Consider the following 72089-nt stretch of genomic DNA (forward strand, 5'->3'; position numbering starts at 1 on the left):
CGCAAGCAATACTTCCTATCTATACAACTCGCAAGCAATACTTCCTAACTAAACTACTTGTTAGCTTTTGCTTAGTTTACAGCTTGTCCAATAATTTATGCTTTTGGGACAACTTTCACACTCCTAAAGAATTTAAATAAGCTAGTATCTTCCCCACTTAAAGTGCCTAACAATATATTATATGTTGATATAATCGTAATTATCGCTTCTTCTTTCTCTTCCTCTTTTGGTTATTGGTCATTTGATATTTAACTATCAAGTATTTTTTTTCTAACTAATTTTTCAATTTTTATTTAGTTTTATCAAAGTTTTAGTTAACAAAATCTTCATATAATAAGCATTTACCTTATCCAAAATGATTAATATCGAAAGGGAGACAAATTAAAAGAAAAAAAAGGTAGATTGATGAAAAAAATTATGCAAGGTGCCACAAAATAATACCTATTCTTATACTAGTATGTGAAAAATATAGGCATATATTTTAGTATTTAATTCAATTATTCATGCAAATTAAAACTTAGTGTCTCTTTCCATAAAAGTATATAGGTACATAATGATGCATTTAGATCCATGTAAATCTCTTATTCTTATTATAAAGATGAAAATGTCAGAAGGTGGATTACCAATACTCTTCTGAAATGATAAACTTTAAAAGACCATTAAAGTGTCATGAAGGCAAAATCATAAACTAATACAATTAAAAAAAAACACTCATAAATTATATAGTTTTGGACATACAATTCAAAAAAAGCAACAATTATCTTTTCAAAATAATTATTATATTTGTTTAATTTTTCTATCAATTATATATATATATATATATATATATATATATATATATATATATATATATAATATTTGTTTCATCTTTTCAAAACAAGGAAAATCAGAAAAAAATATATAACCTAATTAAAAATAAAAATTATTCTGAATGCTTTTAGATAAAACTACGTAGTTTCATAAAAATAGTTATAATTTAAACAAACGTAAATTAATTTCTATATTTTTATTTTAAAAAAAACTATAATCAAATTATGAAATCACCTTTTTAGTCTATTACATATTAATCTTTTAATAATTTTAATACAACTCATTAACTATCAACCAAAATATACTCAAAAATAATAAACTAATTATATTGAATCATTATTATTTATTGGAAATTACACTTGTACAATAGGAACACACCATATACCTAAAACAATAAATCATAAGTGTTTATGTCCATATACACATCTTCTATATCTAGATATATATGAAAAAACCGTTGTAAATCCTTAACTAGTTATTGTGAGACAAGAGAAGTCCTTCATTTTTTCATATTGTATTTGTCCTTGTAGACTTGACGGTGATGTGAAACTTAGAAGGTCAATATGATCTTGATAAGAAAAAGGGTGTTTGGAAACTCAAAAATCCTTTGAAGAACTCACAAAGCTTGTAGAAACATGTGCTCATGGTGAGTAAAATTTGCAACTCAAAAACTTATGTAGAAACAAGAACAAGTAATAAAAGAAAATAGAAAATGGATTGAAAAAAGAGATGTAATATTGAACATGCTACCTTCAAGAGTAATCCTCAAAGGATAAGTAACATGAGAATTAATCACTTGAAAAAGCTTTATAAAATAAAATCCAAAGTAAGAGAAAACCCCTCTCAAGACTCTAACAGAGATGTATCACAAAATGATATATTCTTCAAGAGTGATTTACAAGAGAGATATATGCTTCTTTATATAGAAAAGGCCATGACCTAGAAGAAGAAATGACACCCAACACATAAAAAATAAGAAAACCTAAATATGGAATGATATGTGGGCCATTGTTTGATTTGCAAGTTCTTTATTAACACCTATGTTGTAACAAGATCCACTTGCTTCACTAATGGTCTAAGTCACATAGATTACGATATTAGATGATGAGAAGTTACAAGGAAAGTTTTTATACATTTTGACATGTGTAGATGTGGACTTAAGTTGTAATGAACTTATCGTGATCTACTATTTTTATGTTTGCTTATAAATCTAAGTACTAGTATGGATAAGATGTTAGTCTCTAGTGAGACATATATGATACGAGTCTCGCGGAAGGTGTTAATTGATAGTTCGTTCGTTAAATATATTTGATGTATATACTCATGTGTGATTTATATAGTTGTTTTATATTGAATTTTGAATGAAATTTTAAGACAAAGTATTCTTTGGAACACAACTACTATTGGCTAAAGAATTTAATTAAAGAAGGGTGTGGTCAAACAATCACAAGTTTCCTCACTAAAAGAGGTGTTATGTATTACAACATATGCATGAGGTTCACTATTCTAGATAGCTAAAGAACATAAAAGCGTTCTACCAATGAGCTAGGTTTTGTACACTTAAGATTTTAAATCTATACAAAAATAATAAGTTTGTCTCTTTATTGTTGTTGTAAATGCTCTTCTTCAAAGACATCTTTTAGAGATTAATAAAAGATATGGTGTAAATACTTAATTGTTATCAGACAAAAAGATGTCATTTGTTCTTCATGTTGTGTTTGTCCTTGACTTTGGTGATGTGAAACTTAGAAGGTTGATAGGATTTGATAATAAAAAAAAAGGTGTATGGAAACTCAAAACCCCTCGGAAGAACTCAAAATCTTGCAAAAACATGCGTTCATGATGAGTGAAATTTGCAACACATAAAAACCCATGTAGAAGCAAGAACAGGTAACAAAAGAAAATAGAAAATGGATTGAGAAAAGAGATGGATTTAACATGTGACCTTCGAGAATAATCCTAAAGGATAATTGTTTTCATTAAATCATCGTATGACTCATTTAATTGTTTTCATTAAATCTCTAAGTAATGCCTTAATGAAACTCATTCAACTACTTATTGTAACTTATACTATTTAAATGATTTAGAGGATGAAAAATTATGCCTGATTTCAGCAAAGTGTTTCATTGCAAATTGCGGCGCATAATATTAAAGGATATGTAATGTTGATATGTCATTTTTCTATGAAACGTATCAAGAATAATATGCATGATTTCATTATTCTAAAATCTTTTGATATAACTACTTGACTAGGGAGCAATTCTTCTCATAGATAAGTCCTTTGGTAGTTCTAGAATGTTGGTTAGATTAAGGTGAATATTGATGGTATAACTTGTTGATGTCCTAGTCTCATGACTTTTGTGGGTGTGGAAATCTATGTGCTGAAATTATGAGACCAATTCTTTCTATTAAGCATTCTTAAGAGACTAACTTTAAACATATTTGGTTGGAAAGCGATTCTATACTATTATGTAGTTTTTCTTATTCTCAAATTGTTCCTTGATTTCTTAGAGAGATATGAAAAAAAAAATTTCTTAGAGATATGTACAAGAATGGACTTTAAGTGCTATCATATTCTAAAGGTGGGAAATCATTGCGTGGATAATTTATTTTTTTTTAGAACTAGAAAATAAAATTCATTATAAATGATATGATATTATATCATCTGGATTGCTCTTGATCTTTTTCATAATTGGTATATACTTCCTATGTTTATTGTTTAACTTCTTTGGAAAGAAGTTTGTTATGTATCTTTTGTGCATGAGTTTGGTTTGGTTGCCATCTTTTTTGTTATTATTTTTTTAATAATATTTATTATCTAATGTCAAATGATTGATGTGTTTTGTAATGTCAGTCTAACTAAGGTGTCATAGTATATAGTAATATCTTACATGACTTTAACAAAAAAGAAAGTTAAATTTAACTCAACTAATATTATGTTTAACACTTAGTTAACTCCTAATTAATCATTGCACATGCATTATTCCTTGAAATTAGAGAGAAACATGGTAATTTCTAAAATTAAGAGAGAAACTCCTTATTGCCTTCGAAGAAGGATGTGTAACACATGTAAAGAATAAAAGTCATATGAAATAATTAAAATCATCACTTATGAAAATGGCTACTAACTCATTTAACTAATTTTCTAACTTGTATGAACTATCCAATATGTCTCTTGACAACTTATTATTATCTTTTACATATTATATATATATATATATATATATATATATATATATATATATATATTCGTGTTTATATTATCTAAACGTATAGTATGTCCAAAATAATGTATGTTGGAAATAGAAAAAAAAAAACATATAAGATAAAGAATGTTTAGAAAATAGGATTGAAATGCGGAAAGTGGCATCCAAGACCAAAAACCAAACACACAATTGTGTTGTGTTTGAGGGTTACATGGAAAAGCTGGAGAGAATGAAAGCACGTGCAAAAGAATTGGGTGGTGAAGAAAAATAATGAGTCACCCTATTCTTTAATATTTTGGTTTTGCCTTTCCCACATCAACAAACAGACAAAGGAAAAACTTCTGCCAATTAGGAATATCATCACAATATCTTTCTCATTTTTCTTTACTCAACATTTCCATTTTTTCTTGCATGCAAAGTCAGGTTTCGTGTGGATCATTCTCCTATATTCTAGTCCCGTGTCGTCATTTATAGTATATTAAAATGTCATATCGTTTTTTTTTTTTTTGTTTCACATACCAAATATTTGGTTTGACTTTTAAATTTTAATGCCATATTAAATCCCTTTTAAAATTTCATTCAACTATAATCCAATACTAACTCAACATCCTGTGTTTACATGTGAAAAAATCATCCTGTGTTGTATTTATAATGGCTAAACGGATTGGTATAAAGAATTTATATCTAGTCTCCATCATATATGAAAACTCATCGACCAAGCGAGAGATACCGTACCTAAGTAAAATTAATCTTTTAGCTAGAATTAGAAAAAAACTTATGTTCAACAAAATAAAAAGGATAGATCTAGGAATTTAATTCAACCTAAGTGTCATTATTATACCCCAAAAACACTAGGAAGAGAAACTTTGCACACCCTATTATTTTTAGGATATATATCTTTGTCGTCATATGGAGGTGATTTCTTGAATTTCAATGTAAGTTGGCCCGATGAGTTATGCTTTATGGGCAATTGCTTCTTGGACCTCCATATTTTTCGTAGGAAATATCTACAAATTTTGTTGTGAAAAAGAAATTTGCAAGAAATTACTACCAAATTTTTTGCAAAATATTTTGTATAAAACATTTTTTGCAACAAATTTTGTAGGAAATACTTGCAAATTTTATAATTTTTTAGGAAATAATTACCCACGAAGGAATTACATGCCAATTAAAATTCTTAGAAAAAATGACAGAAAAAGTCTTTTCTTGTAAATTTTTTTAATAAATTTGCAAGAAAAATCCCATGTAAATGGGAATTTCTAGTAATGTTATGAGAATGGGTCAAAAAATAATTACACGAATTAAATAAAATGGTTTCAAGAACAATGTTGTTGAATATCGGTCATGGCAGCACCATGGTTAAAACTGGTAGCAGTTTCTCGGCGAGCTGCCATAACAAGGTAGATGCGAATCGTATTTTTTGTGGCGGCCGCTTTGGGCATGGCAAGTGGCGGTGGCAGAGCGATCGGGCAAAAAAACTGGACGAAAAAAAAGAGCCAACATCTTGAATAGAAGAGAAGAAACAGGAGCAACGACGATGTGTGTGGGTGAGAGGAAGAAGATGACGTTCAAAAACCTAATTGCATCTTTTGATTCATCTAAAAATTGGGCCTAGCCCACTAAACCTTTATTTTCCCAACGTGCAAGATCTATCCTCGTCTTATTTTACTCTTTTACCCTATTTTCAGCCACCTAACCTAACATGCAAAAACTCATCCCTTTTTATTTTACTCTTTTACCCTAATTTCAGCCACCATTTTTATTCTTTAAAAATTGGGTCTGGCCCACTAAACATATATTTAATCTAACATACTTGCAAAACTTCCTTCATTCTTTTTTATTTTATTCAGCACCAACAACAATTATTATTCTTTTAATTTTGTAACCAAAAGCTTCTAAAGCTTCCCGCCCACACAACTTCTTTCCCAGCCTAATTGTCCTTACCAGCCACTACAGCCGCTGCTAACTGTCGTTGACCGCCACCATCACCGGCCACCACCAAGTATGTTTTTTTTCAATTTTTTTTATTTATTTTTTCTCTTTGTCACTTTAATTATTTTGTAAAAAAAAAATACTTATTTTCCAGCAACAATAATGGCCAATGATAAGGATCCTTCAAGAACATGTCATAGGAGTGACACAAGTTGGAAACATTGTCATCTGATGGATGAATCAAATTTAAATACAACTATTTGCAATTATAGTGGGAAAGTTATGAAAGGAGGAGTTACTAGAGCAAAAGAACATCTCATGATAATGAAGAACAATGTTGTTGCTTGCACCAAGACTCCGAAAAATGTGAAAGAAGAGCTTAGGAAATTATAAAAAGAAAAAATATACAGCTCCTTCGTTGATCATGGATATACTACAACCAATGATAACCATGAGAGTGAAGATGAGCTTGAAATTTCCACGGCTAGTAATGATGAAGGTGTGACGATAAAAAATTTCTATTTATTTAATTATTATTATTATTATTTCCTATAATATACTTATAAAATTTAAAGGCAAAATTATATGATGATATCTAGTTATACTTAAAATATTCACATACACACATACACACACACAGACATATATATATATATATATATATATATATACATATTTACAATACTGTATGTATCTTATATCTACACTGTGTAGTACATCTTATATTTCCTACACTAGAAGAGGAAGGAATGTTATTTATTTACAGTTTTCCCCTCATATAGGTGGAAGGAAAAGGTTATGGATAGGGTTCACTTGGACTGTTGGGGACAAATAAAAGGTAACTCCAATTTGTCATTTGATGACAATCGGTGCATTTGGAGCAGAGAGAAAAGTGATGGTAGAGTTTCCCGTTCCCTGAAATGTTACAGAATTATTCACTGCATTGGTTTGTCATGTATTCCCCGGAAAAACAGCCACAATGTCGACGAAGAAAGGATCAGGCATGTTGGGGGCAACCATCTATGATAAGGTTATAAAATTTTTGTGTTTCACACACAATCATAAAATAGGGAAGTGAGACAAATATCACACAAAAAAAATACAGCATATCATAATAAGATAAAATGAAATGAAAATTCTCTCAAATCCATAAAACTGGATTTTATTATACTTTATAAAGATATTGATTAATTTTGTAGTAGCTAGTCATGATAAATGAGCTCATGGCCAACTAAGTAATTCAAGAACATTTCATCTTGAGTAATACTAACTTGTTTAAATCCTCAAGGTCATACCTCCAACTACAATAATCAAATCTTTATTTATCATAAATTTTATTTCAATATTAAACCATATAATTATATAAATAAATATATAGGATAAATAAATAATTAAAATAAATAAAAAGGATCAGTACGTAACTAGAGATAAATATAAATAAATAAATGAGAGTAAATATAAATTGAATAAATAGGACCAGTGCACAACCGGAGATGAATATAAATATATAAATGAGAACGAGAACTAAATATAAATTAGAATGAAGTTAAGGATACCTCGCTTAAATGTAAATATAAAAATAGTTATGAGGAGATAAGAAAAAAAAAATAAAAGTCAAAAGATAGAATATTAAATGTCTCCTCCCCTTACCTCAAAGATTGAAAAAGATAAATGCACGTTTCTCCTTTTTATACACTCGCACTGTTAGCACTCTCTTTTTTTGAACGCCTTCGTTGTTTTTATCATTCACTTCTCTGTATTGCTTCCTTTCACTCTCAGTGTCTTTTTTTTTCTTTTAGCTTTGAATCTTTGCTATTTATAGACATCTAAATATATACCTACAATATAGATATACTTTTACATTCACTTTCTTTTAGATTTTGTTCAGATTTGGTTTATCTCCATTTATCCAAAGCTCTAAGCATTTAATATTCTGACGTTATGTACTTAAGTTTTATCCAACAATATTCAATATGGTTTGCCAAACAAAAATGCTATCATTATATTCCCTGCATCATGTATCAAAAGAAATAAAACTCACATATATATATATATATATATATATATATATATATATATATATATATATATATATATATATATATATATAAAACGATGCATATTGACTCCTTTAATATATATATATATATATATATATATAAATTTTCTTTATTATTATTTTTTTATAAAAATTATCTTAATTTCTTTTTCCTTTATATTTTTATCATTTTATTTAAATGTTTATTATCATCATTATAGTAGTACTTATTAATTATTATATATATATATATATATATATATATATATATATATATATATATATATTTTATGGCTGTCATTATTTCTAATAAAATAAACATTTATAAATAATGTGATATTAATAAATTGTGTATTATTGCATTATAAAATTTATGCATGTTACAATTCTTCCCTTCTTACAAAAATTTCGTCCTCGAAATTTTGCTTTTATTTACTAAAACAAATGAGGATAAATTCCTCTTATTTTTTTTTTCCAATTCCTATGTGGTATCTCCAGTAGTTTCATTCCAAACAACTTTTACTAAAGGAATTTGTTTGCTTCTTAGTTCCTTGACCTTGTTGTCCAAAATCTGTATAGACATTGCGTCAAATGTAAGGTTATTCTTTAATTGTACTGTATCAAGGCTTATCACATGAGACAGATCAGAAATATATTTTCTTAATTGAGATACATGAAAGACATTATGAAGGTTGAAAAGGAACGGGGGTAAACAAATTTGATAAGCAACAAGACCTATTTTTTTAAGAATTTGGTAAGGACCAATGAACCGGGGAGTGAGTTTCTTTGATTTCATCACTCTACCAATTCCAGTGGTTGGTGTTACTTTCAAGAATACATGATCACCTTTTAGAAATTCAAGAGGTCGTCTTTTCTTGTCAACATAACTTTTCTGTCTACTTTGAGTTGCTCTCAATTTGTCCCTGATCATTTTGATTGTCTCTGTTGTCTGTTGAATCATGTCAGGACCTAATACTAAATTTTCACCAGTCTCAAACCAACACAAAGGTGTTCTACATTTTCTCCCATATAATGCCTCATAGGGTGTCGTACCTATGCTAGAATGAAAACTATTATTATAGGTGAACTCAATCAAAGGCAGGCATCGATCCCAACTACCAAAATCTTCTAATACACAAGCTTTTAGTAAATCTTCCAAAGATTTGATTATTTTTTCTGATTGTCCATCAGTTTGGGGATGATATGTTGAGCTAAGATGGAGTTTAGTCCTCAAGGCCTGATGTAAGCTTCCTCAAAACTTAGAAGTAAATCTAGGATCCCTATCAGACACAATACTTGTTGGAACTCCATGCAACCTCACAATTTCTCTTATGTACAATTCAGTCAATTTCTCCAATGAATACCTGATGTTAATGGGTAAGAAGTGAGCATAATTTGTTAATCTATCCACGATAACCCATATGGAATCAATTTTTGAATGGTTTGTGGCAAGCCAACTACAAAATCCATTGCTATACTATCCCATTTCCATTCAGGTATATCTAAGGATTGTAGCATTCATGTTGGTTTTTGGTGTTCTATTTTTGTTTTTTGACAAACTAAAAATTTTGCTATATATTGTGCCACTTCCCTTCTCATTTTGGGCTGCCAATAATTTTTTTTGAGATCTTGATACATTTTTGTGGTGCTCAGATGCATGCTTAATTTGCTTTTATGTGCTTCCTCTATAATCATTTTCTTAATTTCTTCATTGTTGGGTACACACATCCTATCCTTAAATTTCAAAGTTCTTGTCCTATCTATGCCAAAATTTTCTCCATCTTTTTGTCCTATCAATTTCTTTTTCTTTTGAATGAACTCATCACTTTCATGTGCCTCATGAATTTGTTTTTGTAAATTGTTAATGATCCGAATGGAGTTTAATTGCATTTTATCATGACTTAGGGTGACCGACAAATTCATGTCTCTAAATTTTTCTAACAAATTCATCTCATGAATCATTAGTGAGGAGATATGTAAAGATTTTCTGCTTAAAGCATCTGCCACTACATTTGCCTTACCTGGATGGTACTGTAATTCAAAATCATAATCTTTCAGAAATTCCATCCATCTCCTTTGTCTCATATTTAATTCCTTTTGATCAAACAAGTATTTGAGATTCTTATGATCACTAAAAACTTCAAACTTTCCACTATAAACATAATGTCTCCATATCTTAAGTGCAAAAACAATGGCAGCTAGTTTCGAATCATGGGTTGGGTAATTTTTTTCATGTGTTCTTAATTGTCTAGAAGCATATGCCACTACCCTTCTATCTTGCATAAGAACACAACCTAATCCCATTTTGGAAGCATCACAAATATAACAAAGTGTCTAGTAGGATCGGGTAATGCTAAAACAAGAGAAGTGGTTAATCTTTTCTTGAGTTCTTGAAAACTATCCTCACATTTTTCTGTCCACACAAAAGGTTGTCCCTTTTTGGTGAGTTGGGTTAAAGGCAAAGCTATTTTAGAAAATCCCTCAATGAATCTTCTATAATATCCTGCCAAATCGAGAAAACTGTGAATCTCAGTCACTGTTTTTGGTGGTTCCCATTGTAAAACTCCTTCTACTTTGGTCGGATCCAGTGACACTCCCTTATTGGAAATCACATGTCCTAAGAATTTTACTTTCTCTAACTAGAATTCACACTTAGACAATTTAGCATACAATTTCTTTTCTCTCAAGATTTGCAAGACAAGCCGAAGGTGTTCCTCATATTCCTCAAAAGTCTTGGAATAAGTAAGAATGTCATCTATAAAAACAACCACAAATTGATCTAAAAATGGATGGAAGATCCTATTCATATAATCCATAAATACTGCAGGAGCATTGGTCACACCAAAAGGCATCACTTGATATTCATAAAGGCCATACCTAGTTCTGAAAGTAGTTTTTTGTATACCTTCTACTTTTACTCTAATTTGATGATATCCCGACCTTAAATCTATCTTAGAAAATATAGAGGCTCCTCGTAATTGGCCCATCAAGTCATCTATTCTAGGAAGAGGGTATTAATTCTTTATAGTAAATTTATTTAATTGATGGTAATCTACACATAACCTAAAACTTCCATCTTTCTTCTTAACTAGTAAAACCCAGGCTCCCCAAGTGACACACTAGGACAAATGAACTGTTTTTCAAGTAACTCTTCCAATTATTTCTTCAGTTATGCTAATTCAGAGGGTGACATTCTATATGGTACTATAAATATTGGTCCAGTTCCAGACATCAAATTTATTGAAAATTCAATTTCTCTATTGGGTGGTAAACCAAGAATATCATTGGGAAAGACTTCAGGAAAATTTTGAACAACTGTTATATTTTTCAACTCAACTTCCTCTTTTATTACCATAGAAGATAATAACAAGTACCCTTGAATTTCACTCCTTAAAGGTTCACTTTTCGAATTGGTAGGTGATTTTAGAAGATTCTTAGAGTTTGAAAATATCACTGATTTCTTAGCACAATTCAAAAGGACTTGATTGGAAGATAACCAGTCCATACCTAAGATTACATCTAATTGAGATAAAGGTAGACATATTAAATTTACAAGGAATTTTCTATTCTCAATGAACAATGGACAATCTAAACAAACTCTATTGGTAATTATCGAGTCATTTGTGGGAGTGGAAACGACCAAACTAGATTTTAGAAAAGAGGTCGACATATTAAGATGTTGAACACAATAATTGGAAATGAATGAGTGAGTTGCACTTGAGTCATACAGTACATTTAAAGTTTTTCCTTTAATAAAACACATACCTTTAATTAGATCATTGTTTTCAGCAACTTCAGCTCCAGTCATGGTGTAAACTCTTCCTGTTGTGGTAGGTCTTGTCTTGGTTGCAACTGGATTGAAATGTGGCTTTTGTTGTCCACACTCAGAGAATAGGTGACCAAGTTTCCCGCACTTGAAACAGATTGGTCCCTTAAGATGACAATCTTTAGTAGGATGACCTTGTCCGCATTTAAAGCATTTGATATGATCATATACAGGTCTACTAGAATTTCCTGATGAAGATTGGTTGGATTGGGTCCTCCATTGTGGGCGATTGTAAGGTTTTCCCTCAATACGTTTATTTTTATTTATTTGGGGTCCAAAATACTTTGGTTTGATATCTTGGTTGTTCTCAAAATCTTCCAAAAATCTACACTTGTGAATAAGCATAGGAAAATCAGCAATTTCTAGTATTCCTATTGCTTTTATTAATTCATGCCTAAGCCCATGTTCAAATTTTATACATTTCATCCTTTCCTCTGGGTGATAAAAGAAGGTAGAGTATTATCCTAATTCTTCAAACTTGGAAGTGTATTCCCTTACTGTCATACTTCCTTGCTTCAACTGCATAAACTCTATTTCTTTTGCTCTCCTCACATCATTAGGGAAATATTTTTCTAAAAACTTTGTTCTAAATACATCCAAGGTAATAATTATTCTTCCTCCTTCAAGTAATCTCCTGGTACCATCCCACCAATATTCAGCTTCTCCTATTAACATAAATACAACATAATTTACCTTTTGGTTGTCAGCACAATTCATAACTCGAAATATTTTCTCCATCTCCTTAATCCATAATTCAGCCTTTTCTTGATCATATCCTCTAGAAAATTGTGGAGGTTTGTTTCTCCAAAATTCAGCTAAACCTTGTGATTCAGGGTTTCCATCAGGTCTTTGATTCCTCATTAGAGCAGCAGCCATGTCTCGGGTAACTTGCATTGCTTCAATTAATTCATTGTTCCTCCTAATGTTTGCCATCTAGAATCGAAAGAGTTAGTAAAAAAATGAGCACATTTCAAAGATCTCACATGAAACGTTGCTCTAATACCATCTATTGTGACGATAATAAAATTTCTATTTATTTAATTATTATTATTTCCTACAATATACTTATAAAATTTAAAGGCAAAATTATACGATGATATCTAGTTATACTTAAAATATTCACACACACACACACACACACACATATATATATATATATATACACACATATTTACACTACTGTATGCATCTTATATCTACACCGTGTAGTACATCTTATATTTCCTACACTAGAACAGGAAGGAGTGTTATTTATTTACATTTTTTCTCTCATATACTGGTTTTCAAACAAGTGGAGGGAAAAGGTTATGGATAGGGTTCACTTGGACTGTTAGGGGTAAAGAAAAGGTAACTACGATTTGTCCTTCGATGACAATCAGCGTATTTGGAGCATAGAGAAAAGTGATGGTAGAGTTTTCCGTTCCCTGAAATGTTACAAAATTATTCACTGCATTGGTTTGCCATGCATTCCCCAGAAAAATAGCCACAATGTCGACGAAGAAGGGATTAGGCATGTTGGGGGCAACCATCTATGATAAGGTTATAAAATTTTTGTGTTTCACACACAATCATAAATTAGGGAAGTGAGACAAATATCACAAAAAAAATACAGTATATCATAATAAGATAAAATGAAATGAAAATTCTCTCAAATCCATAAAACTGGATTTTATTATACTTTATAGATATTGATTAATTTTGTAGTGACTAGTCAGGATAAATAGCTCATGACCAACTAAGTAATTCAAGAACATCTCATCTTGAGTAATACTAACTTGTTTAAATCCCCAAGGTCATACCTCCAACTACAATAATCAAATCTTTATTTATCATAAATTTTATTTCAATATTAAACCATATAATTATATAAATAAATAGATAGGATCAATAAATAATTAAAATAGATAAAAAGGATCAGTACGTAACAGGAAATAAATATAAATAAATAAATGAGAGTAAATATAAATTGAATAAATAGGACCAGTGCACAACCGGAGATGAATATAAATAAATAAATGAGAACGAGAACTAAATATAAATTAGAATGAGGTTAGGGATACTTCATTGAAATGTAAATATAAAAATAGTTATGAGGAGATAAGAAAAAAAAAAAGTCAAAAGATAGAACATTAAATGTCTCCTCCCCTTACCTCAAAGATTGAAAAAGATAAATGCACGTTTCTCTTTTTGATACACTCGCACTGTTAGCACTCTTTTTTTTAACGCCTTCATTGTTTTTATCATTTACTTCTCTGTATTGCTTCCTTTCACTCTTAGTGTCTTTTTTTTTTCTTTTAACTTGGAATCTTTGCTATTTATAGACATCTAAATCTATACATACATATATAGATATACTTTTGCATTCAATTTCTTTTAGATTTTTTTTTTCAGATTTGGTTTATCTCCATTTATCCAAAGCTCTAAGCATTTAATGTTTTGACGTTATGTACTTAAGCTTTATCCAACGACGTTCAATGTGATTAGCCAAATAAGAATGCTATCATTATATTCCCTGCATCCTATATAAAAGGATTAAAACTCATATATATATATATATATATATATATATATATATATATATATATATATATATATAATATATATATATATATATATATTAATATTCTACGTATGTTTATTTAATAAACATCTTGAAGCTAAAACCTATCAGAATATATATATATATATATATATATATATATATATATATATATATATATATATATATATATAAATTTTCTTCATTATTTTTTTTCTATAAAATTTATCTTAATTTCTTTATTCTTTATATTTTTATCATTTTATTTAAATGTTTATTATCATCATTATAGTACTTATTAATTATTATTATTATTATTCTATATATATATATATATATATATATATATATATATTTATTTATGACTGTCATTATTTCTAATACAATAAAACATTTATAAATAATATGATATTAATAAATTGTATATTATTGCATTATAAAATTTATGCATGTTATAGAAGGGATAAATAGCGGTGGAAGAAAAGGACCAACGGATATGTTTGTTAGAAATACTTTAATATAATTTAAAAAATAAATAATTAAAATTAAAAATTTACTCTTACTCATATTTTTATAGACCTTTAATTTATGGGTTAATGTTTTTTATGACTAACAGCTATATTCTTATTATAATTTGCTCCTTTGTCTCCCTTTTCTACATATAAATACCACCTAGGTGCATGAAGAAAAATACAACAACAGAGACAACAAACACTAGAGTTTTCTAAAAAATGTTCTTCTTTTCTTCTCTATATTATCTTTAAGACAATGATGTTCATAAGGTTTGGAGATCCTTTGCTGCACTCGATCGATCTAACGGGTTGTTGTATCTTGGGAGAGAAACGCATATGATTTGAAACACATATGATTGTGTATTTGTTTAGCCTTGTGCAATAGGCGTGTTTTTTCTCTAAGGATAGCGCTATACATGTCTGAACCCAGGCTATTTCTACTCCTTACCTCATTTATTTTTCTCCATTATTTATTATTATTATACTAATTTTATTATTAATAGTATTATATCTCTGATTAATATTCTTTGATTCATATACATGTTATTATTATTATTGCTCTAATAATTATTATTATATTATTTCATATTTTGCTTATTACTAGTATTATTTGAGTAATGAAATTCTAACATTCTTAGAGAGAAAATGTCCCTTTATTTCTATTTTTGATTACTCGTTTGTATTCAATTCTAAAATTAAAAACAATATAGAGCTGAAGACTGAAAACACATTTTATCAACTAAAGTATTTGTTATGGTTATAATTAAATCAGTTTCAACTAAGCCTCAAAGTTTATGTGTACAATTGTGGTTACTTCTATTGGTAACAATAAATGAAATTATGGATAAATGAATTTACTGCTCTTTGAATAATTTTTTGATGTCTAAAGCTATGTTATATGACATGCTATTATTATAATTGTTGAAGAATTTGGTTAGAGACCATTCAAATTATAAAATTTTGAGGTGCAAAATTAATTAATCAAAGAAGTGATGATACATGTATTTATAAATGAGTGTTTTGTGTGAACTCATTGTATTATTCATTAAGTAACAACTTCATATAGTGTATGGTGTTAATATAATGGTGCAGTGAAAGAAAAAAAATGCTTTAATATGGTAAATGTTATTCTACAAGTTCTAGCTTGTCTTTGCCTATAAAATTACATAGGGTGAAATTTTATTTCCTGCTTACCATATTTTGAACACAAAAGATTCTGATAAAACTTGTTGTGAGTTATGAAAGAAAAAAGAACCACATTTAAAATATTTCAAAGTGTGGAGGTGTCTGACAATGGTTAACATACCTGTTAATAAAAATATCTTGGTTATATATTATAAAGTGAATGAATATATACCTCACTGTTTTGCCATAAAGTGATAATATTATTTGTGTTTCTTCTAGTTATGATAATATGTCTAATTTCTTGAGATGATTGAATGATAATGTAAATTGGATATTAATTTTGGTGATAAAATCAACTACTAGTTATGGTTATGTTTTAACCTTGGATGGAGGTGCACTATTATGGAAATATGTTAAAAATCAAACTAGTGTTCTGTCACAATCTACTATGCATAAATTATTCCCTTTTCCAATGCATCCTGACAATTAAATTTTTATATTTAAAGTTTTTAGTAAAAATGTCAATGAAATTGACATATGAGAATGAGAGACAAGTATATTAGAAACAAAATTACTCATGGTTATCTCTCTTGACTTTGTGATGAGTCATTATTTTCTTCCATTCCACTGGCCTTTGTGTACCCATTAGACAGTTGTTCAATGCTTAATTGTTCATCTTTAGAGTGTTTTTCATCTGTTGGGCTTTACTGGGCCACTATTCTGAATTTGGACTAATTTCACATTATTTGGCCTAATTTTTGTTTTTAATTATTTTTAGGCATTTGGGGTGAAGCAATTTTGGAGCTTGAACATCAATATTCAGTTGAAGAGAGTTGCCACATCATTTCCACATCATTTTCATGTCATTTCCACGTCAGCAGAGTGAATGAGCCAACATTTGACGCCCAGAGTGGCATTTTTGTAATTCTACTTCTCATAATGGCAGTTTCGTAAATAATGAAGGGTAGGGTGAGGTGACCACGAGTTTTAGGTCTGCATGAAGGCACCAGCCGCTCCTTCATCTTCAATCTCTCTTCAAAACCTCCATTTTCGTTCTCCAAGCTTCCATGGAGGTGCCCCTTGCGGTTTTTCGCGTTTTTGGCTCATTTTTACTGTTTTTGTGCATATTTGACAGCACCCATTGAGGGTTTTACGTTTTGAATTCGTTTTCTTGCTTGAGCAGTTCGTTTTGTGGGTTTTATACACTTGGAACAACACCCATTAATGGGGTTTTCGCATTTATATATGATAGCACCGTTTTGCATTACATTGAAGCTTTGAAATCTTTCTTTTTGCTCTTAATTTGCGTTTTTCAGATTTCATAAGTTAGGGGTTTTTGATTCTGTTTTTGTGATTCCAGAATTGTGGTGTCTAATTGCTCATTTCCATGTCTAGCTAATTTCGCGTATTGACTCCTTGATGAAAAATGCAATGAAGCTTTGAGGTTGTGCTTGCTTGTGAAATCTGTCATGTCTCTTTGTTCTAATTTGGGAATGCATTGTGATGAATCTGTTTGTGCTTAATTTACAGAGTAATTGCATGTGTTTGGGTTAAGTTATGTTCATGCTTAATTTATGTAACTTGGCTGTCACGAATTTAAGGATATGTGCATTGCTTAATTGCATAATGAAGCTAGATTGTGATTTTCGCTTAGTGGATTATTATCTAGTAGATTGAGAGAAGGCAGAGGTGTTAATTTGGTGCTCTATGATAAGAAAAATTGCGTTTGAATCAAGGATGTCAATACGGTTTTAATCACTCTTCGCATTCAATTAATTTGTTGATTAGCATTCTGAATTTGCCTGCCAAACCTCCCCTATGTGTTGTATTGTTGTGTTCATCTGGAAATTGAAGCTTTGAATAAAAATATTGGTTATTGGGAGACGACTTGGTTCACTTTCATATACTGCATTTATTCTATTTTAATTTGGTGGGATACGACCTCTATCAAATTTGGCGCCATTGCCGGGGACCAATCGTTTAGTTCAAAGTAAAATTTTCAGTGTGTTTGTGTTTCGTGTTTTGGTGTGTGTAGTTCAAGTGTGGTTGAGTTGGTATATGTTCATTGTGATGTTAATGTTTTGTTAAGTTCAATGCCTGTTTCCATTCTTGTGTGTTTCTGTGTAGTGTAGTGAATAGTGGCGCGGCGCGCATGAATAGTTTCATCTAGTGTAGTGAATAGTGCATGAATAGTGTCCGAATCTGGCATTTAACTTCTGGATTTTTGTTCTGGTAGCTACGGTGCTTTTTTTGACTTGAAATTTTTCCCCCCACTTCTAAGACATTGAACTTGATGTGAAAAATAGTTGGAGCAGTTGGTATGGTCTGAGTTGAGAGATTCAAAAATAATTTGGACTAATTTTTAGTGAAACTTCAGAGGACCATAACTTTTGCTCTGGTTATCAGAATCACTAATATTTTATATGCATTTCGGGTGGAATTTGATTTCCTACCTTGTTGGAACCCTCATTGTCGGTTTGCAAACTCAGATTCTCCAGAAAATGCCATTTTCTACATTTCAGCAATGTTTTTTGTGATTTTTCTTCATTTTTTCCACTTTTGAAAAAATTTTAAAAATACTTGTGCTTTGAGTTTTGATCTGATTTTTTTTGTGCTTCTGTTTGACCACTCAAAGGAATATCCTACCAATTTTCAATTCATTTGGAGTTCGTTTGAGTATACTTGTAGTTATACCCTATGTTATGCCAATATCACTAGAATTAATGTTTTTTGGTGCATGACTAGGGGAAACCCAAGTGAATTACAACCATTTGACCTTGAGATTGATAGGACATTCCACAGAGGAAGTAGGCATCTTAGGAATCCATCTTTGCATGCTGAATATTCAATGACTTTTCCTGACTCTTCTGATTCTTTTCACATTCCTGACACTCCTCATTCCTTGCATTCTGAGCATACTGTTTATTCTGAGCATTTTGATTTTCATACTGATAACATGGCTCAACCTCCTCCACCTCATGAGAGAACTATGAGTGAGCTCACTGCACCAGAGTTCACTTATGATAGTTTATGCATTCAATACTCCGAGGAGGAAGTTCCATATGTGCTAAAAACTGGTTTAATACACTTGTTGCCAAAGTTTCATGGTCTTGCAGGTGAGGACCTGTGCAAACACTTGAAGCAGTTTCATGTCGTCTGTTCCACCATGAAGCCAGCAGATGTGCAAGAGGACAATGTATACTTGAAGGCTTTCCCTCATTCTTTGGAGGGTAATGCGAAAGACTGGTTGTACTACCTTGCACCCAGGTCCATCCCAAGCTGGGATGACCTGAAGAGATTGTTCCTTGCCAAGTTCTTCCTTGCTTCAAGGACAACAACCATAAGGAAGGAGATTTCTGGCATCAAGCATCAATCTGGGGAGACCCTTTATGAGTACTTGGAGAGGTTCAAGAATCTCTGTTCAAGCTGCCCAAACCATCAGATCTCTGAACATCTCCTTCTGCAATATTTTTATGAAGGTCTGCACCACATGGATCGAAATATGATTGATGTCGCAAGTGGTGGTGCCCTTGGTAACATAACCCCAGCTGCAGCCAGGCAACTAATAGAGAACATGGCTTCAAATTCTCAACAATTTGGCATAAGGAGCGATGCCATAGTTGTTAGAGGTGTTCATGATGTAGGGGCAACCGAGTACACGAAGAAGTTGGAAAGTAAGATTGATGCTCTTACCTCACTAGTCAATCAAGTTGCTTCCAATCAGAGAGCTCCAACTACAAGAGTTTGTGGCCTTTGTACATCTGTTGATCATTTTACAGACTCTTGCCCAGCATTGCAACAATAGGCTGCTGCTTCTTCTTCTACATCAGTGGATACCCCCCAGGCCTATGCAAGAAATATTTTCAACAACAATAGGCCCCAACATAAACAACAGAACCATGATTTGTCAACAAACAAATATAACCCAGGATGGAGGAATCACCCTAATTTGAGATGGCGAAACCATGGTAACCAGCAGCAGCCCCAACAATTTCAAAATGTACAACCACCACCTCCACAACAAAGAGTTGCACCTGCACCACAAGCTGCTATTGTTCCACCTGTACCCACACCAGCTCCTACTGCAGCACCTGCACCTTCTTCTTCTACTTCATTGGAGGAGTTAGTCAGGATGATGACCCTTCAAAATATGCAATTCCAACAGGAGACTAGGGCCTCAATCCAGAGTTTGACAAATCAAATGGGGCAGATGGCCACTCAGCTAAACCAGGCACAGGCTCAGAATTCTTACAAGCTTCCATCACAGACGGTGGAAAATCCGAGAAATGTGAGTGCCATTACATTGAGATATGGGAAGAACATTGAAGTTCCCACTCCCGAGCCTACACCTCCAAAGGAAGTCGACCCTGCCACACTTCAGAGAAAGCGTGATGCTCATGCAGCTGGTCCTTCCACATCTGGTGTGACTTCTATGCCTTCCACCTCTGCTGTTGCACCTTCCATACCTCTTCCTTTCCCTCCAAGAGCCATTCCAAGCAAAAAGATGGAAGAGGTTGACAGGGAGATCTTAGAAACATTCAGGAAGGTGGAGGTGAACATACCTCTGTTGGATGCCATTAAATAGATTCCCAGATATGCAAAGTTCTTGAAGGAGCTATGCACGCACAAGAGGAGGCTAAAGGGAAACAAAAATATCAACATGGGGAGAAATGTGTCAGCATTGATAGGTAAATCTATTCCTCAGGTTCTTGAGAAGTGCAAGGACCCAGGTACATTTTGTGTACCTTGCATCATAGGTAACAATAAATTTGAAAATGTTATGCTTGATCTTGGTGCTTCAATAAATGTAATGCCTCTGTCTATTTTTAAATCTCTTTCTGTTGGACCCCTGCAACCTACGGGTGTGGTGATTCAGTTGGCAAATAGAAATGTTGCCCACCCCGCAATTTGGTTGATGATGTTTTGGTTCGTATTGGTGAATTGATCTTCCCTGCTGATTTTTACATTCTTGATATGGAAGAGGGATTTTCACGTGGTTCTGCACCAATCATTTTAGGCAGACCATTTTTGAAAACTGCACGAACCAAAATTGATGTCCATGCAGGTACTTTGTCCATGGAGTTTGATGATATTGTTGTGCGATTTAACATTCTGGATGCCATGAAATATCCTTAGAGGATCATTCTATTTTTCACGTGGATATTATTGATGATGCTGTTGATGGATTGATTTATGATTTCCACTCTTTGCATGCATTAAAACATTCATTTGTGTTTGAGTTATCTGAATTTGCATGCATTGATGTTCTTAATTCTAATTCTGATTCTGATTCTGATGATGTTGAATATGATGTGGATAATGTTGAATCTACTGAGTTTGACTCTATGGATGTTGTACCTATTGACTTGGATGTTATACAATCAGGTTACACTAACCATATTGTAGGAAGTACATATGCATCTGATTGTTATGCTCAGGTACAAGCTATGGAACCCATTTCTCCCTCCCCTCTGGTTCCTGATATTCAGCCAGCATCCAGTACTCCAAAGTTGAAACCACTGCCAGAAAACCTCAAGTATGTCTACTTAGAGGAGGAGGACAAATTGCTTGTCATCATTTCCACCTCCCTCACTGCTGAACAAGAGCAGAGGTTGTTGCACGTTCTTAAAAAGCATAAGAAGGCAATTGGAAGGACATTGGCTGACATCCTTGGTATTAGCCCATCAACATGAATGCACAAGATATTGTTGGAAGATGGAGCAAAGCTAGTGAGATAGCCACAGAGGCGACTCAACCCTGTCATCTCGGATGTTGTAAAGAAGGAGGTGACCAAGCTTCTACAAGCTGGGATCATCTACCCCATTTCTGACAATCAGTGGGTCAGCCCCATCCATGTTGTTTCAAAGAAGACAGGCCTCACTGTAGTCAAGAATGAAAAAGAGGAGCTGATTCCAACAAGAGTGCAAAATAGTTGGAGAGTTTGCATTGACTACAGAAGGCTAAATCAAGAAACCATAAAAGACCACTTCCCCCTGCCTTTTATTGATCAGATGTTTGAGCGCTTGGCAGGTAAGTCCCACTATTGCTTTCTTGATGGGTTTTCTGGTTATTTTCAAATTCACATTGCACCTGAGGACCAAGAGAAAACCATATTCACTTGCCCCTTTGGCACTTTTGCCTATAGGAGGATGTCGTTTGGCCTATGCAATGCCCCTGGCACATTCCAGCAGTGCATGCTTAGCATTTTTAGTGATTTTCTTGAAAAATGCATAGAGGTGTTTATGGACGACTTTACTATATATGGGTCCTCATTTGATGCATGTTTGGATAGTTTGGACAGAGTTTTAAACAGGTGCATCCAATTTAACCTTGTTCTCAATTTTGAGAAATGTCATTTCATGGTAGAACAAGGCATAGTATTGGGGCACATAATTTCAAAAAACGGCATTGAAGTTGACCCTGCCAAGATCTCAATTATTTCACAATTGCCTTACCCCTCTTCTGTGCAGAGTTTTACAGGCGCTTCATTCAAGACTTCAGTAAGAAGGCCCTCCCACTATCCAACCTACTGCAAAAGGATGTTGAGTTCATCTTTGATGAAGGATCAAAGAGGCTTTTGATTGCCTCAAGAAGGCCCTGGCCACAACTCCAATCATTCAGGCGTCCGACTAGACAGCCCCATTTGAGCTTATGTGTGATGCATCCAACTATGCATTAAGGGCTGTTCTAGCTCAAAGGATTGATAAGCAACTGAGGGTAATCTACTACGCCTCCAGGACATTAGATGTTGCCCAATCAAATTACACCACAACAGAAAAAGAGCTCATTGCGGTAGTTTTTTCACTTGAAAAGTTTCGATCTTATCTGCTTGGTTCTCCTGTTGTTGTGTTTACTGACCGTGCAGCTTTTAAGTACTTGTTAAAGAAGGCAGAATCAAAACCTCGGCTGATAAGATGGATGCTCTGGCTCCAAGAATTCGATTTGGAGATTCGTGATAGGAGCACAAAACCTGGTTGCAGACCACCTAAGCAGGATTCAGAGGTCTATTGATGATGCTTCACCGATTCGGGATGACTTTCCCGATGAAAGTTTGTTACACTCTCTACTTCTTCCTCACCTTGGTTTGCCAACATTGTTAATTATCTTGCTGCTTCTGTTTTTCCTCCCCTAGCATCCAGAGCTCAATGTGATAAACTCAAGAGCGATGCTAGGTATTACATTTGGGATGACCCCTATTTGTGGAAAATATGCAGTGATCAGGTTACCAGGAGATGCATTCCAGACCATGAGATTGACTCGGTCCTCAAATTTTGTCATTCATCTGCACCTGGTGGTCACCTTGGCACATAGAGAACAGCTCGCAAGGTGCTAGATTGCGGATTTTATTGGCCCACCATCTTCAAAGATGCGTGGAGGATTTGTAGCACATGTAAGGAATGCCAACGAGTAGGAGGAGCCATTTCTTGGAGACAATAAATGCCTCAACAACCCATGCTATTTTGTGAGGTGTTTGATGTATGGGGTATAGATTTCATGGGCCCTTTCCCTATCTTTTTTGGTTTCACTTACACCTTGCTTGCTGTTGATTATGTTTCAAAATGGGTGGAAGCCAAAGCCACTAGAACTAATGATGCTCGAGTTGTTGTGGACTTTGTTAGGTCTCACATATTTTGCAGGTTTGGAGTTTCTCGAGCTATTGTTAGTGACCAGGGCACCCATTTTTGCAACAGATCCATGGGGTTTTGCTTCCAAAGTACGGGGTTGTGCACAAACTTTCTACCCCATATCACCCCCAAACTAATGGGCAAGCCGAGATCTGAAATAGAGAAATCAAGAGGATCTTGGAGAAGATTGTGCAACCCAACAGAAAGGATTGGAGTAATAGACTTGAAGATGCTTTATGGGCTCACAGGACTGCTTACAAGGCACCTATAGGGATGTCTCCTTATTGGGTTGTCTTTGGTAAGCCATGCCACCTTCCAGTGGAGATAGAGCATCGAGCCTACTGGGCTATCAAGTCATGCAACTTCTCTCTTGATCAAGCTGGAGAGGAAATGAAGTTGTAGTTGAACAAGTTAGACGAGATCCGTCTGGAGGCATATCATAACTCTATGTTCTACAAGGAGAAGACCAAGAGATTCCATGATAGCTCCATAGCTAGAAAGGAGTTTGTTGTTGGTCAACAAGTTTTACTGTATAACTCCAGACTTGGACTCATGGGGGGTAAGTTGCGATCAAAGTGGATTGGCCCTTTTGTTGTCACTAATGTTTATCCTTATGGTGCAGTTGAAATCAAAAGTCAGTCCACCGATAAGAGCTTCAAAGTGAATGGGCATCGTCTGAAGCCATTCCTCAACAATCCTGCCTTGGTGGATACTATTGTGGAGGAGACTTCCCTACCTGACCCCACTGCTGTTTCACCATGATTCAGGGAGTTTTCTTTCCCTTTCTTTACTTTTATTGCATTTGTCCAGGTCTGTCTGTCTGTTGTTGTTTCCTTTTGTTTGTTTCCTTTTTGTTAATTTGTGTTAGTTAGTGTTATGTTTTTGTTTTTTGTTTGGGACACTCACTTCACTCTTGGAGGATGAGTTGTTGGTTACTTTGTGGACTGATATCCTTGCTTTCTCTTTGCATGTCAAGTTGCTTTTCTGTGTGACCCTGTGTGAGAATTTGAGCCACTCTCTGTTCTTTGACTGTGTGATATATGCCTCTTGAATTCTTGCACAGTGGACTTGGCTTGACTCTTTCTAATGCTTTTCTGATACACATGCATGTTGGGATATGATTTAGGCAATTTTGTTTTGTGAGCCTATAGCTAGATAAGCCTACCTTGAACTGTTTCTGTTGATACCCCTTTTTGAGCTTGCATACCCTTTCATGGTTCTACAGCTCATTACAAGCCCTTAGCCAGAAAAACCATGATTATTCCTACCTTAGGAAATTTTGGAGCTTTGGAATTGTTTTGGGAATGGGTGTTCAACTAAGTGTGGTCGCGCACAACAAGTGTGGTTGTGCGCGCACTTGTTATTGGTTCTTGGAATTGCTCATTTGTACACCAAAGTGGGATTTCAAAATTATTGTTTCTCTGCATGTTCTTTGTAGTGTATAGAAAAACAAAAACAAAAAGAAAACAAAACAAAAAGAAAAGAAAAGAAAACAAAGAAAAGAAATAAAAGGAGTTTGGATTTGAGCATTGTGTGAGAACCGAAGTTGGAAGTGTTGGTGTTTGGGATTACTTTCATGATTGATTGAGACTTATTCCCCATTACTCCTCTATTTCCTTGGTTGCTTAGCTACTTATCCATATGTTCCACAACTTGTCCTCAGCCCCATTACAACCTTGAAAAGTCCTTCTCATCTTGACCCGCATGTGTTTCTGGTTTGGTTGTTGGTTCTAGAGGCTTGCCAAGTCTGTTTGATGTTTGTTTTTCAGGGGTGCTTTGAGAGTAAACAATAGCCTAGAGATTTGAGTGATACAGTGCATATTTTGTGAGGTTATGTTGCTTTCAATTCTCTCTTTGAGCTGAACTAAGTACTTGACATGTTTTGAACTGTTTGGATGATGTTCATGGATACCTTGCAGCTTTGAATCCTTCTCTGTTGTATGTGTTTCCTTGTGTCTTTGTTGAGTCTGTTTGTCGTGTGTCTTTTTGTCTCTCTTGTTATGTTTATGATGTCCTTGCTTTGCTTTACTCTTTAATTTTGCCCAGGAGTGCAAAAGGGTAAGTGTGGTCGATTTTGATGAGTCATTATTTTCTTCCAATCCACTAGCCTTTGTGCACCCATTAGACAGTTGTTCAGTGCTTAATTGTTCGTCTTTAGAGTGTTTTTCAACTGTTGAGCTTTATTGGGCCACTGTTCCGAATTTGGACTAATTTCACATTATTTGGCCTAATTTTTGTTTTTAATTATTTTTAGGCATTTGAGGTGAAGCAATTTTGGAGCTTGGACATCAATATTCAGTTGAAGAGAGTTGCCACATCATTTCCACATCATTTCCATGTCATTTCCACGCCAACAGAGTGAATGGGCCAACATTTGAGGCCCAAAGTGGCATTTTTGTAATTTTGCAGCTCATAATGACAATTTTGTAAATAATGAGTGGTAGGGTAAGGTGACCACGAGTTTTAGGTCTGCATGAAGGCACCAGCCGCTCCTTCATCTTCAACCTCTCTTCAAAACCTCCATTTTCGTTCTCCAAGCTTCCATGGAGGTGCCCCTTGCGGTTTTTCACGTTTTTAGCTCATTTTTACCGTTTTTATGCATATTTGACAGCACCCATTGAGGGTTTTACGTTTTGAATTCGTTTTCTTGCTTGGGCAGTTCATTTTTTGGGTTTTATACACTTGGAACAACACCCATTAATGGGGTTTTCGCATTTATATATGATAGCACCGTTTTGCATTCCATTGAAGCTTTAAAATCTCTCTTTTTGCTCTTAATTTGCGTTTTTCAGATTTCATAAGTTAGGGGTTTTTGATTCTGTTTTTGTGATTCTAGAATTGTGGTGTCTAATTGCTCATTTCCATGTCTAGCTAATTTCGTGTATTGACTCCTTGATGAAAAATGAAATGAAGCTTTGAGGTTGTGCTTGCTTGTGAAATTTGTCATGTCTCTTTGTTCTAATTCGGGAATGCATTGTGATGAATCTGTTTGTGCTTAATTTACAGAGTAATTGCATGTGTTTGGGTTAAGTTATGTTCATGCTTAATTTATGTAACTTGGCTGTCACGAATTTAAGGATATGTGCATTGCTTAATTGCATAATGAAGCTAGATTGTAATTTTCGCTTAGTGGATTATTATCTAGTGGATTGAGAGAAGGCAGAGGTGTTAATTTGGTGACCTATGATAAGCAAAATTGCGTTTGAATCAAGGATGTCAATACGGTTTTAATCACTTTTCGCATTCAATTAATCTGTTGATTAGCATTCTGAATTTGTCTGCCAAACCCCCCTGTGTTGTATTGTTGTGTTCATCTGGAAATTGAAGCTTTGAATGAAAATATTGGTTGTTGGGAGACGACTTGGTTCACTTTCATATACTGCATTTATTCTGTTTTAATTTGGTGGGGTACGGCCTCTATCACTTTGTCAGGTCAAAAAGAAATACTACAGATCTGCTTATCAAAGGGTTGATGCATCAACAACAAGTATTTGAGTCGTTGAGGAGAATGAGACTATAGCCCATAAATTAGTTGCAACAATGGACACCCATCTCCACATGAATGGTGATCCCATGGAATGGACTTCAATGGGTAACAACGAAGTTGTTGTTGACTAAAGTACACCAAATAATTTGATTAACTTTTATGTCTCATTCCTATGACGAGGTGTACTATAAATTGGGGCAATAGTAAGGTTGAGGTATGTGCATTATTATGCTTATTTTATAAAATACCTCTTAATAAACCCAATGACAATTATTGTAGGGGTGTGAGTCACAAATCACCCTTTGAGAGTTTACCTAGTGAGTGTGATGGTAGGGCCGCCATTGTGAGACATGGGCAAGTCTCTAAGTGACACTCATGAAACAAGATACATGCACAAGGCCGTAACGTGCACCCACTGATTAGAACCTATAATGAACACTGATATTGCATGTATTATTTACTAAAACCCGGTCATAGGAGATGTAGCTCAAGGCTATTAAGTCTCTGCATTTTCTAAGGTGGAAGTTTATAAGCACTAGGTGTAAGGATCAGACCCGGAAGATTCCTTACGCTGAACTACAATATTTTGTTTTAAAAGATAATATATTTTGTTTTATTTTATTTTTTTAAATTATATGGGAGATTGTTAGAAATAATTTAATATAATTTAAAAAATAAATAATTAAAATAAAAAAAACTTATGGTTACTCATGTTTTTATAGACCTTTAATTTATGGGTTAATGTTTTTTATGACTAATAATTATATTCTTATTACAATTTACTCCTTTGTCTCCCTTTTCTACATATAAATACCACCTAGGTGCATGAGGAAAAATACAACAACAGAGACAACAAACACTAGAGTTTTCTAAAAAATGTTCTTCTTTTCTTCTTTATATTATCTTTAAGACAGTGGTGTTCATAAGGTTCAGAGATCCTTCGCTGCACTCGATCGATCTGATGGGTTGTTGTATCTTGGGAGAGAAACACATATGATTTGAAACATATATGATTGGGTATTTGTTTAGCCTTATGCAATAGGAGCGTTTTCTCTCTAAGGATAGCGCTATACATGCCTCAACCCAGGCTATTTCTACTCCTTACCTCATTTATTTTTATCCATTATTTACTATTATGATAATAATTTTATTATTAATAGTATTATATCTCTGATTAATATTCTTTGATTCAGATACATGTTATTATTATTATTATTGCTCTAATAATTATTATTATTATATTATTTCATATTTTGATTATTACTAGTATTATTTGAGTAATCATTTTCTAACAATGTTTTGTAGAAATCCAACTACTGTAATGGAAAGGAGGAAAAAAATGAAAAACTAAGGCAAGCTAACATCAAAGAGGCATGTGAAAAAAATTTAAAGGCCTCGATTCATCAATATATTGCTTGATTTTAGAACCAAGTAGGCTTGTCATTCAACCTTGTAAAGTTGAAAAGTTTTCAAGATATGATTGATGTCATAAGTGCTTATAGACCTAATTTACCCACTCCTAGTTATCATGAAATCAAAGTTCCACTTCTCGACAAGGAAGTTTAGTACACTAAGAAGTTGTTGCAAGATCATAAATTTTAATGAAGTAAACATGGTTGTTCTATTATGTCAGATACATGGACTGACCGAAAGCAACGATGATTGATTAACATTGGCGTGCTCCCCTACAGGGACAATGTTTATTAAGTCCATTGATGGTTCAAACTTTGTGAAGACAGGAGAAAAACTATTAGAGATGCTTGATTCCCTTGTAGAGGAGATTGGAGAAGAAAATGTTGTTTAAGTTATAGAAAATAATGGGAGCAATTATGTGTTGGCTGGTAAGTTGTTAGAAGAGAAAATACCCTTTCTCTATTCGACTCATTATGTTGTCCATTGTATAGATTTGATGCTTGAAGACATTAGAAAGTTTCCTTTGATAAAGAAGACAATTCAAAGAGAAGTTAGTCTTGTTAGCTTTATCTATAGTCATTCTAGTACCTTGAGTCTATTGAGACAATTTACAAACAAAAGGGAATTAGTAAGACAAGTCATTACAAGGTTTGCTACCTCTTATTTATCATTACAAAGGTTGCATCAAAAGAAGGGAAATTTGAGAAAGATGTTCACTTTTGATGAATGGAGCAATAATAAGCTATCTAAGGAAACGAAGGGAAGGGAGGCTACAAAAATTGTTCTTATGCCTTCATTTTGGAATCAAGTAGTATTTACTCTCAAAGTCATGGCTCCTCTTGTTCATGTGCTTCGTCTAGTTGATGGAGAAAGAAAAGCAACTATAGGTTATATATATGAAACAATGGAGAAAGCCAAGGAAACAATAATGAAGTCATTCAACAACGATGAAAGTAAATACAATGATGTATTTACAATCATTGGTAACAGATGGACATGTCAACTTCATTGCCCCTTGCATGTTATTGGTTACTCTTTTAACCTAGAGTTCTTTTATTCCAACCCAGACATGGAATATGATTTGGAAGTTACAAATGGATTATATGACTGCATCAGGAGGTTGGTGCCAAGTAAATATGTGCAACAAATTTTTTTAACTAAGTTGTCTCTTTATAAGAGTGCAAATGGACTCTTTAGTGATGATTTTGCCAAAGAATCAAGGAATACTACAACCCCAAATGAGACATTTACACACTTTGTAAATTGTGCTAAAATATAATGGTTGCATTCTAAGTTAGTTTCTTTGATTGTGTAGCTCAATGGTGGAAGAATTATGGGCATGCAACTCCCAACTTACAAAAGCTAGCAATCAAGATTTTAAGTTTGACATGTAGTTCATCAGGATGTGAGCGAAATTAGAGGTTTTTGAGCAAGTAATAAGACATGACTCATTTTATTATTATCTTGTAAAGTGTAGATAGAAATTAATTCACATATTACTTATTCATAATGCAGATTCATTCAAAGAAAAGGAATAGGCTAGACCATAAAAGGTTGTATGATTTGGTTTATATAAAGTATAATCAACAACTTGTTCAAAGATATGATATTAGGAATGAAATATATCCAATTATATTGAATGACATTGATGAATTTAATGAGTGATTAGTGAGAGAAGTTGATGATGATAACAATAATGAAGATGAGGGTAATAAGTTGGTTTTTGATGATGATCCCAATCTTAACAGGGCAATTGTTTATTAAGCTTAAGGTATTGAAGAATCATTAGTTTATACAAAGAGAAAAACAACTAATAAAAGAAAGCAACCATTAAGTAGTGATATTGTTATTGAATCTTCCCATGCTTCTAAGAAAGGTTCAAGTGCAACTCCAACTCCAACACAACCCAAGAACGGTAAAGAGAAGACTCAAATTTAAGTTCAAAATGAATTGTGTGATAAGGGGAAGCGGAAGAGGGATATACTCCATTGGATAAGGACATTGAAAACAATTATATTAGAAAAAGAATATGATTAGAGATGGCAAATAAACCTGTCCCCGTGGGTATTGCCCGAACCCGTCCCCGTTTTGACGGGGAATCCCTGCATTGACTGGGTATGGGTATGGGTATGGGGAATCCCCAATTTTTTTGATTGGGTATGGGGATGGGGATGGGGATGGGGATGAATATATCCCCGTCATAATACGCGTCCCCGCCATATCTCCATCCTCTTTTAAATTATTAAAATATTCACAATTAATTAAGTAACCCTATTCTTTCTATTTTTTATTTCTTCTAAATATTTGGTTTGTCATGAAACTCATTCACATCTCCAATATATTTTTTATCTTATCATAACCTTTATGTAATTATGTTAAAATGATGTATGTAAATTAAAAAAAAGTTATGTCTAACATTTGAATATTTCTATTATTTTTTAATATTTTTATTTAGTGTATATTTTCCTTTCACATGAAAATGTTTAATACTCTCAATTTAAATATAGGATAAACATTTCATTTACTAGGTAATATAAAAAAAATTCTTTACTTATTATTATTAATTTTTGTTTTATTTGAACTCTTTTATTTCTCTAAAACAATTTTTGTTATTTCTCAACTATTAAGTATATATGTTGATATTTGAAAAGTTTTCTTAGATCTCTAAGATATTTTTCGTCTTATCATACCCTTAATTATATATTTGTTTTTCTTTGTGCAATTCCTTCCAATAGTCTTCAAATTGTTTATAAGACACACATTTGTTAATTTTTTAATATTTTTATTTTTGTGTATTTTCATCATGTAGAATATTATTTCGATAAATTTTATCTAATTATTTTTTATTTTCTAACTCACTACAATCATACTTTAATTTTTTTTCGCTATAATTGTATAAATAATTTTTATTTACTACAATATAAAAATTTAATGTAATTGCCATGAATATTCTTTTATCACCATCCAACATATATTGGAGTTTAAAAGATACAAGATCTATGATAAAATTTTATTATGTTTATTATTTATTTTTTGTGTCAATTTTTATCAACCATTGAGTATATATATTGATATTTGAGAAGTTTTCTTAGATCTCTAAGATATTTTTCATCTTATCATACCATTAATTATATATTTGTTTTCCTTTGTGTGATTCCTTCCAATAGTCTCCAAATTGTTTATAAGACACACATTTGTTAATTTTTTAATATTTTTATTTTTTGTTTATTTTCATCATGTAGAATACTATTTCGATAAATTTTATCTAATTATTTTTTATTTTTTAACTCATTACATTCATACTTAATTTTTTCACTATAGTTGTATAAATAATTTTTATTTACTACAATATAAAAATTTAATGTAATTGCCATGAATATTTTTTTACTACCATCCAACATATATTGTGGTTCAAAAGATACAAGATCTATGTTAAAATTTTATTATTATGTTTATTATTTTTTCTTTGCGTCATTTTGATCAAGTGATGTATTATAACTTTTATTAGTGTATAAAAAATAGATTCATTATAATTTAAAAAATTCAAGTAAACAAACATTTAAATATATTTTAATTTAAATATTTTTTTTCCTTTTATATTTTTTAAAAAATATTCTTAAAATTTATCAACTAGGTTTCATTAATGTTTGCAAATTTAATAAATGTTTTGGTTCTCATCAAATTTTATTTGGTATTATAATCTAAAATGTAAACAATTATAATTTATTTCAAAATATTTGATATCAAAGAAATAACCATACTCCAAATATTGAATATTTACTAATATTATGTTTCCTTTACCGTAATTTTTTATAAAAATTAATTAAAATTAATATTAAAGTAGTAAGAAAACGGGTATGGGTACGAGATTACACTCGTTACCCGGTGGGGATGAGACAAAAATTTGATACCCGTTAGGTTTGAGTATGGGGATGAATTTTTTTTACGGGAATGGGTATAGAATAGTGAAACTCATCCCCACCCTGTTGCCATCTCTAAATATGATGATTATAAAGAAACTTAATACATATATTTTATGATTTGTTGTTATTTTATGTTTCAAACTTTAAATTTGTAGTATTTTAATATAATATTATATCAATTACATTTTTAGACGTAATATCATTACTTTTTCATTAAAAAGTATTTGATGATATTATATATTTTTTACCACAATATTTTCACCATAACACCATAACCCGTTATGATTATCATTATAACTTTAAAACTGTTTGTAGGGTCATCGATATTTTCCATTATCCAGATAGTAATTCTAAATTTGATGCTAGTAGTTTAAATTCTCGTCTTTTGTAAGTTGGACAAAAATCAATGAACTGAGGCTTTTGCTTCCTGTGGTTTCATAAACCATGAAAAAAAAATATAAAAATTATCCTTCTTTGTGATTTTAAACCAAAGGTTATGAATCGAGTAATCTGAGAGTTTTCAGATTACATGAACAAGAAGTTAAAATATTAAGTGATGTGTTTTTATATTATTGTACATTTTAAAATTAGTTTTTTTTTTTTTTTTTTTCTGATATGCTGATCTATAATGTAAAGTCCCTACTAGATACCCTTCCAATATGAACAACCGATTTTCGTTGCAGTTCATTGAGTGTGCATATTTTGATAAATATATTTAAATCAATTGAATTTTTAAAAAACAGAATCAAGAAATTGAAAAAAATATATCACTATTCTTTTAAATTAAGATGAACCAAAGAATTCAATAATTCTTTTCTTTTAATATTTTTTCTAATAAAGCTTCACTCTATCCCAAACCAAAACTTATAACTTTTGAAAGTAACACCATATTCCAGCCCATACATTTGTGCCTATTTCAAGCAAGCACTTTATCCAATGAAATAGTTGTCACTCACCAGAAATGGAGTATCATTTTGGAAGCTTTGAGTAGCAAGAAGTGTAATCTCCAAAAATGGTCTACAAGGTCTGAAGATTATGTTCAAAAGTTTCACCTCATGTGATCAATTTCTCCAAAAAATGTGGCTCAATTTCCCACATAAGAGAAAAAGTGGTCAAAATCAGAAGCATTCTCAGGTGGTTGGACTCAGCTTCACAATCTCCTTCAGCAATTGACTTACTGATTTCTTTACTACTTCAGGCACTACCAGCTGGGGGTGAACTGACTCTAAACCATATGAAGTGATAACCTTCATAACTGTCACTAATTCCAAACTATTTGTGTTAACATTCCATACACTTTGATTCATAAACTTGCATGTTTGTTGCAGGGTGCATTTACAGCAAACCTGATGCCAAAAGAAAACATATATAACATAGCTAAACAGATTCATATAAATACAGGGTAAAACTTCAGGTATATATAAACATTTGTACTCATCTTATAACATAAGCATCTGTATAAACATTTGTGAGACCTTACAAAACTAGCTTATAATCTTTCCGTAAGATGTTTTCAGCTTATTTCAACAAGTTCCCTAACATACTTCTGAACAAAACTTAAGGTTTCAATCAAGCAACTTACTGAAACAAACCGTTTGATGCAATTTCTTAACTATTTCTGATGCTGTTCTTTAATCAAAGTTGAAGTTCACTTTGGTGACCTATACTAACCTATAAGCAGACTTTTATTATGATTGTCAACGTGAAACTAAAATTCTGATTCATGAACAATGCCATAAACACCTACATGCTATGCCTTTCATGCATGCCATAAACCTTACAGTGTTTTCTGGGACCTCAAAAAACTTCCGCAGTCTTTTAGCAGGAAAGACAGCACTCTTATTGGTGTCAGAGCAACCAAACGTAGCCACTTGCTTCAAGGCACTTCCTGATAACCATCTGTCAATCCAATTCCATGTTAAATATAAGTCATTTGGGGAAAGCTATGAATTATAAACACCAAGGAAAAAGAATAAAATCAAAATTTACCGTTCTGCCAATTCCTTTTGAAACAAATGTAGGTATTATACAAAATTTTGCAACATTGCAAAAACAATGCAAAACATGTGAAATCAGAAGTTTGATAATTTCCTAAGCAATGCAAGTCAGCTTAATGGACACTAACAAATTCTAAGGATTTTCTTCCATAACGCATCAAATCATCCTATAAATATGAAAAACAAACTCAATCCTCAAATAAGATTGATCAGCATTTTTCCATCACAATATAATATTAGCTAAACATTTGATAGTTAAAAGCATTTTCTGGTAGTAAATGGTTACTTCAGTTCTTGAAATTGTTAGTTGCTTAGCTAATACATTATGGCTGTAGTCTCATGCCTTTTTAATTTTGGACTGATTTGAGAGTGATTTACACTTTCAGAGACTCTATTTTTAATTTTATTTGCAATTTAAGAACTAACAAAGAGACAACACAAAAAAATAAAAAATAAAAATCTGGAACTAAAACCACCGGCACCAAACTAACACATCAAACCATGAATGTTGGAGTTCACATACATCATATGATGAAAATAACGCAAAAATATCCTCCCTCTACTAATTAGAACCAAATCCAAATCATAACAATAAGAAAAACCAGTTTGAAGACAAAACCCGAGTTTGAAAAAACCCCATATATTCAGTCATCATCAGAGAGTGGAACATTATACGATAATAATAATTATGATTAGAAACAAAAGTTGTAATGGCTTCGTTTGATCTTACTTGGCAATTTCCTGGTTATCTCTGGCGAATCTCTGGGCCGCAAACTTGATGTACCCTACGGCGAAGAAACTGGTAAACCAATCAAGATCAAATTTTTTCTTCGACTGTGAGAAATTGGCGTCTTTAAAATACCCCTTCTCGAACAAGTGCTGCGCAAACATCTTCATGTCGGGGGAAAGCTCTTTGACAACCACTGAGTCCTTTGGTTTCGAGGGAGGTTTTTTATTCGTAAACGCAGCGAACAAGCTCGTCCTTTTTGGAATCCCTGGTGTTTTCTCTTTGAGGGTCTTAATGTCTTGCTCCAACTGCTTCAGATTTTTCTTGAGTTCGGTTGCGGTTTCTGATGATTCGGTTTGTTCTTCGTCGGTGTCGGAGGTGGTGGTTTTCTGGGAATGGCCCACTGCTTCAGTGAAGAGGACGTGGAGGGGCTTTATGCTGGGCTGAGCTTGGGCTTGGGCTTGGGCTTGGGATGTAATGAGTCTGTAAGGGGTTTTGAGGAAGAGGACAGGGTTCCGGCGAGAGAAGAGGACTGTGGAGATAGACATGGTGCTAGTCGACTAAGAAAGCCGATATGGAAAGCAAGGGTTTATATCACTATTTTTCAGTTTAATTAGTTTTTCTTTTTTCCTTTTTTTTTTTCAAAATTAAGTTGTTCCATCAATTTTTCAAACAATCGAAATCAAATTATAATAAAAAAATAAAAAATCAATTTAACTTTTTTTTATGAAAATAAAGAGTAAAAAAATGTAATTAAACTTATTTTTCTTTCGACTTCATTAAGTTTTAGTTGATTAGTAAATCTGAGTATTATGAATTAATATTGTATTAAAATTTTTATTTTACTTAGGAAGGTTAGTATTTTTAAATTGAGTATCCTTTTTTGATTTTACTATCAATTAAAATATAATCTCGAAATCATATATAGAGAACTTCAAAACAAAAATACAAATAAATCTCTAAAACTAAAATTATCTTTATAAAAATACATTGTTTTATTTTTTTTCAAATTAAATATTAAAATAAAAATCAAATCAATCAACACAAAATAATATATAATTTAATAAATTAACTAAGATTCTACATATCAGTATTTTTTTTCTTATCCAAATTCTTGATATCGTGTTTGATTTTGATAGTAAAAACTCATTTAAAAATATTTAAATTAAGACAAAATTTAGTTATGAGATTTTTTATTGGTCAAGTAAAAATACATAATAAAATGTTACTACTCAATTTTTAAAAAATATTGTGTATATTATGGCATTTTTTATACAACGTTTATTTGAAAAGGTCTTTTTTGCATTATAATACGATGTTTATAAAACCGTCATATCTTACACGCAACATATGACATTTTTAATTGTTATATTATTAAATGTCATAGTATAAGTGAAAATTATGAAATTTATAAATGTCATTTTATAATTTCATAAAATATAATTATTTTTTCTATTATTTAAAATTTGTCCAAACTTATAATTTTATTTTTCATGAGTCGACAGTTCTAAAATTTTCATAGCTTTTTTATTTAATTTTTTCCCTCCTTCCTAAAATTTCTCCCGACATTATCCCAATTCATTTTTCCAACACCCATTCTGTCCTCCCATTAACAGATACCCTAACTTGTGTTCTTATTCACTGTGCTTCTTTTAAACCTTAATATTCACCAATTTCTCCCACCGTACTCACTCCTCGCATATCTTACTGTCGTTGATGCATAACAACTCACTGCCATTGCACCTCACCTTACCAACATCGCCACCATCGCATACCTCATTTCCAATACACATGGACCTTTTTCGACCCTACTTGAAGCTCCACACCAACGCCACATCTGGACCTCATCGTGCGTCACCGCACTTGTACCTCACCAGAATCGACTCTCCTTTGATCCTTTCATACTTCAACACCGTTGAAGCTCGCCAGCAACCCAAATTGGAATCCCTTATCCTAAACCCTTACTCTAGTGAGGCTTAGGCTCACTTTCTACTTGGGATCCACTTTTCACACTCCAATCCTATTAATGTATATAAATTTGGTACCTCTCAAACTCTAGTTTTTCGATTTCTCATTTTTTTCTCAGTTATTTTCTGGCTAAACCCTTTTAATCTTACTTTTATTGTGACCAGTGGCTTTTTCTTGAAATTAGGTTTCCCATATTTTGTTTTGTTCTTTGATTTGTGGATCTCAGTGATCATTCTTCAGTTTCATATTTTGAACTTGCATTTTTGTGACAATCTCTTACCCTTTTCTCTTTTTTATTGATTTGGTGTTTCATTGTTGGGGATGACTAACCTAGGATTTCTTTATTGGGCCAATTGAAGTTCAATTGAAGCCCAATTGAAACCTTAGGTGATAATCTCTCATGACCCATACTTAACCACAAGCTCAAATCCTACAAAGTAAAGCCCAAATTCATGACCCAAATGAAATCCTATTGTATTAGGCCCAAATATAAGGACCAAAGAAATCTAATCTACTTGACCCAACTACAAGGCTCAAAAAATTTAATCTATACATTTTATTACTTATTAGAGTTGGACCTCTTTAGAGATTATCTTGGCCCAATAAGGTTGTTAGAGGCCCAATGGAGCCAAAAACTCTTATAAGCTCTTGATCCAAGCTTTAGGTCTTGAGAAAGATGATGACATATGCCTGACCATGCCATCATCTCCTCCCTCTTAAAAAGGAGTTGTCCTCATATCTACATGATTCTTTATGACAACCACCATTTATTGTAGTTCATGTTGTTACTTCTTCTAGAATCAAAGATCATATTGCAATAAACACTAAACAACAAAGTAAGTGTTATTTACAAACATCTCGAGAAGAGAAATCTCCTCAAGACGATAATTAAACAATATTAGGCTCCTAATTTTCATACACCTTATATCTAATGAATGATAAAGGTCTTTGTAGGTAGGAACATTTTTATTAGTTGCAATGTTTGTCTTATTTTGTTTCAATATAATCTTGAAGGAGCTTTCTTTCTCAACACAAGGTTTAGTGACAACAAAAAAGGTTATTTGTGTAGAGGGTTTATGTCAGACAACTTAACCCTTACTTTTCTTTTTACTGCGAACTTTCTTTCTAAGCTCATGTCTTAGAACAATAAGATGACTTTCTCTCTATTTTTTTTCTTTTCTTTTTCTAAATGGGTTTTTTCTTGGTCCTTTAATACATGTGAAGGAGATAGAGAACTAAGGACAAACTTCTTATGGCAACCAATGTAAGACCTGGAAAAAACAAAAAATTAAAATAAAGAGAAACACATGAAAAAAATTAATGACTTGTTTAAGATTGTGGATTTATTCTAATTTAATTATTTTATTGAATTATGAAATATGGAATAATTATTTGAGAAATTTAGGGTATTGTTTTATTTATTTTAATTGTTAATATTATATTAATTATGGAAGGTGAAAAACGAGTGTTTATAAATATATAATGTGCATATTAATATGAGAAAGCATGTGGTTTAGTGGTTAGGCTATGTGCTAGTGTGTGCAAGTGTATAGGTTTGAACCTGGCAAGCAAATTGGGTACATTGAGATTGAAATATTTTTCTCTCTCCTTTGGTGGTAAAACATGTTTTAATTCTTAAAAGATATCAATTGAAAGGAATTACAGATAAGATTTAAGGCTAAGGTTTTAGGAGAGGAGAGAAAACACTTTAGGTCTTTAAGTGTGAGAAAGGAGAGAAAAGCGACAAGACGAATCGAGAGAAAACAATGAGAGTAGAGGTAGAGGTTGAGAGACTCTTTGGAGAGCTTGCGAAATCAGGTAGGGAAAGCTATATCTTGTTCTTTTTCTCTTTCTTATTTGTTGTTGGTTGGATGGGGCTTTGGAGAGTATGCATGGGTTCATGGAACGTTGATGGGTGTTGCTTCGATCTTTTTGTCTTTCTACCTTTGTTGTTTGTTTGATGAGTGTTGACCATGTCATCCTTTGGTATGGGTTGAGCTGAACAACTCCATTTCTGCTTCTACTTTTTAGAGTCAATGTTTTATTAATATTATTCAGTTATTTTAGTAAATAACAATGATTCAATTCATAACTTATGGACAATGATTGTTAATTTTACACGTGGGAGACACTAATTTTTCTGGTGGATGAGATAATTATGGACGAATGGCATAACTATGGAACTGATGCTAGAATTGACACATAACCCTTTCAGTCACTTTCTTAGTGACTTTATCATAGAGGTTCACTCTCACCTTCTTAGTGGTTTGTTGGGTCAATCTTTCTTGATACTCAACAATGTGTGTGCATGAAGATTGACAAGAGTAGCCACCAAAATATTGGCGAATGCTAACTCCTGATCCAGCAACATACACACGTCTAGGGTGCTTAGTTCGTCCAATTGTAGTAGTAAGAATGTCATGATGACCTTTTGGAGTGAAAGCTCCTTGGGAGCTTTGCTCAACCAAGGAGTCCTGCAATATAACAAAAAAAAGTTAAAGAAAATTTTATCTTATATAAAACTTATATACGACTATTTAAATCTTAAAATTTTTTGAGAGATATCTTGTTCGATGTTAAAAATGTAGGAGCCCGATGATTGTAGATGGGCTAACTTTCACTTTTCATGATGGATGGTGGTGAGGGAGGCTTTGGAAATTGACTCTCAGAAGGTAAGGGCCTAAATTTTTCCTTTTTTTTCATTATCATCTCTTCAAATTTTTTATACCCATCACGAGACAATAAGTGTGGGCTTTTATTTTGATTACTTATCCCTTAGGCTTTTGTCTTCTTTTCGTGTAACATATAACATTCCTTTTATGAATTAGTTCAACCAATATACAATTATCAATAGAGAAATTGATGATTTGAAATAAATAAACCTACCATCCCTTTGATGCACCAACTAATGCCAAGTCTCTTCATTAGTTGCCTTGTATTTAACACAAGGATTTTCATTCTTTTTAGCTCCAAAGACATACCTAGGTGTTAATTTTATCTTAAATCCATGAAATTTCTCGACGATGGATGATAGTCATTTATTTCTAAGGGTAGCCACATTTGAAATATCAAAAGTCATCTACAACATAGAAAATGCAAATCAATAGTGTTTAAGAAATTGTCAATAAAATCAAACTATAAATTCAATAACATTAAGCTTATTTACTAATAAATGATGTCATACCATGTTTCGATAAATTTTAGACATATGCTCAAAAGATGGAGTAAGGATGCATTTTGCCTCGTTCCAATACTCCTAAATAGCTTTTGAAGATGTCCGCATAAGGACTTGAAGCCATACCAGTGTTGACGTCAATAACGACAGGTGTCCTCTTAGCACTAGCTCGTCTCATTAACAATTGTCTCAACCTCTAGTGGCTCCTCTGGTGGGTCTCCTTATGGGTCCTTCATCCCTTGATGATTATGATGTTCAACCTCATATCTGTTAAAATAAAAAAAACATTAATAACAAATATATAAAATAACATATAAAAGATTATTTAACAAAACACGTAAATTTGTACAATAATTTGAAATTTGTACATAGAGTTATGGATTTGTCATATGTATATTTCCTCATCGTGATTTTCCCAAATTACATGTATATCATCAACCATAGGGTTTTCATAAAAAATTATTGTTGTTTTAAATGGGTGGGTGTCAACAATATTAAGATTATTGAGATTCTCTTCATTCACATCAATTTATTTTTTGCCGTGAAGAGTGATATATCAATGTTCAAATGCAAAATCTTTTATGTAAAAGACTTGAGATGCTTGTTGTGCCATGATAAATGGCTCATCTCGATATCTAACAATCTGAAAATAAACAAGAGTCATTCCTGATTCATCCATTTTGACACCACTATTGTTATGAACCCACTTACATTTGAACGCTGGAATAGTAAACATGGTATAATCAACCTCCCATATCTCTTATATTATACCAAAGCATGTCATTGATCCAAATACAGGATTTTGATCTTTAGATGTGGAAAATTATAGTGACTCAACTTCAAGACTTACCCCACTATTTTGTATTATGCTTTTATCATCCAAAGACTTTGTATAAAATGTGAAACTATTAATTTCGTAACCTATACAACATACACATCAAAATTCAACCCATTTGCTAGCCACATCAAAGTCTCAAAAGATTGAAAATCTTTCAAAACCTTAGATTTGAACCAAGGCACGAATGTTTTGTTATGCTCCATCAACTACCATTTCTCTGATTGACTTGGATTGTTCTCCTTCACAATGGCTTTGTGTACAAATAAGTAAGGGATCACCTTATATGTGTTGTTCAATATGTATATATGTGCTTGCAACAGTTCTTCATGATCTTTACTGACCACATTCATACCTCAGATATCGAACACTTGTTCAACCATGATCTGCGAGGAACACCTATCAAATTTGCTTTTGTCATAATCTGAACAAAACTCGATAATTTCTTCAACAATATTCCTTTCAATCATTGAACCTTTTCAAAATGTTCATATAACGTTCAATGTGATACGATCTTATCCAGGAAAGAGTACGATTGTTTCTGGATTTGAATCCTCAAGAGGCACGACGCGAATAAACCAGAGAACATTGCAAAATAAGACAAAGATGGATGACGTCACAATCTAACAGATTGACAAGTCAAGTGAAGATTCGCCAGAAAGATGTTAATCTTTGATAAGAACCAGATGCCTAAGCCAAGAACAAAGAGAATCCTCTCGTTAATGAAATCAAATTCAGTATATGACTAAAAGTGTCTACATTAGTTTTTGGTACCTCTATTTATAGGCACATAAGTTTAAGAAAACCTGAGAACCCTAAAAGAAGGCCCAAGCCCAAATCATAAAAACATAAACTAATTTATAAAAGAAAGCCCAAAGTCCAAAAACATAGAAACATACTAATTTTTAAAAGAAAACCAAAGTCCAAAAATATAAACTAATTTCTTAATAACTATCCTTCAAAAGTGCTCCAAGCCATGATCTTCATTTCCATTGAATTTCCACTTGTAGTTACTTGTAGCATTAAGAGCCTTGAATAAATTTGATTTTCCAAGCTCTTGCTCCTTGCTTTTGTCATAGGTCCTTTGAATTGTAAGGGTTCATCTTCAAGTTCTTCTTGTATGGAATCTAGGGATAGTCCTCTATCACAATGGAATACATCCATCTTTGGTATACTGGTCCACATAACTTGATTTCTCTTACCAAATGAACAAGTAAATGTATCATGATGTTAAGAAATGATGGAGGGAATAACATCTTCAGCTGACAAAAGATGATAACAATCTTGCCTTGAAGTTCATCTAACTTTACAAGATCAATGACTTTGCTATAAATTGAAGAGAAAAATGAACACAAACGAGTTATAGTTTGTCTAACATTTTTGGGTAAAATTCCACTAATGACCACTAATAACAATTATTGCAATAAGATGTGGCAATTGTGAGACTTTAGGCCAACAAACTTTAAGTCCTACATCGACAATAAACTCTTGGTATTTGAAGAGTATCCTTGAGGTACCTTGACACTCTTAAGGAAAAAGAAAAAAACTTATCTTCTCTTGTTTAGACATAGTGTAATATGCGAGGGGGAGAAAGGGGGGAGGGTGGATGGGAGGTGCCAATAAGTATGCTAACCAACTTCTCTTGGTGCCAAGTCTTCTCAGATTTTCATTTCAACCAAATTCAATCGAGCATTTACTCAATCTTTTGTCTTTCCTTAAATGTTAAGTAGTGTACCAATCAAGCTATCACACACATTCTTCTCTACATGCATCACATCTATGCAATGCTTAACCTCTAACTTTGACCAAGTGCTTGATATAGATGACTTCTTTGATGTTTTCCCAAATAAATGATGTACTTTATTAACGTTTTCATGAATTTGAAGGCCAATCAATAGAATTGGTGCTTCGTTATTCTCTTGATGTCCATTGAATGCTTTCTTTAACCTTCGATAAAGATGATTAGTGTAACATCCTAGTCGAATATTATGAATTTTAATAAAATAAAGTAGGAATTTAAAATCAAAACCTCATTTCCTAAAAACATGAGAAATTTAAAACATTTATTACCTCGATAATAATCTAAAATCCACAATTTATAAAGCTCGATTACAATATCCAAGTCTGGTAATATAAAGGCTTACAAAATTATTCAAAACCATAAATTATAACTAAAATCCATAAAAAACATAAACTCCATGAAAAGCGGTTCCCAGCTAGCCTCTCTCCGATGTTATGCCTCACCAGAACCACCTGCAACATCATCTGCTCCCGTGTAATGCATTACACGATCATCGCCAAACACAAGTGGATGTAGTGAGATAACATATAAATATAAATATATAATTCAAATATATGTACACACACATCAAAGGAACTCTATCCTTTGATTCCATACCACATGGCCTCCACCATGTTATCCATGTTCTACGTCTTTAGGTGAATACCTTAAGATCCCCTTTGTTGCACACCTACAAGCCACAACTTGTAGAACACGTGCATCAAACCTGCTACGGACCACGCTCCGTAACGCCAGGTGGAGTTACCAATATGAACCATAATTCGTAATGTCCAAAGACCACCAAACTCGCCAACCAACGTCGAAGAGGACAATCTATCTAGACTCATTCGTACAAGCCACAACTTAAGGAATGCTACATGTTTACCCTTTATCCCGAGCCATAACTCAAAGGATACTATTCCGAGCCACAACTTAAGGAACACTCCAGCAAGTCGATCTTTAAGGTATCACTAAAAGCCTTGTAGACCATGCATGTCCAAAGCATACAAATTATTGCCCCTGCCTTATCGCCTGACATTATTCTAGAGCCACGAGGCGAAATTCACTTTCAGACCGCCTAGCAAAACACATCTACCGCCAAGCGCCAAGAGCCTCTAAAGTCGCTGTCTCTGCATGTATCGTTTGGCGGGACAAACCTCATCGCCAGGCGCCAAACGTACCAATAGCTCCCTAGAATTGGAGCTATTGCCTAGCGATCAAGTCCCACTGCTAGGGATGGCAACGGGGTGGGGCGGGGACGGGTTTTGCTATCCCATACCCATCCCCATAGAAAAAATTCATCCTTAGCCCCACACCCAAACCCAATGGGTATCAAACTTTTGTCCCATCCCCATCCCCACTGGGTATAATCTCGTACCCTTACCCATACTCGTTTTCTTACTACTTCAATATTAATTTTAATTAATTTTTATAAAATAATAAAAAATTATGGTAGAGGAAACATAATATTATCAAATATTCAATATTAAGAAGATGGTTGTTTCTTTGATATCAAATACTTTAAAATAAATTATAATTGTTTACATTTTAGATTAGAATACCAAATAAAATTTTATGAGAACCAAAACATTTATTAAATTTGCAAACTACAAACATTAATGAAACCTAGTTGATAAAATTTAAAAATATTTTTAAAAAAATATAAAAGGAAAACAAGTATTCAAATTTAAAATATGTACCACACCAAACCAATTTAACCAAGTAATAATAATAAACAATCACCATATCTACACGCAAAATCGTTCAAGTAACCGGCCTAGGCTGACCTAAGCCTAACCGGCCTGAACCGGTAACCTAAGACGCGAAAAGGAATAACCCGCCTAGGACAGCGTATAAGCAATAGCAGCACAAGCCGCCAAAGGGAGTAATCGGTTTACGCCGACCACCTTAAGATACTCAATGAAATCAAAGCCCCCCTAATATCCAGTAAGCCCCCAACAGTCGAGACTAAGGGCCTGGGCCAAGGCCTAGGCCCACCTATGGCCCAAACTAGGGCCCAGCCCATGGAATGGGCAAACATAATTAATAATCTATAAATATACATGGACCCCACAAATTAAGGGTACGCATTTATTACTTCATTAATCACCTAATTTGACTTTCTGAGAGATTTGGCTGACTTAAGCTTCGGAGTCCCTTCTGCAGGTAACCCCTCCTGGGTCCAGGCGGATATATGCCAAATGGGAAGAGGCCAACCAAGGAGACAGCGGACTATATGGGTAAGGTGATACTTGTGGCTAACTGATCTTATTGTTCTCTGCAAGAACAATTGGCGCCCGCCGTGGGGCACGAGATAACACTTTACTACCTGTTTTCTCCGAAGATTGTTTCAACCCGTAGCAAAGCAGGAGTCAACAAGCAAGTTGACGCTGGCCCCTCAGGAACCGCTAACATCAATCCAGATCTGGCCGCCATCCTGGACAGTCAAGCCAAGATGCAGCAGGAGCTGGCTGATCTAAAGAAGCACAACGCCGATGAGATGGAAGCACTACGACAGGAAAACTCTCGCCTCAGGCGAAAGATCGAGGCCGATCCCACTCAAAAGGGAAAGGGCAAGGAAACATCTGAAGCTGCAAAATCCCTGGTTTTCTAGCCTACGGAAGAGGAGAGTGAGTACAATTCCACCCTGCACATCTTCACAACCACCCAACAAACTTCCATCCTCTCAGCCCATCCCACCCACTTCCCTTCCACCCTCCCAGGACACGCCGCGGCCCCCACCCTTGTCGCCACCCTCCCCACCACTCAGGCTCCATATAACATGCCCACCACCCTACACACTACCCATATCCCACCCTACAACCCTCACTACCTCCCTACAACCCACATCCCCCCTCACAACTTCACCTCCACCTTTCCCACCCTTGTCCACCATCCCATTCCCCCCACCCACTCCCACCCCACAAACCCAGACGTCGTCACCCCTTCACCGACTTCATCGCTAACACCCTTCTTCCCGCCCAATGGGAACCCTTCACACTGGACCGTTACACTGGTGAAACCGACCCCGACGAACACCTTAAAGTCTACATCACCCACGTCGCCATGTACACTTCCCAAGACACTGTCTTCTACAAAGCCTTTCCCACCACCCTTAGAGGCCCCATTCTTGAATGGTTCACAACCCTCCCACCTTATTCTATCGACAGCTTCAACACCCTCTCCCACATGTTCACAACTCATTTTGCTGGCAGCCGCCCACATTAGACTACTACGATCTCCCTCCTCGGCATCAGGCAAGAACAAGGTGAGCCACTCCGGGCATTTATTGATCGCTTCAGCAAGGCCGCCCTTCGCACCCCACACCTCAACCAAGAAATGATCCTCCAATGCATGGCCCTCACCCTTCAACCCGACCCCTTCGCCAACAACGTCTACCTTCATCCACCCACCTCTATGCACGAGCTAAAGTTGCGTGTCGCTGACTACGTTCGCATGGAGGAAATGCAGACCCCGTCCTGATCAAAGACCATGAGATCCTTGGCAACCCCGTTTTACCAAATACGCTCCCCTCAATGTCCCCAGATCCCGTCTCCTTAATAAGGCCTTATAAGCCGACCTCATCCCACCGCCGCGCAAGACGACCACTCCCCCCAATGTTGATATGTCCAAATATTGTCGCTATCACCGTAACCATGGCCATACTACAGAGGACTGCAAAGCACTCCAGGATAAAATTGAAGAACTAGTGCGTGTTGGCCACTTTCGCTACTTCATTCGCAAAGAGATCATCCCTCTCGACCTCGCCATCCTCCTCGTTCCGACCATAGACGCCCTACCCATGACTCTCACCACGATAGACGTCCCAACCAACCCACCAACCAAGACCCCCAACCGGCTCGCACCGATGTTACCCCCGTCGATCCTTCCCTACGCGACACTATCAACACCATCTCCGTTGGTTTCGCTAGTGGAGGATCTACCTCTTCCGCCAGAAGGAAACACCTCCGCCACATTCAATCCATCAACCACATTACCCATTCCCATCACAAACGTCGCATGCCTCCCATTACCTTCACGGACAACGACTTTCACGGCCTAGACCACCAACAAGACGACCCTATGGTCATTACTGGCGAAATAGAAAACTACGCAGTTAAAAAAGTCCTAGTAGACCAAGGAAGTTCTATCGACATACTCTACTGGGCAACATAGCAAAAGCTTCAACTCCTAGACACGGCCATGGTCTCGTATGATGAATCAATTTAAGGTTTTTCTAGCGAACAAGTTTCCACCCGCGACTACATTGACCTTCACACAGTCTTCCGTGATGGACCCCAAACCAAGACCATTCCTATCCGCTTCCTCATCGTTGTCGCACCCACATGTTACAATGTCCTCCTTGGCCGCCCCTCACTCAACACCCTTGGCGCCGTCATCTCCACCCCTCATATGGCCATGAAGTTCCCCTCCCCTTTTGGCGACATCCTCATCATCCACTGCGGCCAACGCCTTGCATGCGAATGCTACATGGCCAGCCTTCGCCTACAACTCCCTATCCAGCAAACCAATCACATCGAGAGGCCACTTAACTTTGGGATCGCTCTATCGGGTGACGATCTAGACCCCAGAGTGGGTCGAGATGTTTGCCTCGAACCTGTCAAAGGGACCACCCCCCTGGAGCTCCTGAATGGTCATTCCATCAACCTTGGCATCGGATGTGACTCTGAAGAGCGTGCCATCATCACACCCGTTCTAGTCGGCAACACAGACCTTTTCACTTGGTCAATTGTTGACCTACCTGGAGTGGACCTTCTGGTAGCATCCCACAAGTTATCTATCTATAAAGAAGCCCGGTATATCTCCCAGAAAAAATGCAAACTCGGCGAGGAGCGACGCCTAACGACTAAGGCTGAGGCTGATAAATTACTGACCGCATGATTCATTGAAGAAGCTCACTACACCACTTAGCTTTCTAACGTAGTCCTAGTGAAGAAAGCCAACGGAAAGTGGCAGATGTGTGAAGATTACACTGATTTAAATAAAGCCTGTCCTCGAGATGCCTACCTCGAGATGCCTACCCCTTACCCAACATTGACCGACTTGTTGACGGCGCGACTGGGAACAAGGTCCTCATATTCTGGACGCATACTCTGGTTACAATCAAATCCCCATGGCCGCATCCGACATGAACAAAACCGCCTTTACCACTGACGACGCTAATTATTTTTACAAAGTTATGCCTTTCGGCCTTAAGAACGCCAGAGCGACCTACCAACGATTGATGGACAAAGTCTTTAGTCATTTGATGTGCAACTGCAAAAAAGTATATGTCGATGACATGGTTGTCAAGTCTCCGAGCCATCACCAACACGCATAGGACCTCTCAGCAGTCTTCTCCGTGTTGTGACACTACAACCTTTGCCTCAACCCCGACAAGTGAGTATTCAGCGTCGACCGCGGAAAATTCCTCGGATTTATGCTAACCCAGCGTGGCATAGAGGCCAACCCCGAAAAGTGCAAAGCCATCATCAAAATGAAAAGCCCCACCAACGTCAAAGAGGTCTAACGCCTCATAGGCCGTCTTACGGCCATTTCCCGTTTCCTACCCAAATTAGCTGAACAAACCCAAACCATCATTCAGTTGCTCAAAAAATCCGCCAAGTTCACGTGGACTGATGATAGTGAACAAATTTTCCAAAAGCTGAAAACCACTCTTACCTCACCACCTATCCTCCACAAACTAGATACTCATCAACGCTTGTTGGTTTATATCACAGCTATAGCTCACACCGTCAGCGTCGCACTGGTTTAGGATGTAGGCGGCACTCAGCATCCTGTTTACTTCGTCAGTAGAACACTACAAGATCCTGAAACTAGATACAAAATGGTGGAAAAGCTGGCCGTATCCTTGGTACATGCAGCCTGCCGCCTACGTCCAAAATTCTAAATCCACAGCATCATCGTCAAAACTGATTACCCAATTCAGAAGATTTTACAGAAACCAGACCTGGCGGGATGGATGTCGTCTTAGGCCGTTGAGTTGTCCGAGTTTAACATTTGTTATGAACCTCATTGCCCCATTAAAGTTCAATGCCTCCTAGAATTCATCAACGACCTCCAACAGACACCCACAAAGGACCAGTGGACACTTCACATAGATGGTTCTTCGAATCTGAAAGGTGCAGGTGCTGACATCGTGTTGGAAGGCCCCAACGATATCCTCATTGAGAAATCCCTCCATTTCGCCTTCAAAACATCCAACAACCAAGCCGAATACGAAGCCATCCTCGTCGGCCTATCCTTGGCCCGCGAAGTTGGCGTCAAATCGTTAACATGCAAAACCGATTCCAAGCTCACTGTGGGCCATCTGAATGACGAGTTCCAGATCAAGGACCCCACCCTTTTACAATATTACCATCTCGTCCGAGCAGTCATCCAATCCGCCTTCGACCAAGTCCGCATCCAACACATTCTTAGAATCGACAACATCAGAGCCAATATCTTATCAAAACTAGCCAGCACCAAATTAAAAAGCCGCCACCAATCCCTATTGCAACAGACACTATCTGTAACATCCCATCTGGATATTACTGATTTAGATACTTAATTAATAAAATGAATGACAGAACATAAATACATCGCATTTATGAATAAACCTCATTTCCCAAAAGCATGGGAAATTTAAAACTTTTATTGTCATATAATAAAACATCATTCCATAGTTTATAAAGTGAACAATGTTCAAGTATCTCTCAAAAGTTTACATATCATTTCCAAATCTCAAATCAATAAAACATAGTAATAAAATCCCATGATCATCCCCTCTCCGCAGCTAAGCCTCACCAGCTCCACCTGCATCATCACCTGCTCACGTGTACCGCGTACACGATCATCGCTAAACACAAGCAGATATGATGAGCTAACAGATGAAAGACATAAAAAAATATATCAAACACACATATACATGTATAATCGATCAAAATAATATAACAATAACACAAACTCTTCCTTTATACTGCATGGCCACAACCATATATAATATCCCTTCATTTCCCACAAAACAATACTCCATTTCCATCACATGGCCACCACCATGTGCACCGATGCACCTCGTGGAAGACTCGTTACCTTCCCTCCACATGGCCACCACCATGTATATTAAAGTACTTCCAATTCACGCATAAGCATTTCAGTTCATCTCGCTTAGGCTAGGTTATCTCGCCTGAGCGAGTACCACGCACCAAACCAGTCTCGACTTCTCGCTTAGGCGAGTTATACTCGCCTGGGCGAGATCACTTTCGCACAAAATTTCAAACCTCTCGCCCGAGCTATGAGTCATGCCAACAACAGAACACTCTTCTCATTCTCGCTGAGGCGAGAGACTCTCGCCTGAGCGAGACATTCTTTCGCCCAAAAGATTAGGGTTCCCGCCTGAGCGGGATGTCAAACTAAATCACCAACCCTATCGAATTCTCGCTTAGGCGAGTTTCACTCGCCTAAGCGAGATGATCCCTCGCCCAAACCCAAAATTCTCCGCCTAAGCGATAGTCTCGAGCAGATAGAGGGTACGCATCCCTGCATATCTTGCCTAGGCGAGCCTAGCTCGCCTGAGTGAGAATTGCAGGTTCTGGCATTGATTCACGCACACAAACATTGCACCAGCGACCCAAAACACAACCCAACCATACCAATTCATTCAGCACAACTTAGATAGACATATAAGCATAATTAGACACGAAAATATGCCCCAACAACCCAATTTTTGCATAATCATAGTATACACAGAACATAACCCCATTATATGCATACCTTTAGGTCCAATTCCAATGAAACAGTCCCTAAAACCCGCAACCCCAAATTCCCTCATGTGCAGTACGAAAATTCAGGCAGAGATTCATCAAAATCATGCAAAATAGTGCAGTTAAGATAGAATTTCGGGTTCAGCTCCCCTAACCTAGAATTTTCCCTTGCTTAGACAAATGCAGAACGTTGGAAATCTCTCCTTGGTCACTAGGTAGCCTAGCACCCTCCCTTCACTATGCTCTCAAATGCCAAAACCTTCTCAAATTCTCGCATCCTTGCAGAACCCCCAGAAAACAGCTTCTCCAAACACCTCTTCTCTCTCAAAAATTGCCTTTTAAAGGTGTTTAATGCCTAAAACGAAAATTAGGTTTTAATGGTAATTTTATTGTTATTTAAGGCCTTTAGTATTAGTTTTCAGCCTTCCTAGCTGGCTCGATTCTCTCCCTCTTTTCATATTCCCGCCTTACCAATTTTTAGTAAAAAGAGAATTAAAGGTGTGCTATCAAGATTTGAACCCATGACCTTACCAATGCCAAATCAAAGTTAAACCACTAAGCCAATTCATGTTTCATACCAATTCACACATGTTTACAATCATGTTCTCACCCAACACGGTCATATATAATTTTAAAAACAAAATAAGTCAACCAACACACAAATAGCACACATAGGACTCGAACCCAAGTCCTTTCACACAATTTAAAGTACTCTCAACCACTTGAGCTAGTACCTTTCCACGTCATACCTGTTAGAATTTAATGTCATAATTACACTATCTCCCCGCATTTATTCATTAATTATTTATTTATTTAATTAAATTCTGCGGATCTTACATTCTCCCCACCTTGAAATTTTTCGTCCTCGAAAAAGAGAACTTACTAGCAAACAGGTGAGGATACGACTTCCTCATGAGGTCCTCCATCTCCCAAGTCATCTCCTGGGTTGCCTCGTCCTAGAGGACCTTCACAGTCCGAATTTCACCACAGACTCTTCATCCTGCTACCAACACAGTAGAGTCCTACATCTCCTACCATACAATGCCTCGTATGGTGCCATACCAATTTTTAGCAAAAAGAGAATTAAAGGTGTGCCATCAAGATTTGAACCTATGACCTTACCAATGCCAAATCAAAGCTAAACCACCAAACCAATTCATGTTTCATGCCAATTCACACACGTTTACAATCATGTTCTCACCTAACACGGTCATATATAATTTTAAAAACAAAATAAGTCAACCAACACACCAATAGCACACATAGGACTCGAACCCAAGTCCTTTCACACAATTCAAAGTACTCTCAACCACTTGAGCTAGTATCTTTCCACGTCATACCCGTTAGAATTTATTGTCATAATTACACTATCTCCCCGCATTTATTAATTAATTATTTTTTAATTAATTAAATTCCGCAGATCTTACACTATCCACCCCTTCAATCACAAATACTTGCCACAACCTAACCCATTCCCAAATCAACAACTGGACCACTCCTTACATCCAGTATCTCCAAACCAGTAACCCCCCACCAAATGCTGACAAAACTTGGATAACTAAAGCCGCCAGATATACCATGATAGGCGATGATTTGTACAAATGCGAATATGGCCAACCACTTCTCAAATGCGTCACTACAGAACAAGCCCAGTACATCATTAAGGAATTACATGAAGGCATATGCGACTACTATTCCGGTGCACGCACCATGACTACCAGAATCCTTCGCGCCGGTTACTTCTGGCCAACTATGGAAGCAGATAACCAAGACTTCGTCAAAAAGTGTAAACCATGCCAAAAACATGGCAACCTCATTCACCAGAAACAAGAACAACTTCATGTCATACTATCCCCGTGGCCCTTCGCTAAATGGGGGATGGACATCCTCGGCCCCTTCTCCCCCGGCAAAGGCCAAGTAAAGTTCCTAATAGTAGCCGTTGATTACTTCACCAAGTGGATAGAGGCCAAACCACTAACCACCATCACAGTCCAACAAGTCCAACAATTTGTTTGGAATGACATTATATGCCGATATGGTGTTCCACATACCATCATCACCGACAATGGCCGACAATTTATAGATAAGGAACTCGCCAAATTCTACACCGGTCTAGGCATTAAACACATAACCAGCTCTGTTGAACACCCACAGACCAACGGATAGGCCGAGGCGGCAAACAAGGTTATCCTGGTAGAGCTACGAAAGCGGTTGGACAGCGCCAAAGGCCGATGGCCCAAAGAGCTCGTAGAAGTGCTATGGGCCTACAGGTGCACCCCTCAATCAACAACGAACGAATCTCCGTTCAGCCTAGTATACGGTGCAGACGCCATGATACCCGTCGAAATTGGCGAACCATCCCTATGCCGAGAACTATATGACTCAACCCACAATCATCAGAACATGGCCACTCACCTCGACCTCCTACCCAAGGTAAGAGAAAAAGCTCAAATACGCAACTTAGCCGCCAAACAAAGAGCTGCCAGAAAATATAACGCCAACCTATGCCCAAGATCGTTCATAAAAGGAGAATTAGTTTGGAGAATGGCCAGCAGTGCAAGGAAGAAGGATGACAACTTTTCCGCCAATTGGGACGGCTCATACCGGATACGTGAAGATGCTGGGGGAGGCGTATATCGGCTGAAGCAATTGTCCAGGGAAGAAATACCCAACACATGGAATGTAACCTATCTCAAGTTTTACTTCAGTTAAAAACATGTATTGTATCACACCAAACACTTGTAACCCTGGGTGTACTCTTTTTCCTCACCTAGTCTTTTTTCCCTAAGGAGGGTTTTGGCCAGGGAGGTTTTAACGAGGCACCCTAGATTCAATGAATATAACGAAGGTTTCCCAACTTTACGACCATTCCTTACTTCACTTCTCGCATTCGTGTAAGTTCCCCACCCTTACCACAAGTATGCGGCCTGGGTCGAACACCCTTACCTTGATGTTAATTCGTTTAAGTTCCCCACCCTTACCACAAGTAAGCGGCCTGGGTCGAACACCTTTAACTTGATGTTAATTCGTCTAATTTCCCCATCCTTATCACAAGTAAGCAGCCTGGGTCGAACACCCTTAACTTGATGTTAATTCGTTTAAGTTCCCCACCCTTATCACAAGTAAGCGGCCTGGGCCGAACACCCTTAACTTGATGTTAATTCGTTTAAGTTCCCCACCCTTACCACAAGTAAGCGGCCTGGGTCGAGCACCCTTAACTTGATGTTAATTCGTTTAAGTTCCCCACCCTTACCACAAGTAAGCGGCCTGGGTCGAACACCCTTAACTTGATGTTAATTCGTTTAAGTTCCCCACCCTTACCACAAGTAAGCGGCCTGAGTCGAACACCCTTAACTTGATGTTAATTCGTTTAAGTTCCCCACCCTTACCACAAGTAAACGGCTTGGGTCGAACACCCTTACCATACAATCGAGTTTGCCAAACATAACATACATCACAATTATCAACATCCGACAAACAAGATAGCAGACACAAAAGCATTAATCACATTAAACGTAAAAGCAAAGTAGTGTACGAAGTGTTACGAACATAGTGTACCAATTATTACAAACATAGAATCAATAACCATTTCGAATCATAATGAATAAAAGTCCAATGCCAATTTGCCATTGCCCCCTTCCACGGCAACCTCCGCTTCCTTCTCTGCCTCCCCCTCTGGACTGCTCTCGGCCTCGTCAATAAGCTGCCCATCAACCACATCTTTGTTAACATAAAACCTTGAATCAACTGCATCAACATCCTGGTGAAAGAAGGCTGCCTGCCGCAACCCTTTCTGGAACCTGTTGATGTGCTCTTGGATGATACAACCCTTCAAGTCATCAAGCTCCCCCTCAGCACCCTCATACTTCTCCTTCAACTCGTCATAATCCACCTCCAGGTCCGCTATCCTTTTATTGAGTTTACCCTCCGAATCCAAGCAACGAACCTTCCAGGTTCCCAACCTTTTCTTCTCCTCCTTCCAACTCTCCCTCTCCTTCTTCCAGGCGACCCTCTCTTCCGCCAACTTATCAACCTTCCCCTACAACTCCTCCACCTTTTCTCGACTTCCCTCCTTTACTTCTCGTCGATACAAAGATCCAACCCGACGACTTAGAATCAACGCCTTGCTTCCAAATTCCACCATAGTCCTCACCAGATGATCGGGCTCCATATTGTCGATAGAGTTGATGACTATCTCTGGAAGATTGATGTCGATGTCCTTCCTAATAGACGTTTCTGGTAGTTCAATCAAACCGGATTGTGGTCCTTTGGCCCTACTTGATGACCCCGACCCAAGTAACGCAGCCCTGACTTTCTTCAAGTCTTTACCCTTACCGAGTCGAGCCGGTAGCTCAGCCTTTCTTTTAGTGCCACCATGCACATGCACCTCAACCAGCAACTCCTGTAAATTTGAAAAAGCGCCAAGTTCTTCTTCCCGGACTGAGCCATATGCCCTACAAAAATGCACCAACATCCGGTTAAGTCCACTTAGAAACATCAAAACAGTTTAAGTCATAAACAAATACCTTCAATATCAATAATCGGGTGAACTGAATTATAAACCCTAACTAGGCCCTTAGTGGGCAACTTATCAGAAAACTTCATCAAGACCTCCATCACCTCCTCATCCACCGCCGACAACTCTTCGGTGCCCATGTCCTTGTACCGAGAGGGGGTGCTCGTCCAACTAAACGAGAATTTTGTTCTCCCATCTGCATTAAGGAAGTAAGACCTGCCCTCCTCCTTAACCACAACCTTAAAGTAACTGTCCTTGAAGTGCTTGAAGGACTATAAGAACGCGTCCAATCTGCTAATACTAGGAGGGCTCACCAAGGATAACCAAGTAGTCGGCTGACAGGGCCTAGTGTCATAAAAATACAAAAATGCACGAGGAGAAGGTTGTAGATACAGTGATTAACACAAAACACGAAAAGCTTGCATGTAGGCCCAACTGTTCAGATGCAACTGCGTAGGTGCCACGTTGAGCTCACGAAGTACTCCCATGGTGAAGTCATCCAACGACAATCTCACATGCAACTAGGAGAAATGACACATATACATATAAAAGAACTTCTTGGTCGCCACCTCTTGGCCGTGACATATGCGGTCAATGGCGCGCACCCGCTCCAAGGAAACGATACCCCGGTACACACCTTTAGCGATAACAGGGGTGCAGTTCAACCAAGAGTTTAGTAGACGCGACCACCGAAACAAAGACGACTAATTATGGACGTCCATCGCTATCCATTCGTAACCGGCCTTGGCCGGCCAATTACTCTCTACCATTTCTTCAAGAGGGTCTTCTCGCACCTCAGTCACCATCTCTATCAGAATTTTGCCCACCACAGTCGTTGGGCTACTACTCTCCTCCTTAACTTGTCTACCTACACTCCTCTCGGACTCTTTACTCTCACTACTGGAAGAAGATAACGACACATTATGACTACTACTAGACATACCTTTTTCTGAAAAGATGACTGCAGGATCTAGGAACTAGTCGGACAGGTATAACGAACGCAAAGTCTCTGATTATGAAATTCTCGCAAATGAACATAAACCCATCACGAAATCCGCATTTATAATAGTAAATCTCAAACGATATAACTTCTTCCCGCCAAAAATCACGACCTATACCAATCGACACAGGCACACCAAAGGCCATGGGTATCAGAAACGACGGCGCAAAAACCCCTTTTGATTAGACCTCTGACATCCCTTCACCTGCTACCAATCTTTTCCCGCCTTTAGCCTTAACACTGTTCATCACACTTAAAGGCTGGGGGACTGGTGTACCACACCTAGCCAGTCCCGCTGGCATATCATCACATATCATCCTTGACCGACATACCTATATCGGCAAAGGCTGGGGACTGGTGTACCACACCGAACCAATTTAACCAAGTAATAATAATAAACAATCACCATATCTACACGCAAAATCATTCAGGTAACCGGCCTAGGCTGACCTAAGCCTAACCGGCCTGAACCGATAACCTAAGACGCTAAAAGGAATAACCCGCCTAGGATAACCTATGAGCAATAGCAGCACAAGCCGCCAAACGGAGTAAGCAGTTTATGCCGACCACCTTAAGATACTCAATGAAATCAAAGCCCCTTGATATCCAGTAAGCCCCCAATAGTCGAGACTAAGGGCCTGGGCCAAGGTCTAGGCCCACCTATGGCCCAAACCAGGGCCCAATCCATGGAATGGGCAAACATAATTAATAATCTATAAATATACATGGACCCCAAAAATTAAGGGTACACATTCATTACTTCATTAATCACCTGATTTGACTTTCTGAGAGCTTTGGCTGACTTAAGCTTCGGTGTCCCTTCTGCAGGTAACCCCTCCTAGGTCCAGGCCAATATATGCCAAATGGGAAGAGGCCAACCGAGGAGACAACGGACTATATGGGTAAGGTGATACTTGTGCCTAACTGATCTGATTGTTTGTTTACTTTAATTTTTTAAATTCTAATGAATCTCTTTTTTATGCACTAATAAAAATGATAATACATAAGTTAATCAAAACGACGCAAAGAAAAAATAATAAACATAATAAGAAAATTTTACATAGATCTTGTATCTTTTGAACTCTAATATATGTTGGATGGTGATAAAAAAAATCATGGCAATTACATTCAATTTTTATGTTATAATAAATAAAAGTTATTTATACAATTATAGTGAAAAAATACAGTATGATTGATAATGATTTAGAAAATAAATTAGATAGAATATATCAAAATAGTATTCTACATGATGAACATAAACAACAAGTAAAAATATTAAAAAGTTAACAAATGTGTGTCTGAGAAACAATTTGAAAGACTATTGAAAGAAATCGCACAAAGGAAAACAAATGTATAATTAAGTGTATAATAAAATGAAAAATACCTTAGAGATCTAAGAAAACTTTTTAAATATCAATATATATACTGAATGGTTGAGAAATAAAAAAAAATTATTTTAGCGAAACAAAAGAGTTTTTAAATGAAACAAAAATTAAGTAAAGAATTTTTTTAAATATTACCTAGTAAATGAAAGGTTTATGCTATTTAACACTTAAATTGGGAATATTAAACACATATGAAAGGAAAATATACAATAAATAAAAATATTAAAAAAATAATAGAAATATTCAAATATGAGACATAAAAAGTTTTTAATTGACATACATCATTTTCACATAATTATATAAAGGTTATGATAAGATGAAAAATATATTGGAGATACGAATGCAATTCATGACAAATCAAATAATTAGAAGAAATAAAAAGTGTGTGCGTGTGTGTGTGTGTGTATGTATATATATATATATATATATATATATATATATATAGGGTTACTTAATTAATTGTGAATATTTTAATAATTTAAACGGGGACGGAGATGTGGCGGGGACAAGTACTATGGCAGGGATATGTACATCCCCATACCCAATTGAAAAAGTTGGGGATTCCCCATACCCATACCCATACCCAGTCAATGCAGTGATTCCCCTTTAAAATGGGGACGGGTTTAGGCAATACCCACGGGGTCGGGTTTATTTGCTATCTCTATCCACCGCCAAACGCCACACCAGTAAATGCATTTTACTAGTTTTTCTCACTGTAGAACCAAGTCTCACTTTCTCTATATTCTAGCAAGCTCCCTAGAATCACCAACAGATCACTTTTACCTGTGATTCTATTTTAATAGGTTCGCAATACCTCCTAGTAAGAAGGCACTATTACCTTTCCCATATAGAACCCATTTACCTGGGAACCCAATTTCAATTTGGACTTGCATAACTCCTACTCCAGCCACCAACAATCCCTTAGTTCATTCTACATTCCATTCCTAGATAACTAATTTTCTAGTAACAGTCCTGCCAAACACTCTCCTACAATACACATATCATTAAAAAATCCTTAAGGAATGTTTGCATCCTAATTTCACTTGAGCACTTCGCAAAGAACCTCAATACTCTAATTTCCCTTCTACAATTCATATATAATTTTGTATCATTCACCTGATATCAACCATTTTTCTGTCTCAATACTCATAACCATAACCTAACTCTAAATTCAGTTCTCCCCTTTTAATTATACGCACTTTATCCACTCCTTCATTCCCTGCTCAAGGTTCCTTACTCCACCTCCATTAGCAAAATATAAAAATAGAACCCCAATCCTACAATGCCCCTCACACCCACTTAGTACCAATCTGTACTACATTGGCGCCTGGCGGCAGGTCACGTGCCGCCAGGCAGTGCATATAATTCTGGATAAAACCCAGAATTTCTCAACACCTGCGAAGACCCCAAGACCAATCCCATTACCATTCTTTGCCTATTTCCTCAACACTGCCATTAATCACGATTACAGTTATACAACTTACACCATATCTGTTGACATGAGAAGCCAAGGTGGTTTGCTTCTTGAAGATTTTATGAAGATTTAATGAAGCCCTTTTGAACTATCTTGAAGCCATTACCATTGGAATGAAGCCTACATTGATGAAGGAAATGAGATTTGATGATAACTATGTTAATCAAGGGTGGAACGTGTGCTCTCCACATAATTACATCATTAAGAAAGTGTATTTGAAGTTTGTAATTCATATTATAGACCTTGTAGCATTAATTAGATGTATTTGGTCTTTGTAATGTTTTTTAATCTATTGAATCGTTTTTCAACTAGTTAAAATGTCTATTTTAGTCTGTTGAATGGTTTTTCAACAAAAAGGTTGGTTGTAGTAGTGTTAAACTGCAACAAATTCAACCAGTTGATTTATTTTTTAATCGACTGATTTCACTTAAGTCAAGTGAAATCAATCGATTGATTTGGAAATCAACTTGTTGAATTTCGTAATAGTTTGACTATAAAAGCTGTGATTTTCGAAAGAAAGGTCTGTTGATCAATTTTGAACGTGAAATTGCTCTGAAAACTCGTGGAAACTCTCTCCGTCCTGATCATACAGTTTGCAGCTGTTGAAGATTGATCTTGGATCAATTCCTAAAGCTATTGGCTTGGCTTGAAGCTAGGAGAAAGTGGTTTTTGGTAGGCTGGGTTGTGCTACCATTGAGGTTTGATCTTTCTCAAGCTTTGTGTGTGTGTCTGGTGGTTTTCCAGGTCTACAAGAGGGTTTTTGATGTGCTGGTGTGTCTCTTGTGTGATTCAAGAGTCTTTTGTGGTGTTTTTGCATATTTTGAAAGTGTAAGGGCGGATACTTTGTAAATCTTTTGAAATAGTGCACAATCAAGTTTAGGTTGTCTTCACAAACTGGATGTAGCTCAAGTTTGAGTGAACCGATATAAAAATCTCGTGGTTTCCTCTCTTCTCTAACCTTTCTCTCTTGCATATTCATTTTAAATTTTCAAGAATTTGTGTTTTAATAATCTTTTTCATGTTCTTGCATGTTTACATGGCATCTGCAACATTGAGCATGTTTGCATAATCATTTAGAACTTGTCTTGATCAATCTTGTGCATTGTTCCTGGTTTAAAACTCAAATATGCATTTCTACATTTTTTTCCCAGTATTTCAGTCGACTGTTTTCTGTTTCAATCGGTTGGTTATACCAGAACAAAATCTGTTTAGTAAAATCAATCGATTAACTCTGTTTTTTGACCGATTGAAAGTGTACAATTCAATATTGTTTGCATCCTAACTTGGTGATCTAATTGATTTAATTAAAGGTGGTTTTTAGCTTGCAAAGATAGCCTAAATTTTTAACTAGCCAATTCAACCCCCTTTCTTGGCATTTCAACCATTTCAAATCTAACAATTGGTATCTAGAGCTAGGTACTTGAAATGGCTGAAAACAAGTTACCCTTTGCTGAAGGTGCCTCAATTCATAGACCCCTTATGTTTAGTGGCATTAATTACCAATTTTGGAAAATTAGGATGAAAATATTTACTGAGTCAATAAATCAAAGGATATGGGATGCAATCATAAATGGACCATATACTTATAAGCATATTGTTGATAATGTGCAGGTTGATAAGCCATGAACTAAATGGATTGAGGAAGAAAGGAGGAGAGCCCAATATGATTGCAATGCAAAGAATATCCTCACTTCATCTCTCAACATGGATGAGTTTTTCCTGTTTCACAATGCAAGAATACCAAGGAAATGTGGGAGGTTCTTGAAGTGACTCATGAAGGAACCAATGACGTTAAGAGAGCAAGGAACCATGTCTTGATTCAAGAGTATGAGCTATTCAAGATAAAGCAAGGAGAATCTATAGCGGATGTGCAACAGAGATTCACTCACATAGTGAACCATTTCATGGGTTTGGGTAGGGAATTTGACAAAGAAGAGTTAAACATCAAGGTGCTGAAGTGTCTTGATAGATCTTGGCAACGAAAGGTCACGACTATTTCATAAAAAGAGATCTATCCACTTTGACTATAGCTACATTGTTTGGCAAGCTTAGGGAGCATGAGATTGAGATGCAAAGGCTCAATGAGCTTGAGTCAAGTGAGAAAAAGGTAAGGAACATAGCCTTGAAGACTAGCACCAAGAAGAATGAGGAACCTGAGGATGAGGTGGCTGAATCAAGTGAAAGTGAGAACTTGAATCTCCTTGTCAAAAGGTTTGGTAAGTATCTTAAAAGGAAAGGTACCAAAGGTAATCCCAAGAGGTATACTTCCAAACACAATGAATCAAACTCTTCTAATTTTACATGTTATAACTGTGGAAAACAAGGACATATAAAAATTGAATGTCCAAATGCTAACAAAGAAAAGGAGAAGAGTGTTGATAGGAAAAAGGAGAAAAGGCCAAAGGAGAGACGTGCAAACATTGCATGGGAGGACAATGATGATTCAACAACAAGTAGCTCCTCACAAGATGAGAGTGAAGAAGCCAACTTGTGCCTCATGGCTGGTTATGAGTTATCTTCCTCAAGTCAAGTAAGTTCTCTAGACATAAATGACTATAATCAATTATTGCATGATTTTGAAGAGTTGCATAATGAAGCAACTAAGATTTCTACATTAAATAATCGGTTGAAAGGATGAAACAACTAGTTGGAAAATAGAGTTAGTCAACTGGAAAATGAAACAGCTGATTTAAAAATTGACTTTGAACATTTAAAAATGATTTACAGTAATTCAACCGACTGTTTTAGAAATAAATAAGCTGAAAAACCCAGTGAAAACTGCACAATTTTGAAAAATCAAGTGAAATACCTTATAAAGACATGTGCAAGGTTTATAAGAGGGGAAGCAAACTTAGAGGTTGTTCTTGGTCCTCAAAACTGTGTGTTTGGCAAAGCTAGACTTCGTTACAATCCTTCTTTTCGAAAGAAAACCAACAAGTTCTCTAGTTTCTTTTCAAAAAGTATGCCAATTGACATGCCATTCATTTCATGCAACTACTGTATGGAAAAAGGTCATGTTATTAAGAACTGTCATGCTAGGAAATATGATGTTCCTAAAGGGATTATGAAATGGATCCCAAAAGGATCTAGAAAGGCATAACCATGATGGACCCAACCTATCAAAGGTACCAAGTAATCCAAATCTATTTTGCAGGTCATAAAAGGTGATAAGAAAGATTTGTGGTACCTTGATAGTGGTTGTTTGAGACATATGACAGGAGATAAGACCAAATTTGCAAAGTTAGAGTTGAAAGAGGGGTGGTTTGTAACCTATGGAGACAACAACAAAGGAAGAATCCTTTGAAATGGAGTCATAGGCAATGAATCCTCTTTCAACATCAAGAATGTGCTGCTGGTAGAAGGACTCAAACACAATTTGATAAGTATAAGTCAACTATATGATAAAGGCTTTAAAGTCATGTTTGAACCAAATAGTTGTTTGATATATGATGCATGTGGTAGTATTGTTTTGATATGCAAAAGAGTCAACAAAATATACCTACTTGATCTGCATCATGCATCATTTAACATCCATTGTTTGCTTACAAAAGAGGATGACACTTGGTTATGGCATAAGAGACTTTGTCACATACATATGCAGCATTTCAATTGACTGAATAGAAAACAGCTGGTAGAAGGACTACCAAAACTCAAGTTTGAGAAGGATAGAGTGTGTGAAGCATGTCAAAAAGGAAAACAGATTAAAGTCTCTTTTAAACACAAAAATGTTGTTTCAACTGAAAGACCTTTAGAGATGCTTCACATGGATCTATTTGGTCCATCTCGAACCATGAGCCTTGGTGGCAATCTTTATGCATTAGTCATTGTTGATGATTTTTCTAGGTACACATGGACTTTGTTCTTAGTTGCCAAAAATGACACTTTTCATGCCTTTAAAAGACTTGCCAAGATGCTTGAAAATGAAAAGAGTTCCAAGATAGTGTCTATTCGAAGTGATCATGGTGGGGAATTCCAAAATGAAAAGTTTGAACACTTTTGTGAAAAGCATGGCATTAATCATAATTTTTCTGCACCAAGAACCCCACAACAAAATGATGTTGTTGAAAGGAAAAACAGGTCATTTGAGGAACTAGCTAGAATTATGTTGAATGAAAACTCACTACCTAAGTATTTTTGGGCTGATGTAGTCAACACTGCTTGCTATGTTTTAAATAGAGTGTTGATTAGGCCAATTTTGAAGAAAAACCCCTATTAGCTTTTTAAAGGGAGGAGGCCTGATTTAAGTCACCTAAAAGTATTTGGATGTAAGTGTTTCATCTTAAATAATGGCACAGAAAGTCTTGGCAAATTTGATGCAAAAGCGGATGAAGGTGTTTTTCTAGGCTATGCTACACAAAGTCATGCATATAGAGTCTATAATAAGAGATTGATGACTGTTGAAGAGTCTATGCATGTTGTATTTGATGAAACTAACCCAAAGTTGCAAGATCAAGTGCCAAAGAATGCATATGAAGAAGATCTACTGCAAGAGTAGATTTCTGATACAGAAAAGCCCTCTATTGTAGGAAATCAATCGGTTGAAAAGGAAAAACAGTCGACTGAAAAAGCTGCAGACAATAACTTGCCCAAGGATTGGATCCAACCTAAAGGTTTATCAAAGGATAACATCATAAGTGATATGAAACAGGGAGCATCTACTAGACGTAGGATTGTATTTTGTGAACATGTTGCTTTTGTATCTCAAATTGAACCTAAAAATGTGAATGATGCTTTGAGTGATAGTAATTGGATGATTGCTATGCAAGATGAACTCAATCAATTCACAAGAAATGATGTGTGGTTTCTAGTGCCTAAAACTGATGATATGAATATAATTGGAACTAAATGGGTTTTTAGAAACAAAATGGATGAAGATGGTAATATAATAAGAAACAAAGCTAGAGTAGTTGCTAAAGGTTATAATCAAGAAGAAGGCATTGATTTTGATGAGACTTATGCACCTGTAGCTAGGCTAGAAGCTGTGAGATTACTCTTAGCATATGCTTCCATGTGTAACTTTAAATTGCATCAAATGGATGTTAAAAGTGCATTCTTGAATGGTTTCCTAAATGAAGAAGTGTATGTATCACAACCTCCTGGATTTGAGGATCATCTCTATCCTAATCATGTTTTCAAATTGAAAAAGGCCTTATATGGTTTGAAACAAGCACCAAGACAATGGTATGAAATGTTAAGCAATTTTCTCTTATCAAAAGGTTATGTTAGAGGTGCAGTGGATAAAACACTCTTCATTAGAAAATATGAAAATGATGTTATACTTGTTCAAGTGTATGTTGATAATATCATCTTTGGTTCAAATAACAACACATTGTGTGAAGAGTTTGTTATAGCTATGTAAGGAGAATTTGAGATGTCCATGATGGGTGAGCTTATGTACTTTCTAGGGCTGCAAGTCAAGCAACTCAAGCATGGAACATTTTTAAATCAGTTAAAATACTGTCTTGACTTGTTGAAAAAGTTCAAAATGGAGGATTGCAAGGAAGCTGCCACTCCAATTGCAACAAATTGCCTTATGGATGCAGATGAGGCTGACCAACCAGTGGATTCAACCAAATATAGAGGGTTGATTGGGTCTTTGCTCTATCTTACAGCAAGTAGGCCAGATATTCAGTTTGGAGTATGCTTATGTGCTAGGTTTCAAGCAAATCCAAAGGAATCACACTTTAAGGCTGCAAAAAGGATTCTAAAGTACCTTAAAGGAACAAACAATGTTGGTTTATGGTATCCATGTGATTCTAACACAAATCTTAGTGGCTTTTCAGATTCGGACTATGCAAGGTTCAAATTGGATATGAAAAGCACAAGTGGAACTTGCCATTTGCTTGGATCAAGTCTAATATCATGGATTAGTAAAAAGAAAACATGTGTGGCACTCTCCATTGCTGAAGCTGAATATATTGCTATTGGACATGGCTATGCACAAATCATATGGTTGAAACATCAACTTTTGAAGTATGGTGTAAGGCTAAGCAAGGTACCTTTGTATTGTGATAATACTAGTGCAATCAACTTAACCCAGAATCTGATACAACATTCTAAAACCAAGCATATAAAGATTAGGCATCATTTTATTCATGATTATGTTCAAAATGGAGATTGTGAAATCAAATTTGTTAAAACTGAAAATCAATTGGCGGATTTGTTTACAAAACCATTAGCTAGAGATAGGTTTAACAAGCTAAGAACTGAAGTAGGCATATTAGACATCAAGAATGTGGTCTGATATGTTTGTAGCATGTTAATCTTATGTACTCATGCATTGGTTTCATAAAAATCAGCTACTGTATGCAAAAATTGAAAATTGTTATATTTAACCTGTTGATTTTTCATTTCAATGTGTTAATTTCACTTAAATCTACCTCTGTTTACAAAAACATGATTTGTCAACCTGTTGATTCTATTTTTCAACGTGTTTATTTCACTTAAACTACCACTAGATGATGAAAAATTGATTTGCTTTGATTTCACTTAACCAGATTCTGCTTTTAAATCTCTGATGCTCTGATGCTGTTTTAATCTACTGATTCTATTTTTCAACGTGTTGATTTTACTTAAACTGTGCATTTAATCACGAATTGAATTGTTAAGCTGACATAGTCAAAGAAAGCATCTTTGTGTCAAGTACTATCTGCTCTTAACTACCTACTTCATCAGCCATGTGTTGCTTTTACTGATTTGTTTCATCAAAAAGCATGTTTAGTGTACAATTCCAATGTGCATGCAAATCACATGATCTGAACTGACTGATTCACTCATAAAAACACATTAAAAACACCTTGAATGCATGAGATATTGTTTTGGACTACATTAAATTGGTTTGGGTAACCTAAAACAAATTAATTAGGAAAATCTGCACCATTTAATCAACTATTTCTGAAAATCAGCCTGTTCAATTATAAATATTGCACTTGTATTGCTGCATTTGCATCATACTTCTCTTAGAAACAACCATACCCACACTCATCATGCCTCGTCGTCAACAAAGAGCTATCCTATCTAATGATGAGCACTCCACTCCTCCTACCCCAAGGTCTCCAAATAACGAAAGCCATGGGAGAATTGAAGCATGGTTTGAGGATCATGAGGACAACATTCAAGTGTTCCTCATTGAGATAAACATGAAGCAAATTAGCATTCCTAAGGTGCTGAGGTTCTCATGGCTAAGGGCTGAAGGCTTTGAGAGCCTATTCCAACAACTAAGGCATCGAAAGTTGAAGTCCTTCCTTGAACTTTCAGGGAAAATCTATCCAGACTTGGTGAAAGTGTTTTTCACCAACTTGGAGTTCAAAAATGATGTGCTGGTGTCAAGTATCAAGGGTGTCTGCATGGAGATCAACAAAAAGGCTTGGAAAGATTTGGTTGGACTTAAATCAAAGGGTGTGCAAGTGAGGAAAGGTGAAACTAAGGTTGTTCCAAAATTCAACAAGGTTCAATACTATGGTCAATGCTTGAGAAATCATGCTGCTGAAATCGAGCACTTCCATGTTGGTGGTCTCAAGGTGGATCAAAGGTTGCTTGGTATGGTTGTCACAAAAATCCTTGTCCCACGTGGTAGCAACCATTCAACATTGAATGGGGGAGATTTGATACTTATGTATTGCATTCAACACAACATTCAAGTGGATTGGATCTATGTGTTTCGTGATCACATGCTCAAGGCCAAGAGGCTCACGGATTTTAGGCTGCCATATATGGTTTTGGTGTCCAAATTCATAGAATAGTTTGGAATTGATGTAGAGGATGAGCTAGAAGAGTTAACTAGACTGTTGAACCATACCTTCAATCTAAATCTGCACAAAATGGGCTTTCTCAAGGTGGGAAATGGATGGACAACTACTGGTGCTGTAGTTGGTGGTGCACATGATCATGAAACTGGCCCAAGTGGTGCGAATCAAAAGGAAGAACCAACTGCTGGACCCATGAACTTAATTCCCTACATTTTGAGAGGATAGAGGCCATGTGTACTCACATTTTGAGAGGATGGTGTTGAACCAGCTGCATGAGCTCAATGTATCCCAATATGCAAATCAGAACTATTGCAATGAGAGGTTCAATGCATTGGATGGCCAAATTCATGATATCCATGACATGCTGAACTCATTCCAGACCAGAAATGATCCTCAGGATGACTGAGTGTGTTGGTTGTTTAGGATCATGCATTGCATCCATGTGTTTGTGCTTTTGCAGTTTTAGCTTTGTCAATTTCAGTTGGTTGTTTTTATTTTCAGTCGACTGATTGTATAAGCTTTATGCTTTTTTCTCTATTTTTAGTTTCTGTTGGCTGTATTATGTTCCAGTATTAAAGAAACAATATGCAATACTTGTTCTCTTTATGCATTTGTTCTGTTTGATGAATCCAAAGGGCGAGAAAAATTGGAAAATGGAAAATTAATCAAATTGAACCAAAATAGAAGCATTAAAATTGGAATTAAAATCTTTAAACCCATATTATTGATAGGGGGAACATATGCATATTTGTGTGCTTGCTAGCTTGTGTACATTGCTACTGTAAATGTTTTTCAGGTTCACAAGTTTCAAGCTAAGGGGTCACTTCATCCATTTAATGGTATCTAACAAATGGAAGCAATTTGTAATGGAAGATAGAAGAAGATAAATGAAAGAAGATAGAGGTTGGCTTCATCAAATCAGGGGGAGATTGTTGACATGAAAAGCCAAGGTAGTTTTCTTCTTGAAGATTTTATGAAGATTTAATGAAGCGCTTTTGAACTATCTTGAAGCCATTATCATTGGAATGAAGCCTACATTGATGAAGGAAAGGAGATTTGATGATAACCATGTTGATCAAGACTGGAACGTGTGCTCTCCACATAGTTAAATCATTAAGAAAGTGTATTTGAAGTTTGTAATTCATATTATAGACCTTGTAGCATTAATTAGATGTACTTGGTCTTTGTTATGTTTTTTAATCTGTTGAATGGTTTTTCAACAGGTTAAAATGTGTCTTTTAGTCTGTTGAATGGTTTTTCAACAGGTTAAAAGGTGGGTTGCAGTAGTGTTAAACTGAAACAAATTCAGTTAGTTGATTTATTTTTTAATAGACCGATTTCACTTAAGTCAAGTGAAATCAACTGATTGATTTGGAAATCAACCTGTTGAATTTCGTAACAGTTTGACTATAAAAGCTGTGATTTTCGAAAGAGAGGTCTGTTGATCAGTTTTAAATGTGAAATTGCTTTGAAAACTCGTGGAAACTCTCTCGTTCGTGATTATACAGTTTGTAGCAGTTGAAGATTGATCTTGGATCAATTCTTGTAGCTTTTGGCTTGGTTTGAAGCTTGAAGAAAGTGGTTTGTGGTAGGCTACGATGTGCTACCACTGAGGTTTGATCTTTCTCAAGCTTTGTGTGTGTGCCTGGTGGTTTTCTAGGTCTGCAAGAGGGTTCTTGCTGTGTTGGTGTGTCTCTTGTGTGATTCAAGAGTCTGTTGTGGTGTTTTTGCATATTTTGGAAGTGTAAGGGTGAATACTTTGTAAAAATTTTGAAATAGTGCAAAGTCAAGCTCAGGTTGTCTTGACAAACTAGATGTAGCTCAAGTTTGAGTGAACCGGTATAAAAATCTCGTGGTCTACTCTCTTCTATAACCTTTCTCTCTTGCATATTCATTTTAAATTTTCAAGAATTTGTGTTTTAATAATCTTTTTCATGTTCTTGCATGTTTACATGGCATCTGCAACATTGAGCATGTTTGCATAATCATTTAGAACCTGTCTTGATCAATCTTGTGCATTGTTCCTGGTTTAAAACTCAAGTCTGCATTTCTGCATTTTTTGTAGTATTTCAGTCAACTGTTTTCTGTTTCAATCGGTTGATTATACCACAACATAATTTGTTTAGTAAAATCAATCGATTAACTTTAATTTTGACCGATTGAAAGTGTACCGTTCAGTACTGTTTGCATCCTAACTTGGTGATTTAATTGATTCAATTAAAGGTGGTTTTTAACTTGCAAAGATAGCCTAAATTTTTAACTAGCCAATTCAACCCCTACTTCTTGGGATTTCAATCATTTGAAAACTATAAATATTCACTACAATTCAAAGATCCATTAATCCCATAACATCTACACCCTCAATTTCCCAAACCCTAAAACAGGTGTTCATACGATTTCTGCAATTAACTTCCAATCACAACGTAATTCAACAATATATGGCATCCAATAATCAACCAATAGATAGAGATCCCTTTTTCCCCAATCAAATAATCAACCAAGAACCCCAAAACAATCAAAATTGATTAAAATTAGCTCGTGTCACCTGGCGGGTGTTCCTCGCGACCAGGCGGATCATACAAAAACACAAAAAACGGGGTTGACAGGCATGTGTCACCTGGCAGCTAGATCATGCCATCAGGCAGTTTCTATCAGGAACCCAGAAAAACACTACAAATAACATGAGTTGCCTAGCGAAATTTGAAGGCCCGCTAGGCGGTTTCTGGAAAATTTCCAGAAACTATGAAATTAACAGAACAGGCAAGGCTCAGACATCCAAAAATACATACATCATTCAAAATTAATGATAGGAATTAAAAATCATAGAGTCCAACTCCCCTAACTTGGAAATCCTTGCTCAAATTGAGTAAGTTATAGTTCCTCCTTTATCAACAATGGCTTCCCTTAGCTCTCCCACAATTCAGCTCCTCCTTTCACTCAATAAAACACAACTTTTCTTTGGAATTTCTCTTCTCAAAATACTTCCCAATGGAAAGTCAAAAAAACCCTTCTTCTCTCCCTCAATTGGCCTCATATGTCTTAATTAAGTGTAATGACAAAAAAAAAAACGAAATTTAATTATTAATGTTGGTAATTGCCATTCAAGGTCCATTACTGTTTGTTTTTCTAACCCTTCCAATTGCTCTCTACAACGGTTAGGGTTTCTGACTCTTCTCATCCATGCCAAAAATAATTTTATCAAAAAGAAAGCTAGCTTAATTTGTCTCTACTAAGGTTCAAACCCACCACCTTCTGATCTCAAAGTAAATGCACAACCAATTCAACCAAGGCGGTTTTCTTCTTGAAGATTTGATGAAGATTGAATCAAGCTCTTTTGAACTATCTTGAAGCCATTAACATTGGAATGAAGCCTACATTGATGAAGGAAAGGAGATTTGATGATAACCATGTTGATCAAGGCTAGAACATGTGCTTTCCATGTAGTTATATCATTAACAAAGTGTATTTTAAGTTTGTAATTCATGTTGTAGACCTTATAACATTAATTAGATGTCTTTTAATCTATTGAATGGTTTTTCAACAGGTTAAAATGTCTCTTTTAGTTTGTTGAATGGTTTTTCAACAAGTTAAAAGGTCGGCTGCAGTAGTCTTAAATTGCAACAAATTCAATCAGTTGATTTATTTTTTAATCGACTGAATTCACTTAAGTCAAGTGAAATCAACTGATTGATTTAGAAATCAACCTGTTGAATTTCGTAACAGTTTGACTATATAAGCTGCGATTTTCAAAAGAGAGGTATGTTGATCATTTTAGAGCACGAATTTGTTCTGGAAACTTGTGGAAACTCTCTCCTTCGTGATCATACGTGTTGCAGCTATTGAAGATTGATCTTGGATAAATTCTTGGAGCTTTTGGCTTGGTTTGAAGCTTGGAGAAAGTGGTTTGTGGTAGGATGGGATGTCCTACCACTGAGGTTTGATCTTTCTCAAGCTTTGTGTATGTGCCTGGTGGTTTTCCAGGTCTGTAAGAGGGTTCTTGCTGTGCCGGTGTGATTCTTGTGTGATTCAAGAATCTTTTGTGGTGTTTTTGCATATTTTGGAAGTGTAAGGGTGAATACTTTGTAAAACTTTTGAAATAGTGCAAAGTCAAGATAAGGTTGCCTTGACAAACTGGATGTAGCTCAGGTTTGAGTGAACCAATATAAAAATCACGTGGTGTCCTCTCTTCTCTAACCTTTCTCTCTTGCATTTTCATTTTAAAGTTTAAAAAACTTGTGCTTTAATAATCTTTTTCATGTTCTTGCATGTTTTCATAGCATCTGCATCATTGAGCATGTTTGTATAATCATTTGGAACTGGTCTTAATCATTCTTGAGCATTGTTTCTGGTTTAAAACTCGAATTTGCATTTCTGCATTTTTCCAGTATTTCAGTCAATTGTTTTTCTATTTCAATCGATTGATTATACTGGAACAGAATCTGTTTGGTAAAATCAATTTGTTAACTTTGTTTTTGATCGATTGAAAGTGTACAATTCAGTACTGTTTGCATCCTAACTTGGTGATCTATTTGATTCAATTAAAGGTAATTTTTAGCTTGCAAAGATAGCCTAAATTTTTAACTAGCCAATTCAACCCCCCCTTCTTGGCTTTTCAACCATTTCAAAACTAACATATTTAACATGCAATAAATAAACAACATACTACAAAATTATAGGCTTATATTAGAAATAAGAACCCAGGAACCTGAAAAGAGAATGACAATAGAGGAGGATGCAACTGTACCCACGTTTTCGAGAGTTACAAGTCCCACCATAAGGCAACAATACATGATAAAAAATGCAACCATAAAAATGTAAGGCACCAAAGAAAAAAAAAACAAAGCAAATCGCTCAAGACCCTAAACAAAATGAAAAAAAGCAAAACAAAAGAAAAAAACAAAACGGATAAAAAAAGTGGAAACGCAAAAGGGGTGCGAACAATGACATTCGAGCTCACCAGGCACAAGCGCGACTACGAAGACAAGGGTTCGCAACATGACAACGAAGACGATGGTTGGTGACGCGACAACTGCTGGTGGGGGCTAGAGGTGCGACGGTGGCTATCAGTACCACAATGGAGGCACTTTGCGAGATAAGATGAACTAATGAGGAAGAAGAACAATGGTCGCGACTCTACAATTCATGATTTTTAACCCTAGAACAAGCTTTAGGCCTCAATTATTTAGAAAAGCGAAGCCTAAAGTCGAATCTCACTTGGTTGAAATTTTAACCGAGGCAAAAAACCCTACGTCCAATGGCAATTTTAAAATATTAACCGTGTTTTT

The 72089-nt window shown here is 35.5% G+C and overlaps 2 protein-coding genes and 1 pseudogene across 3 annotated transcripts; 2 read left to right on the plus strand and 1 right to left on the minus strand.

Annotated features, from left to right (window-relative positions):
• The first annotated feature begins 17036 nt into the window (after positions 1–17036).
• On the plus strand, positions 17037–26356 carry LOC146886447 (uncharacterized). Its single transcript, XM_085673182.1, has 2 exons — positions 17037–22018; positions 22459–26356. The coding sequence occupies exon 1, from the start codon at positions 18726–18728 to the stop codon at positions 19791–19793; it is 1068 nt and encodes a 355-aa protein (XP_085529308.1). The 5' UTR covers positions 17037–18725; the 3' UTR covers positions 19794–22018; positions 22459–26356.
• A 2866-nt stretch (positions 26357–29222) lies between these two features.
• On the plus strand, positions 29223–30277 carry LOC146886448 (uncharacterized; annotated as a pseudogene).
• Positions 30278–33189: 2912 nt separating this feature from the next.
• LOC114183724 (craniofacial development protein) lies at positions 33190–35727 on the minus strand. 2 transcript variants are annotated; one of them, XM_028070842.2, is made up of 3 exons: positions 35164–35727; positions 34218–34335; positions 33190–33782 (listed from the first exon to the last, which is right to left on the minus strand). In XM_028070842.2, exons 1-3 carry the CDS (start codon positions 35706–35708, stop codon positions 33567–33569), a joined length of 879 nt encoding a protein of 292 aa, XP_027926643.1. In that variant the 5' UTR covers positions 35709–35727; the 3' UTR covers positions 33190–33566. The 2 variants fall into 2 exon arrangements, with proteins under 2 accessions (XP_027926643.1, XP_027926644.1); XM_028070843.2 differs by having other exon boundaries at positions 34184–34335.
• Positions 35728–72089: the final 36362 nt, after the last annotated feature.

The sequence above is a fragment of the Vigna unguiculata genome, chromosome 5 (assembly GCF_037176805.1).
Source record: "Vigna unguiculata cultivar grain cowpea cultivar isolate G323 ecotype 2 chromosome 5, ASM3717680v1, whole genome shotgun sequence".
Taxonomy (NCBI): Eukaryota; Viridiplantae; Streptophyta; class Magnoliopsida; order Fabales; family Fabaceae; genus Vigna; species Vigna unguiculata.

What these genes read in the sequence shown, in the direction of transcription:
- LOC146886447 (XM_085673182.1), top strand. Translation starts at nt 18,726, where the DNA reads ATGACTAGGGGAAACCCAAGTGAATTACAACCATTTGACCTTGAGATT.
- LOC114183724 (XM_028070842.2), bottom strand. Translation starts at nt 35,708, where the DNA reads ATGTCTATCTCCACAGTCCTCTTCTCTCGCCGGAACCCTGTCCTCTTC. An exon ending in GATAACCAGGAAATTGCCAA is followed by an intron (nt 34,336 to 35,163) that starts GTAAGATCAAAC and finishes TTGGATTGACAG; the next exon opens with ATGGTTATCAGGAAGTGCCT. An exon ending in TTGAGGTCCCAGAAAACACT is followed by an intron (nt 33,783 to 34,217) that starts GTAAGGTTTATG and finishes TTTTGGCATCAG; the next exon opens with GTTTGCTGTAAATGCACCCT.